Source organism: Ornithorhynchus anatinus, chromosome 7 (assembly GCF_004115215.2).
Source record: "Ornithorhynchus anatinus isolate Pmale09 chromosome 7, mOrnAna1.pri.v4, whole genome shotgun sequence".
In the NCBI taxonomy this organism is placed as follows: Eukaryota; Metazoa; Chordata; class Mammalia; order Monotremata; family Ornithorhynchidae; genus Ornithorhynchus; species Ornithorhynchus anatinus.
In genome coordinates this window covers 41,954,908-42,019,593 of record NC_041734.1, presented here as the reverse complement: position 1 = coordinate 42,019,593, position 64,686 = coordinate 41,954,908, and the positions used below count along the sequence as shown (strand labels likewise).

Below are 64,686 nucleotides of genomic sequence, written 5' to 3'. Positions count from 1 at the left end.
CCCCAGGGAGAGGCACCTTGGCCTAGTGGAAAGACCACAAGCCCGGGAGCCTTCTCTGCTGGGTCACCTTGGGCAAGTCACTTAACTTCTCTGTTCCTCAATTATTTCATCAGTAAAACAGGAATTAAGACTGCAAACCCTGGGAAAGGGACTACGTCCAGTGTGATTAACTTGTATCTACCTCAGCGCTCGTACGGGGTCCGGTACATAGTAAGTGCTTAACAGATGCCATTTGTTTAAAAAAGGAGGATAGCGATATAGTCGATGGAGATAGGGGAGTTCAAAGGAACGATGAGAAGCTTCGTTTGGGACCTGTTGAGTGTGGCATGCCAGTGAGCCATCCAAGTGGATATGTCCTGGAGGAAAGACGGGAAGAGGTATTAGATAGTGGGTGACAAATCGGGTCTAGAGAGGCAGATTTGGGAGTCATCTTATTAAAGCACCGGTGGATTCTCTCACGGGTGCACTGGGCTCTCTGGGGTCTTGAATGGTCCGTAGCTGCCGTGGATCCTGGGCAATAACCAATGTTCACCACTGGTTAAACAGCCCTGTCGCTCTGGCTCTCTGGTTAGGTCATAATCCCCCTCTAAACCAAAGCTGTGGCTTCTCTCTTTTTTTAAAACATCACACACTGCAAGGTAGTTTGGAAACTAGCGAGTCCTCACTCGGTGCGCTCTTTTGCTTTATAGCGCTAACTCTGGGAGGAGTTCTGGGAGCCGGAGCCGGGGCCGGGGCCGGGCAGGAAAGGCACGGTTTACATCGATCTTCCTTTTTCACCGCGAGATACCACTCAGACACAAGCGAAAGGAAGGACGGCGAAGAGCGGGTAAGCGTTTTTTTCTGTTTTCTGGAAACGGGCAGAGCCGACTCCTCTCTCTCCAGGTCCCAAGGTCTCCGGGACACTGTGAAATCCCAGTTTCTCGGACACAGCTAGTCTACTCCATCCCCAGCTCCCCCGGGACCAGCAGGGCCCCAGGTGAGGAAGGATGAGGGTGATGGGGTCTGGCGGGTGCAGGAAGGAGACGCCTATGAGGATCTTTCACGTCATCGTGGAGCAGCCCTCTGGGATCCACACGGAGGCTCTGGTAGGGGACGGCACCAGGACGGGATGGAGGGAAATACAGGCAAAAGCAAGTTCCCTGTGTGCTCCGAGCACAGCCTGGAAAAGCCCCGGTCCCTACCCCCGCCCCTGGGCTACAACTCCACTTCCCATTCGGGGAAGGAAAAGTGGCAGAGAGAATTCCGAGGGATAAACTGGAAACCGGGCAGCTTCCGACGGGCAAAGCTATCGAGACCCAGAAAAGAAGCGCCTCGGCACCGTGAGGGAGGGATATTTCTATTCTACACCACAGCAGGGGAAGGGCACCTTGATTTAGTGAAGAGAGAGGAAAGCTGTCTACCAAGATACATGACGTTTTCTCTCACCCAGGGCTCACACATCTCGTTCCTTTTTCCCCCAACTCTCGGCTATGCAGATCAGAGTTTGAATTTAACCGCCCATTTCCTTTGCTTATTTATATCAGTAGTTTTAGTCTTATGACTGGTAGCAAGCCTTCTATGACCGTATTACTGTCATTCTTTGGCAAACGGTATATTGCACTCTAAAATGTTATTTCCCTCTCAGTGACCCACCCTCAACTCTCATCAGCTCAAGTCCGGGTCCTTTTTTCCCAGTTTGCAAATTTATTTTCCCCTTCTCCTCGGAGACTTCCCGAATCATTTCTCCATTCGCTTACGGAATGCTGTGACCTCACCGCATGCTTCATCTTTTTTGCGATAGAGCACCAACCATGGAGAGAACCTCGGATGAGTATCTTCTGACAAAGTTCAGAAAGAAGAAAGTGGAAATTAGTTTTGCGATAACTGAATTCTATCCTTTCCTCTATGAACTAAAAGATTACCGCATCATATCTGAGGAAATGTTTGAGGTGAGTGTTGTATATTGAGCTCTGTGCCCGCCTCCTAATAATAACTGCAGTTCTCGTTAAACATTCACTACGTGACGTGCACTGTACTAAGGTTGGGGTAAAGACTGATTAGGTCGGACAGAGAGGGTCCTTGTCCTGTTTGGTGCTCACAGTCTAAAGGGGAAAGAAGAACAGGAATTGAATACTCATTTTACAGATGAGATTGAGGTATGAGGAAGTTAAGTGACCTGCCCAAGGTCACACAGCGGGCAATTGGCAGAGTCGAAATACTAGTTCATTCAATAGTATTTATTGAGTGCTTACTATTGAGCACTGTACTAAGCGCTTGGAATGTACAATTCCAAGCAGGGAAGCAGGGAGGCAGCGAGGCTCAGTGGAAGGAGCCCGGGCTTCGGAGTCAGAGGTCATGGGTTCGACTCCCGGCTCTGCCGCTTGTCAGCTGGGTGACTGTGGGCAGGTCACTTCACTTCTCTGGGCCTCACTTACCTCATCTGGAAAATGGGGATTAACTGTGAGCCTCACGTGGGACGACCCGATGACCCTGTATCTACCCCAGCAGTTAGAACGGTGCTCTGCACATAGTAAGCGCTTAACAAATACCAACATTACTATTATTATTATTATTATTGTTACAACTCGGCAACAGATAAAGACAATCCCTGACGGGCTTACAGTCTAATCGGGGGAGACAGACAGACAAAAACAATAGCAATAAATAGGATCAAGGGGATGTACATCTCACTAACAAAATAAATAGGGTACAAGTGACCTTCTCCCTCTGGCCCACTTTTTTTTTTAATGCTATTTGCTAGGTACTGTGGACCACTCCACTGTCCTGGAAACAATATCTAACCTCAGCTTAACTGACAGTGTCTCCTTCTGGTTCTCCTCCTATCTCTCTGGGCCGCTCCTTTTCAGGCTCCTCCTCTGCCTCCCACCCTGTGGGAGTCCGTCAGGGCTCAATTCTGGGTCCCCTTCTACCCTTCGTCTACCTCCACTCCCTTGGATAACTCATTCGCTCCCACAGCTTTCAAAAACTACCACCTCTGCACAGATGATTCCTAAACCTACCTCTCCAGCCCTGCCCACTCTCCTTCTCTGGAATAACTCATTTCCTCCTGCCTTCAGAACAGCCGTACTTGGGTGCCCCCCTAACGCCACAGACGTAGCACGTCCCAAACCGAACTCCTCATCTTCCCACTCAAACCCAGTCCTCTCCGGGCCTTTCCCATCGCCGTCGTCAACACCTCCATCTTCCTTGTTTCACGAGCCTGAGACCTCGGCGTTGTCCTCGACTCGTCGCTCTCACTCAACCTCGTATATTCATTTTGTCGCCGAATCACATCGGCTGTACCTTCACGTCATCTTTAAAATCTGCCCTTTGCTCTCCAACCAAACGATGCCTCTTTGATTACTGCATCAGCCTCCTCACTGACCTTCCTGCCTCCTGTCTCTCCGACAGTCCGTACGCGGCTGCTGGATCCTTTTCTACGAAACCATTCGGTCCACATCTTCCCACACTTCCATTCATTCATAAATTCATTCATTCAATAATATTTATTAAGTGCTTACTATGTGCAGAGCACCGTACTAAGCGCTTGGAATGTACAATTCGGCAACAGATAGAGACATTCCCTGCCCACTGTCGGGCTTACAGTCTAACTGGGGGACACAGACGGTCAAAAACAAGACAACTTAACCGCGATGAATACAGTCAAGGGGACGTACGCCTCATTGACAAAATGAATAGGGTAATAAAATTATATACAAATGAGCACAGTGCTGAGGGGAGGGGAAGGGAGAGGGGGAAGAGCAGAGGGAAAGGGGGGAAAGAGGGCTTAGCTGAGGGGAGGTGAAGAGGGGGAGCAGAGAGGGAGCAGAGGGAGCAGAGGGAAAAGGGGAAGCTCAGTGTGGGAAGGCCTCCTGGAGGAGGTGAGCTCTCGGTAGGGCTCTGAAGAGGGGAAGAGAGTCAGTTTGGCGCAGGTGAGGAGGGAGGGCGTTCCGGGACAGTGGGAGGACGTGGGCCGGGGGTCGACGGCGGGACGGGCGAGAACGGGGTACGGCGAGGAGGCGAGCGGCAGAGGAGCCGAGCGTGCGGGGTGGGCGGTGGAAAGAGAGAAGGGAGGAGAGGTAGGAGGGGGCGAGGGGATGGTTGTCCATCTACCTCCACAGTGAACGGAAGCTCCTTATCAGTGGTGTTAAAGCACTGTCAGTTTTCTCCCTTATCTTATCTCGCCAATTTCTTGCTACAACACAGCCATCACACCTTACTCCTCCAATGCCAACCTGCACCCCGTCTTCTATCTTGACAGTGACCCCTTGCCCACATCCTCCCTCTAGTTACAATTTCATCTCCTGCAAGAGACCTTCCCCTCCTCTCATTTCCCCTGCTCCCTTCGCCTTCTGCACTGTCTATGCACTCGAATCCGTACTTAAGGACTTGATATTCCCACCCACCCTAGGCCCCGAAGCACTTATATACACATCCATAATCTATTTTAATATCCGTCTCCCCCTCTACGCTGTACGCTCGCTGTGGGCGGGGAACACGTCTTCCGACTCTGTCGTGCTCTCCCGGGTGTTCAGTACGGCGCTCCGCGCACACGGAAGTGCTCGATCAATACCGCTGATCGACTAACTGGGAACAGGAGACCAGAGGATTTGAGGCGACCCCGTCATTTGCCTCTTGCGTGACCTCGGGGGAGTCCCTTAACTTCTCTGTGCCTCGGTTTCCTCATCGGTCAGATACGGATTCGATAGCTGTTTTCCCTCTCTCTTAGACCTGTGAGTCCCACGTGGGAACAGGAGCTGTTCCGGTGGCTCCGGAGCTTAGCACGGTGCTCGGCGCCTAATAAGCGCTGAACAGATAGCCTAATTATTGTTATTACTGTCACCGTTAATGTGATTATCATTGCCTTCCGGCTAACGGAGCGGTTTCCGACTTTTCCCACGTCCCCAGTAGGGCAGCCTGCAGCCTCAGTCTTCACACACCATCACAATCTACCTAAGTGTCCCCAGGCTGAGCTGCAGCTTTATGTTCTGCCTGCCACCCATCCAGTGACGTAGGTTTCGAACCCCGAGGTAGAGTCAGGGGTCGGGGTGTGTCTTCCCCAGACCCTGGCGCTCGGGCCAAAGGGGAACCATGAAGAGAGTCAGCCTGCAGCTTTTTTGCCCCGGGGCAACCTGTCCCTTTCCCCGGCAATTTCCCAAAAATACTGCTCACCGCCAGGCGTGGCCCAGTGGGTAGAGCACGGGCCTGGGAGGCAGGAGGACTTGCGTTCTCATCCCGGCTCTGCCGCTTATTTACTGTGTGACCCTGGGCAAGTCACTTCACTTCTCTGTGCCTTAGTTACCTCATCTGTGAAACTGGGATTAAGACTGCGAGCCCCATGTGTCCACCCCGATTTACTTGTGTCCTCAGTACAGTGCCTGATTCTTCTCCCTGCAGAAAGAAGAGTCTGCCCAAGTTCTCAAGGAACTTGCAGGCCTACTTTAGTGAATTTTTTATGGTATTTGTTAAGCACTATGTCCCAAGGACCGTATTAAGTGCGGGGGTAGAAACAAGGCAATCAGGTTGTCCCACGTGGGGCTCCCAGTCTTCATCCCCATCTTACAGATGAGGTAACTGAGGCACAGAGAAGTGAGTGACTTACCCAACGTCACACAGCAGACAAATGGCAGCGTCGGCGTTAAAAACCAAGTCCTTCTGACTTCCAGTTCCATGCTCTACCCACTAGTCCACGCCGCTTCACCAAAACTGAAAAGTGGCGCACACCATTGTGGCTTCTTTACCATTAGGCATGCTCATTTTTTCAGCAGGGTGATGATTATTGAGTTTCCACCTCATCATCGTCAGCAGCAGCAGCAGCAAAAATCATAATAAAGTTTTGATCGAACCCCATTGGAGCAAAGTCCCCTCCTGACCAAAGGTTTCTGGGGCGCATATTCGTCCGATCGTATTTATTGAGCGCTTACTGTGTGCAGAGCCCTGTGCTAAGCGCTTGTGGGGACTAGTTCTAGCTACGAGGCAATGGGAGAAAAATAGAGACCATCCAAAATGGGTCTGAGTTCAAAATAATCGATCGTATTTGTCTTCTCAGAGATGTAGGGCACAAGAGGAGCCTATAGCACCGGTGATATACGAAGTCCTTGAAAAACTGGAGGCGATTCTGAACCAGAAGGTCCTGAAAGTGTTGTTCAGCAAAAGCAATCTACAAAATTATCCACTTTTGCAACAGATTTACAGGAGCTTCGCAGACGGTAATTCCAGTTCCCAATTCCAGGGCCAGGCGTGGCCCAGGTTGGAGGCCGGAGGGTCGATGGGTGAATCGCCGGGGTCGGGGGTTGAGGATGTATTTTCACAGGTGGGAAAAAGACCCAGCCACATCAGGGGCTCACTTACTAGGCCATGCTGTCTAATAAACGACGAGAACTGTGATATTTGTTAAGTGTCTGCCGTGGGCAACTACTAACCGCTGAGGTCGATGCAAGTTAATCGGGTCAAAGACAATTCCTGTCCCACATGGAGCTCACAGTCTAAGTAGGAGCAAGAACAGTTATTTAATCCCCATTTTACAGACGAGGAACCCACCCCCCCCCCGAGAAGTTAAGTGACCTTTCCAAGGTCACACAGCAGGCAAGTGGTGGATTAGAACCCAGGTTCTCTGACCCCCAGCTTTACGCTTTTTCCACTAGTCACGCTGCCTCTCTATCTACTAGACCGACAGTCTCTAGCCCTGAGCTGAAAAGGAAGTTTCCGTTGTTTGTGAATAGCCTTCTTTGGGTTTATTGAGGAGAAGTTTTCATTTTACGTTTGTTGCCTGCGTATTTGTTATCTATGCTCTTTCCCCCTTTAGATTTTAGTTGCAGAATTTAATCGAAAGAGTTCAAGAGAGAGCTGTTCTGGGCCTTTTCTCAGGATACCAGGGGGCCGAGGTGGCCTCTCGGCTCTGGTAACACAGGAAGGCGAGAAGCAGGCAGCCCACACTCTTATCCTGGTAGCAAGCAGTGTGGCTTAGAGGGTAGAGCCCGGGCTTCGGAGTCAGGGGTCATGGGTTCGACTCCCGGCTCTGCCCCTTGTCAGCCGGGTGACTGTGGGCAAGTCACTTAACTTCTCTGGGCCTCAGTTACCTCATCTGTAAAATGGGGATTAACTGTGAGCCTCACGTGGGACAACCTGATTCCCCTGTATCTCCCCCAGCGCTCAGAACAGTGCTCGGCACGTAGTAAGCGCTTAACAAATACCAGCATTATTATTATTATTAGAGCATGAATCTGGAAGTCAGGAGGGTCTGGGTTCTAATCCTGGCCCTGCCAATTACTTGCTGTGTGACCTGGCAAAGTTACTGATCTGCTTTGTCTCTCAGTTGCCTCAACTGTAAAATGGGGATTCAACACCTGTTCTTTTTAGACTGTGAGCCCCATGTGGTACAGGCACTGGGTCCAACCTGGTCAATTTGACTCCCCCTCTAGACTGTAAGCTCACTGTGGGCAAGGAACCTGTCTACCAACTCCGTTATACTGTTCCCTGCCAAGCCGTACGCGGTAAGTGTTCAGTAAATACAACCGACTCATTGATTGACTCATCTACCCCAGTGTTCAGAACAGTGTTCGACACAAAATAAGCGCTTAACGAATACCAAAAAAAAAAGCCAAAAACCGAAACAAAAAAAACACTAAAGGGGTTGTGATGGTGCTGTGGTTCATTTATGCTTAAGGAACGGTTTCCAGGCTCCTTATCGCTCCATCTGAGACAACCTCACTCCAACAGTTAGCAAAGGGTGATGGATACATAGGGGATCGCTTTGCTGAGGAGACCTCAGATCTCCATCAAAGTTGTGGGTCAGATTGGATGAATAGAGTTGTTCTGTGGGCACAGAGCGCACAGAAATGGATAATCCGCAGGTGAGAGTTGGGCATGGGTGCAAAATATAGTAACCATCGAGTGCTGTAGTTGTTTCTCTTTTTCTTTTTAATGGTCTCTGTTAAGCGCAGGGGGAGATAGAAGCTAATCGGTCCTCGTCCCCCATGGGGCTCCCAGTCTCAATCACCATTTTACAGATGGAAATAAGCAGCATGCCTTAGTGGATAGAGCACGGGCCTGGGAGTCAGAAGGACCTGGGTTCTAATCCTGGCTCTGTGTGATCTTGGGCAAGTCACTTCACGTCTCTGGGCCTCAGTTACTTCATCTGGAAAATAGGGATGAAAAGTGTAAGTCCCATGTGGGACAGGGACTGGGTCCCACCTGACTGACTTGCATCTACCCCAGTGCTTGACACATAGCGCTTATAAAATACTATCATTACTGTTGTTGTTGTTGTTTCCTTTTCTTGGAATTTTTAAGGAAATGGAAGGCGATTGCCATTCTGGGATAGATGGGATTTGGTCTTGCCCGAAGATTTACGTTGCTCAATTTACTGATGATTAATGAACGAACTGGTCTGTGATTAAGTTCCCTTTCCTCTTCAGTGCTGGAGGATGGCTCTTCTGAAGAAGAAAGTGACTTCACAAACACATCACGTTCAGAAAACGCGGCAGTCCCCAGCTCCGAGACAGGTTCGTAGCCAACTCTTTCCTCCTCCTTTGTCTTAAGCACAGCCGGCAGACCCTGACTCCCCAGTCGTCCATCCTCACGGATGTAATCCTGATGTCCAGAACTCATTTATCATTATCCAACGCAAGGAGGTGTTTCCTGGCTTTAAAACCGAATCGTGCCCATTTAACCCTCAGAAATCAATTGACAGGAAGTCCTCTCCTTAGACGTTTCGGTGGAGGACAAACAGCACTGAGGTATTTCTAAATTTTCTCCCATTTCAGCTTTACAGTGGGTCGGCTTCGACTTTACAGCACTAGCTTCTGTCATGACGGGGGGGGGACAGCGATGGAGTCGGGGAGCGGAAGCCATGGGGAAATGGCCAAATGACTTAATAAACCTCGGTGGGAAGAAACGTGGGAGGGAGGAGTTTAAGGAAGGCAGGAGGACATAGTGGTCGAAACCTGGGGCAAGGACTCATTACCTGACGGACTCACTGGGGCGGTTCATCTCATCTATTATGCTTTCAAAGATTGAAAATGGAACCTCTTCAATTCACCACAAATCAAATAATCATATTTATAAAGCACTTACTGCGTGCAGAGCACTGTACTAAGTGCTTGGATGAGTAAAATATAACAGAGTTGGTAAGTACACTGCCACCCACAACGAGATTACAGTCTAGAGGGACTGTAAACTCATATATGAAGCGCAGGTAGAACAACAATAATAATAATAATAATTACGGTATTCATTAAGCGCTTACTACGTGCCAGGCACTGTACTAAGAGCTGGGATGGTCACAAGCAAATCAGGTTGGACGCAGTCCCTGTCCCACGTGGGGCTCACAGTCTCAATCCCCATTTTGCAGATGAGGAAACCGAGGCACAGAGAAGTGAAGTGACCTGCCCAGGGCAGAGAAGGAATTAGAACCCCCAGACCCTCTGACTCCCAAGCCCGTGCTCTCTCCACTAAGCCACACTGCTGATGCACACATACCCTCCGTCACTCGTTTACAATTGATTAAGTACACAACTCCAGGTTTGGTAAAAATAAGATACCTGACCTTGGGTCAGGCACCAATCTCTCATTTATCACATGGCTGTTCCTGTAAGAAAACTGATTTCTTTTTACATCGTTTCTCTTTCAGAAGGCTTTTTGAGGAACCGACTGTGTCATAACCCCGAGGACTCCCTGTACATTAAACTTTAGCACGTTCGAGGGTTTATTATTCAGTTTCTGGCTTATCTAGGCCTTTTGTTTCTTCTCCTGCTCTGTCCTGCTGACTGCTTTTCATTTGATTTTACCTCTTCTTAGGCCCTTAATCGGTTCAAGTGAGGGCAGGGAATGTAATAGGAATTCTAATCAGTCAGAACGGCTTCTCACTAGCAGGTCTTGTCTGGAGAGAAAGGAGATTAAAACTATCGGCCCATTGTTTAATTATACGGGCCATTTTTTTTTTATCCGTGGTATCCTGTCCATCATTTCATAATAATGTTAATACTGTTGGTATCTGTTAAGCGCTTACTAGGTGCAGAGCACTGTTCTAAGCGCTGGGGTAGACACAGAGGAATCAGGTTGTCCCACGTGGGGCTCACAGTCTTCATCCCCATTTTACAGATGAGGTAACTGAGGCCCAGAGAAGTTAAGTGACTTGCCCACAGTCACCCAGCTGACAAGTGGCAGAGCTGGGATTCGAACTCATGACCCCTGACTCCAAAGCCCGGGCTCTTTCCACTGAGCCACTCTGTCTCTAACTGAGAGCTGCAGATATGTGTGATTTGAAAGGAACATAAATCTGTGATTATTAAATATTTGATATTCGTGTCTAAAAACCAACGGCAATTGTTACGATAGGTTAATTTAAAAACTTTTCCTAATTCCAAATTGATAGGCAATCGATTTGCTGAGTTTAACTACCTGGTCCTCGTCCTGCACATTTATTTTAAAATGCTTCAAAATCTGACAGATTCAGAATTTTGGAATGGCTTTCATTAGTGTCATTTTCCGGCCACTTTATCCATGTATGCACCTTGACCTGTTTTATAGACCCAGTGCTTCACTCCACCACCATCTTTCGTCCCTGCCTTGTTTGCCCAACGACAGGATTGGCTGCCCCGATTTTTGGCTAGTTCATCCTTTATGAGGAAAAGGGCAAGAAATAATACCCCCAAACTGAGCTTTTATTTTGACCAGAAGCCAAGGGAACAGAGTTCTAGTCCCTCTCTTGACTGGGGAAGAAAAAACATACAGAAGGTGCTCAATATACACTATGGATTGAATATACGACAACGAAAGAGCAAAAACCCCAGTGAGGAAAAAAATAAGAGGAGGGAGAGGGTTTTTTTTTTAAGGAGATGCCCATCCCTCGCTGCCCCCCAAGAAGCTGTTAAGAACCCTCAACTTCAGGTTCAGGGAGCGCCTTTAACGAACGATCTCACTTCCTTCCCAATTCCCAGCCGGGCTTGGACCGAAAAGCTCCGTAGGAAAAAAAGCAGGGCTGGAAACCCCCTTTGCCTTCATTAAGTGCCCAAAGGGTTAACTGCAGAGTTGTTTAAAAGTCTTCCCCTGACCTTTTCTCTTTGTTTAGGAAGGTGTCAGTGGTTCAGAGCCCTGGATTAGGGGGGAAAGAGATGCTGTGGAACGACTTTGGCTGTCCCAGGGAAGAAGTTAGTCAGGATAGGAAGAGTAATTCTTCTTCTGACTTCTGTTTTTGCAGAGTAGCCTAAAATTCGTCCTCCCCTCTTTTCTCTTTATAGCAGACACCACCAATGGTTCAGACTTCCAGAGTAGTGGGGAAAGGGGCAAGTCAGAAGGAAACCTGGGAGGCCCAAAGAAGGAACAAGGTAAGTAATAATGATAATATTGACGGCATTTATTAAGCGCTTACTATGTGCCAAGCACTGTTCGAAGCGCTGGGGTAGACACAAGGTTATCAGGTTGTCCCACGCGGGGCTCACAGTCTTCATTCCCATTTTACAGATGAGGGAACTGAGGCACAGAGAAGTGAGTGACTTGCCCCAAGTCACACAGGCGACAAGTGACGGAGCCGGGATTGGAACCCGATACCTCTGACTTCCAAGCTTCTTAGCTCTTTCCACTAAGCCCCGCTGCTTACAGGAATTCTTCTTTTCACTTTTGTTCTTGGCTCCAGTCCACGTGAAGCCTCACGTGCGGGAGTCCCCTTTTGCTTAGTTCAGGGTGGCTTTCCTATTCCGTTTTACAGTATTGTACTCTCCCAAGCATTTAATAGAGTGCTCTGCATACAGTCAGCCCTCGATAAATACTGACTGATTGATTGATTGATTGATTGCCCATTCCATACCCAACAAAATGGCTGGAAGACAAACAGATGGTGGTGTGTGGAAACCAGACAACCCCTACCGTGGCCTCGCCAGGATCCTGCTGGCTGGGCCTCGGATTCCACCCCGAAATTCATGGCATCCAGAAAAATGGTCTCTCTGAATGCCTTCACCCAAAAGCCAGAGATCCTTCCGCCCGGGGTTAGAGAACCGGCATGGCCTAGTGGGTAGATCACGGGCCTGGGAATCAGAGGACCTAGATTCTAATTCCAGCGCTGTCACTCACCTGCCGTGTGACCTTGGGCAAATCACTTCACGTCTCTCTACCTCAGTTCCCTCATTTGCAAAATGAGGATTCAACACCTCTTCTCCTTCCTACTTAGAAGGTGATGATCTTATATCTACCCCAGCCCTTAGTATAGTACTTGGCACTTGGTCAGTGCTTAATAAACACCATAATTACAATTACCCTCATTATTTCTCCAGAGAGGGTTTTAAGGCAAGAGAGTTTGGGCGGAAAGGTTGTCGGGGAAAGGGTGACGGGCCACAGAGGAGTTGGTCTGATCACCAGCTGGGATTCAAGTTCCAAAGTAAAACTGCAATTTTTATCTTCCAGGTAGAAGAAACTACAAAGGTCAAAATGTGGATTTCAGCGCTTCGGAACTCCCCGTAACCTGTGGAGAAGCTAAAGGAATTTTGTTTAAGAAGAAAATGGACGGTGAATCAGATCATTCCGGTTTCATGTCCTTTAGGAGTTCGGGGGCGGAAAGGAGAAAATCGGGCTCAACAAATGGATTAAACAAACACGTTTGTGCTGGGCAGGCAGAGGGAAGGTTACAAAGAGAAGTCAAGGTTGGGCGGGGGATAAACATGCCCAATTTCCACACCCCGTCCCTTGAGACGATTGAGGACTACAAGAGGTGAAAGATGAAGAGAAAGAGAAGAAGGAATAGCTTAGAATCCCTCCTGATTTCCTTTTCTCTCCTCTCTTCCCCTTTCCCCCATCCTATCTGGGTTCCCTGTTTTTCAGAGGGACCTTGGATTTCCCTTTCTCTGATCCCTAGATACTCTTCCCCCCCTTTGTTTTCTTTCAGCCTCCTCCTCTCCCCTTCCCTAGCTCACTGCCTCTTTCTTCTCTCCCGACACCTGGCTCCTCTCCTCAAGTTCCCTGCCCCCGTGGTCACAATATATGTATTTGTAGTTATGTCTGTCTCCCCCTCTAAACCGTAAGCTCGTTATGGGTAGGGAAAGTATCTGTTTATTGTGATAGTGTACTCTCCCAAGGGCTTAGTACAGTGCTCTGCACACAGTGAGTACTCAATAAACGCGATTGAATCAGATAACTACGACCGACTTTCCATGGCTGAGGTTTGGGACTCTCCCCTCCTGTACCAGGGCAGGGCTGGGGAGCTCCTCCCGTCCAGTTCCAAGATCGGCGCTGGACTGGACGATCTTGAGCCTTGGGTCCCACTGTGGCGTATGTGGGTCAACACGAAGCCGAAAAGCCTAGTCATTCATTCATTCAATTGTATTTATTGAGCACTTACTGAGTGCAGAGCATCATACTAAGCGTTTGGGAGAGTACAGTATAGCAGTAAATAGACATATTCCCTGCCCACAACGAGCTTACAGCCTAGAGGGGGAGAGATGGACGTTAATATTAATATTCCAGCTAGACAGAAAGTTTCCTTTCTGCCTCTATCTCCTTTCCCCTGTTTCCTCCCTCCGCTCTCCTCCCACCCCACAGTTCTGACTGCTTGTAGGCTCCACCTCCAAAGGGAGGAAGGGGTTTAGATTGCCCCTTTAAGGATCCTGAACATTCAGATGGGGTTATCGTGAGGGGGGAGGTCAGCAAGCAGGATTTCTCCAAAGAAGGGAAAGTCGTGAGGCACATGTGGTGACCCTTGTTTCCGTTTCAGGGACTCTAAGGAAATGCATAAAGGATTCTGATGGAGAGTGGCTAACACCTAGGGAATTTGAGGTTAAAGGAGATCGTGCGTGCTTCAAGAATTGGAAGAAGAGCATTTACTGTTACGGTCGAACTCTCAACTATCTACTAGAGGTATGTAGGTTCAATCAATCGATGGTATTTATTGAGCACTTACTATGTGCAAGCACGCTCGGGAGAGTACAGCGGTAGAGAGGGAGTCTAGAGGGGGAGTCAGACATTAAAATAAATTAAAGATACGCACACGAATGCTTTGATGGTGAGGGTGTGGGGAATATCGAGTGCTTAAAGGGTACCGATTGGAAAGTTAGAGGGAGGACAAGCTTTGTGTGGGACGATGAGGAGTTCTGTTTGGACACGTTAAGTCGGAGGTGTCTGCAGGACATCCGAGCGGCGATGTCCCGAAGGAAGAGGAGGAAAGACGTCAAGGCCGGAGAGGTAGATTTGGGGATCATCTGTCTAGAGATGGTAATTGAAGTCAAGGGAGCGAATGAGTTCTCCAAGGGAGTGGGCGTAAGATGGAGAATAGAAGGGGACCCAGAACTGAACCTTGTGTGACTTCCGCCGTTAGAGGGTGGTAGGCGGAGGAGAAGCCCGTGAAATCTGTCCAGCAGACAAACGTGCTCGTTGTCCATATTATCCTCTCTTCCTATCTCTGCCTCTACACCATCTCTCAGACTTCATCTGGGGTCTTCACCCTGCCCAGCTTCCCGGCCTCCCGAGCTTTCATTCATTCATGCAGTCGGTCTTATTTATTGAGTGCTTACTGGTGCAAAGCACTGTACTGAGCACTTGGGAGCACCACAGACACATTTCCTGCTCACCATGAGCTCACAGTCTAGATGGGGAGACAGACATTAATATGAATAGATAAATAAATGAAAGTAGAAGTAAATTACATGTATATATACATGTATATATAATACACAAATACTTAAGTGCTGTGGGACTGGGAGGAAAGATGAATAAAGGGAACAAATCAAGGGGACGCAGAAGGGAGTAGGGGAAGAGGAGAGGAGGCTTTTCCCCCTTCCTTCATATAAGTTGCTTCAGAAACTTCCCTTTTTTTTTTTTTTTACCATGTGCCAGGTACCGTTCTAAGCACTGGGTTAGATACAAGCTAATCAGGTGGGACACAGTCCACGTCTCACATGGAACTCACAGTCTTGATTGCCATTTTACAAATGAGGGAACCGTGGCCCAGAAAAGTTAAGCACTTGCCCAGGGTCACGCAACAGACAAGTGACGGAGCCAGCGTTAGAACCCGGGTCCTTCTGACTCCCGGCCTATGCCGTACGCTCTAGGCCCTGCTGCTCCTTCCGAAATCAACTGGAAGAGACCTAGAAAATCCCCCCAGGGTCCTCCTCCCTCTCCACCCTGCAATATGCACTTCTCCCTCTGCTAGCGTAGGTTAAATCCTATTTTCCCCTCTGTAGAAAAGTGAGTTGGGCCTACCCAACAGATAAGAAAGAGGGGCATGTCAAGACAAGCAGGATGTGGAAGGGCTGAGGCCCATCTGCCACGCTTAGTTGCAGAGTCAATGTGAAACCTACTACTGTACCTCAACCCGCTCACGGTACCTCAACCTCGTCTACCTCGCCGCCGACCTCACGCCCACATCCTGCCTCTGGCCCGGAAGGCCCTCCCGCTTCATATCCGACGGACAATTGCTCTCCCCCATTTCAAAACCTTATCGAAGGCTCATCTCCTCCACGAGGCCTTACCCGACTAAGCCCTCATTTCTTCTTTTCCCACTCCCTACTGAGTCGCTCTGATTTTCTCCCTTCATCCGCCCCTCCCTCAGCCCCACAGCGCTTGCGTACGTAGTCGTAACTGATTTATTGACATTAATGTCCGTCTCCCCCTCTACACTTGTGAACTCGTAGCGGGTAGGGAAGGTGTCTTCCGACTCTGTTATACTGTACTCTCCCAAGTACTTAGTACAGTGCTCTGCACCCAGTGAGTGCTCAATAAGTATGATCGAGCAATATTTGTTCATTGGTCTGTTGGACATAAGCAGGCTTAAGGGTTGGATGGGAACTCGAAAGGAAAATGAAATTCGAGTTGCTATATTGAATTTTTTTTTTCTGGTATGTTGGTGTTGCTATAAAATATCCCTTTATACCTGACTTCCTGTAAACTGAATTTCCCTTTCAGAAAAGATATCTACCGAAACCTTCAAAAACATCTAATTCTAATAGAAAGAGCTACCGTAACCAGAAGAATTTTGGGTTTGCGGATTCACATCAACCCCGAAACGCACAGGAGGATGAGGAAGAGGAGGATGGAGAAAATGATTCCGACGAATTCAATTCCCGGGTTATCAGATGTCCAGTATGCGACAAGTTGTGCAAATCAATGGCCGGTCTTGTCAGTCACAGCCGGGTTCATCATACTTGGTTTCAGTGACCAATAGCCTCCCGTTAGAATGAGAGGGTCCTGCCCCCACCTCTCTGGATGATTCCGACAGCAAAACTCTGCTTTGTTTCGCTGAGACTTCAAGGACTGCTTGGTAGGGGGTGGTGGGAGGTGCGTGTATTCATTACGAGGCTGAGTTTCAGGGGGGCTTGATAACTTCCTAATAGATTCCACTGGGAGAGGAGGGGATATTTTGGGGGTTAGCGGAGAGCTACACGCTGATCATATTATGAAAGAAAGTTTGAATAGGTGAACAGCTGTGGGCGGGGAATCTGTTTTTTGTTATACCGTACTCTCCGGAGCACTTAATAAATGCAATTGAATAAATGAATGGATTAATTAATGACTGAACAAAAAAAACTCCAAGATGGCCACTTGGGAACCAGATTTCTGGTCCAGATTCAACAGAGTCTAAGATGTGGCCTACAATATCATCTAGGCTAGAAAGTGGGAAAGTGGAGTTTTTGCAACTGGCCGCAGATTGAATTTGCAACATCATTTAAAGGGGAATTTATAAGCCTGATACTTGGCGTCCAGGGACTAGACCCCGGCCCCCACATGTCCCCCCCCCGGGTAGATTATATCAGAACGCCAAAAGGCTTAAAGCATGGACCTCTGTAGCCTGATTGTCTTAACCCAGTTTACAGAAGTTAAGAAGTTGAGAAACAGCATGGCTTAATGGAAAGAGCACGGGCCTGGGAGTCAGCGGTTGCGGGTTCTAACCCCGGCTCCGCCCCTTGTCTGTTGTGTGACCTTGGGCAAGCCACTTAACTTCTCGGTGCTCAGTCACCTCATCTGGAAAATGGGGATTAAGACTGCCCAAGTGGGACAACCTGATTATCTTGTATCTACCCCGGGGCTTAGAAAAGTGCTTGGAACTTAGTAAGCGCTTAACAGATACCATCAACATCCTTATTAGAAGTTCCTATTTTACTTCTAGCAAACAGCTTTTGCTCTAAACCTGGAATTTATTTTTTGTTCTTTTGACCTAGACCCTCTCCTGTTAAAATGGTAAGGTAAATATTTGTTAAATGTCAATTGGGATTTATGTTTTTCCTTACTTTCAAATGTACCTTTAGATATAATACAGTTTTTCCCCTTCTTTCAAGAGAAGAAGGACCATCCGCATGTCCTACATTAATAATGTTGGTATTTGTTAAGCGCTTACTCTGTGCAGAGCACTGTTCTAAGCGCTGGGGTAGACACAGGGGAATCAGGTTGTCCCACGTGGGGCTCCCAGTCTTAATCTCCATTTTACAGATGAGGTAACTGAGGCACAGAGAAGTGAAGTGACTTGCCCCCAGTCACACAGCTGACAAGTGGCAGAGCTGGGATATGAACCCATGACCTCTGACTCCAAAGTCCGTGCTCTTTCCCCTGAGCCACGCTACATTCTAGGAAGCCACAGCCTCATTTATAATCACTCGATCAGAAGACACCACAGACGTTTAGAAAGCTGTGATTTTCTACTCAAAGCACTGAGTTAGGAAAATCAGTGGCAACCAATTCCAGCACCAGACTGGGAGAGGAATAGTTCAAGTCGCTGAACGGTGGCAGGAAATGCCGTGCAAGTTTTACCAAATCATCTGATCTGTACAGCTGACTTGCACAAGCTGGATCGAGAGGCTGGGCACGTGATGAGGTGAAGCCCCCAGAGGTTGAAAATCAGCAAAAACCGGGTTCAGGAGTTTCCCCATGTCACTTGCGGTGAGCCAGAATTTTGAAAAAAAACAACCCCAAAACCAAGAAACAAATAAAAACCAGGTAGGACTGACAAGCTGGAGGAATTGTGGGTTTAGTGGAGGGGGGAGGGTGGTGCTGACACTATTTATTCTTCTCCTCTCTCCTGCTCTTCCAAGTGTCCAACAGCGTTGTAGCAAGGCAGCTGGATGCACCCTGTGGCAGTATTAACATTATTATTACTATTATTATTACTAATAATACTAACAGTGGTATTATTTAAACTCCTACTATGTACCAAGCACTCTTCTCAGCACTGGAGTAGATGCAAGTTAATCATGTTGGACACATTCCCTGTCCCACATGGGGCTCACAGTCTTCATCCCCATCTTACAGATGAAGGAACTGAGGCTCAGAAAAGTGAAGCGACTTGCCCGAAGTCACACAGCAAACATTATTATTATGGTAATAGATTATTATTATTATTAATCATACTTACTGAGCGCTCACTGTGTGCAAAGCACTGTACTAAATAAACGCTTGGGAGAGTAAATATAATATCAGACGCATGACCTGCCCGCAACGAGCTCACGGTCTAGAGGATTGTGAAGACACATCACAGCCGTGGGCCCACTGAGGGTTACACCTACTCTGGAGAGATTTATGTTTGGACAGGGTTTAGGGCCAAAAGAGACTTTTCCCAAAGCATGTCCATTTCACGTGTCTGCCTTTCCCCTCCTCCGTGTCCCAGTGTTTGAGTATTCCAGACGTAGTCGGTAGCATTACACAACAAGCCTTTTCCTGATCTCATCTCGTCTTATGCGGTCGAGTCATTTCCGACCCATAGCGACACCACAGACACTTCTCTCCCGGAACGCCCAGCTCTCCATCCTCAATCGGCCCGGTAGCGTGTCCAGGGAGTTTTCTTGGTAAAAACACAGAAGCGGTTTACCACCGCCGCCTTCCGAGAAGTAAACTCGGGTCTCTGCCCACCAGTGTCTCCCGTGCCGCTGCCGCCCGGCACGGGTGAGTTTTGACTTGTAGCGGATTGCTTCCCGCTCGCTAGGCACTGCCCAAGCTGGGAATGGAACGGACAGGCCTCTGCTTGACTCTCTCTCCCGTAGCCGAGACTGGTAGCGGACTGGAAACTCTCCGGGTGTGACCCTGAGAGGAATTTTCCAGATCACCCGAGGAAAAATTAGCTAATGAAGACGCTTCAGAGGCCGTGGAACAGTTACCCCCGAGGGCCCCCCTCATTTGCAGACGGTGGTGCCCCTCGATGGTGTCCTTACGCCTTTAACCGTTCTCATTCCCACCCAGAACCTCGGTGAAGCTCGCTGCGGACAAGGAATGTGTCTTAGGTTTATTGCTATACTGTCCTCTCATTCATTCATTCAATAGTATTTATTGAGCGCTTACTATGTGCAGAGCACCGTACTAAGCGCTTGGAACGTAAAATGGGTAACGGATAGAGACAGTCCCTGCCCTTTGACGGGCTTACAGTCGAAGAGAGACGGACAGACAAGAACGGTAGCAACAAATAGAATCGAGGGGATGAACATCTCATTAAAACAATAGCAAATAAATAGAATCGAGGTGATGTACATCTCATTAACAAAATAAATAGGGTAATGAAAATGTATACCGTTGAGCGGACGATTACAGTGCTGAGGGGATGGGAAGGGAGAGGGGGAGGAGCGGAGGGAAATGGAGGGAAAAGAGGGTTTAGCTGGGGTAGAGGGAGTAGAGGGAAAAGGGGAGCTCAGTCTGGGAAGGCCTCTTGGAGGAGGTGAGCTTTAATGGAGGAGGTGAGCACTCTCCCCAGTGCTTGGTACAGTGCCCTGCACACAGAAAGGGCTCGATAAAGACGATCGACTGACTGGAAGAGGGGAGGGGAGGTGGCGACCTGAGTTAGAGGTGTGGTCTCTGACCGTAACAGTGATGCTATTTGTTAAGCGCTTACTATGCGTCAAGCACTGTTCGAAGCGCCGATGGCACAGGATCGCCCAGTCTCATTCAAATTAGGCTTGCCCTTGGACCACGTGGTGTTGAGCTGGAAATAGGGTCCCATCTCCATCGCTCGCCCAGAAGTCTGGACAGTGATTCCCCCTCGCTGGGATAGAGGCACTTTTCACCAACAGGACACTTCGAGCTGAAGATCAGGTGAGGAGAAGCAGTGTGGCCTAGTGGAAAGGGCGTGGGCCTGGGAGTCAGAGGACACTGAGCCCGTGGCTCCGCCACTTGACCGCTGTGTGACCTTGGGCTAGTCGCTTGACTTCCCCGTGCCTCGGTTACCTCATCTGTAAAATGGAGATTAAGTCTGTGAGCCCCACAAGGGACTCGGACTGTATCCGACCTGATGAAATTGCATCTGCCTCAGCGTTTAACAGAGTACATGACACCTTAGTAAGCACTTAACGGATACGATTTAAAAAAAAGCACAGACAACCACAATACTGGTAATCGGGAAGAATTGTGGGTTTAGTACAGAATGCATCTCTTACACCTGTTGCTTCCTTTCCAGAAGTGAGCCCCAGTATATAGCCTCATGACCTACATTTTTTTTTTAATATCATTTACAAAAGCCTAAGAAAGACCTTAAGAAAGAGCTCTGGATTGGAGGTCATCAAATCCAAATTCTAGTCCGTCCTCTGCCACTTGCCCACAGCGTGATCTTGGATGAGTCCCTTAACGTCTTTGTGCCTCATTTTCCCACTCACTTCCCTCTCCTTCCAAACTGCTAACCGTATTAATAAAATCACTTATCATGTCCCACCTTGATTACCGTTATCGGCCTCCTGGCTGACCTCCCTGATTCCTGTCTCTCCCCACTTCAGTCCATACTTCATTCTGCTCTCCGGATCATTTTTCTATAAAAACATTCTTCCCATGTTCCCCCAATCCTCAAGAACCTCCAGCGGTTGCCCATCTACGCATCAACAGAAAGTCCTTCCCGTCGGCTTTAAAGGACCTAATCACCTTGCCCTCACTTATCTCACCGCGCGGTTCCGTCCCCTTTTCAATCAGTACTCCGGGCCAGTGTCTGGATTGTCTTCCTGAAATGGCTCTCACCAGAAGTCTCTCCTTTCCTCAAAAACCTCCAAGTGGCTGCCCGTCTCCCCGCACATTCCTAAAACATCCTTTCCATTATACTTCAAGGCTCTTCGTCAGCCTTTTTCATTTTACATTTTGACTTCTTCACCCGCTACTGCCCAGCTCCCCGCCTTCACCTCTTCCCATCCTCACTTTCTCACAGTGCCTTGCTCTCAATTTTCCTGTCTCCAACCCTAGTTCCCACCCTTTCCTCTGCCTGGAAGCCCCTCTCCTTTCAAATCATCCAGAAACAGCTCTGCCCATCTTTCAAGCCCTTCAGGGGAGGCATTCCCTGATCAATTTCCACCTCCCTGGTCATGTCAACTCGACAGCCATCCCTACCGCTTACGTTTCGACTGAAATTCGCACTGCACTGAGTTGACGTCTTTTTCGTTCATTTTTTAAAAATTATTTTTCAATCCATCGTATTTATTGGGAACTTACTGTTTGGAGAGCATACTGAGTGCTTACCGTGGGCAGAGTGTTTAGGAAAGTACAACATAACAGAGTTGGTAGACATGTTCCCTGGCCACCAGGAGCCCACCAGGAGTGGATAGGTGACTTTAGACTGTGAGCCCCTTTTCTAACAGGGACTGTGTCCTACGTGATGATCTCGTATCTATCCTAGAGCCGAGAACGGCGCTTGCCACATTATAAGTGCTTAACGAATATCATCATTATTAATATTATTGACCGCATTCCTTTTTCTCCTACTCCTTTCCGTGTCACTCCGATCTGCTCGCTGTATTCACCTCTCCTCGGCCCCACAGCGCAGAGAAGTTGCGTGACTGGCCCAAGGTCACACAGCAGAGAAATGTCAGAGCAGGGATTAGAACCCACGTCCTCTGACTCCCAAGCCCGGGCTCTTTCCACTAAGCCACTCTGCTTCTCGATGCCAAGAGATGTCAAGATGTCATCACCTGTGAAATGGCTCCTTCAAGCAACCAGTCAAGGCAAAATACGGGACTATGTGGACCACTGATCTCATCCAACCCCCCAGACCACTGTGTTTTTGTGCGTATCTTTATAATTTGATGCTTCCCCCATAATGTAATGTATTTTAGTGTTTGTCTCCCTTACTAGTTTGTCAGCTCTTCGAGGGAGGAGAGGAGAACATGGCAAAAAAGGGGTGCAAGCACACAGTAGAGTTCTCTACACGGATAATCTTTATTGCTATTGTTCTCGTCTGTCCGTCTCCCCCGATTAGACCGTGAGCCCGTCAAAGGGCAGGGACTGTCTCTGTTACCGATCTGTACATTCCAAGCGCTTAGAACAGTGCTCTGCACATAGTAAGCGCTCAATAAATACTCTTGAATGAATGAATGAATAAATAAATGTTATTGATAAATGGACGGATCGGTTTTGCTTATGCGATTTTGCTCTCACGTGCAATGTCCCTTGAAGAGGACCAACTGATGGAATTCCTCACGTGCTTGTCGGTCAGTCGGGATTCTCACCCCTCTCCCCGGCCCTGATAGCTACCGTGGGACACTAGGGAAGCATGGCACGAGAAGCAACGTGGCTCAGTGGAAAGAGCACGGGCTTTGGAGTCAGGGGTCATGAGTTCGAATCCCAGCTCTGCCACTCGTCGGCTGTGTGACTGTGGGTAAGTCACTTAACTTCTCTGTGCCTCAGTTCCCTCACCTGTAAAATGGGGATGAAGACTGTGAGCCCCACGTGGGACAACCTGATTCCCCTATGTCTACCCCAGCGCTTAGAACAGTGCTCGGCACCTAGTAAGCGCTTAACAAATACCAACATTATTATTATTATTATTATTAGGGGCTCAGTCAAAAAATGTCTTCCCACAATCTCCTAGAAGAGTTGGAAAAAGGAAGCCTTGGATCGGGAATTGCTCTGACCGCCTCGGGTTCAAGGTAGGATGTCGGGACGAACTCAAATCCTGAGCATCACATGGGACTTTGCGCCAGACTACTGGCTGCATGACTCGTTCTGCACCGGGGAGGAGAATGGAACAAGCAGAGTTTTCAAAATGGCCCTAGAGAGTGGTTGGAATGCAAACTGTCACAGAGTAAGCGCTTAACAAAGTGAAGCAGCATTGCCTAGTGGATAGAGCAAAAGCCTGGGAGTCAGAACCAGGAGACTTGAGTTCGAATCCCCACCCTGCCACTTGTCTGCTGCGTGACCTTGGGCAAGTCGCGTCACTTGTGTTGCGCCTCGGTTACCTCGTCTATAGAAAGGGGATTAAGACTGTGAACCCCAAGTGGAACACGGACTGTGTCCAAGCTGATTAGCTTGCCTCTACTCTGGCACTTGGTACAGTCTCTGCGTGTACTAAGCGCTTAGCAAATGCCATGAAGGAAAAAAAACCAACCACAAAAAACGAAAGAATGGGGGAAAGTAGAGAAACTGGCAATCTTAGGGAGGGTTCAGGTTAGCCACTAGGTTGCAGCAAAGCCTCACTTGTAAGACCTAAACCACTGCCTTTGGAAAAACAAGGTTTTTTATTTAATCATAACCCGTATTTTCCAAAAGGATTTAGTCTCGTCCGTTCATTACCAGGCCACAGGATGGGATGTGGAAGAAAGTATTGAATGAATGAAAGTTGAATTGCCCGTCGAGCCCCAGAGGTCTAGACTGTAAGCTCTCTGAGGCGTCCTCAAATCACTGGTATTCAATAAGCGCTTACTGTGTGCAGAACAATGTGTTATCGTTCTCTATTGCGCTATATTATTCTCTATGGAATATAGAATCCCTCCTGCCATTCTTTTAAGGCATTTGCTAAGCGCTCTGGAGAGTACGACGGCTTCGATGGATACAGTCTCTGTCCACGGGGAGCTTTCGATCTGGAGGAGACACATATTTAAATAAATTATGAAACTGGGCCGGAGTGGTATTTGTTACATGCTTACTAGGTGCCAGGCACCTAAGCACGGAAGTCACTGGTATTCAATAAACGCTTACTGTGTGCAGAACAATGCGTTATTGTTCCATGTTGCGATATATTATTCTATATGGAATGTAGAATTCATTCATTCATTCAATAGTATTTATTGAGCGCTTACTGTGTGCAGACCACTGTACTAAGCGCTTGGAATGTACGATTCGGCAACAGATAGAGACAGTCCCTGCCCATCGACGGGCTCACGGTCTAATCGGGGGAGACGGACGGACAAAGACAATAGCAATAAATAGAATCGAGGGGATGTACACCTCATTAACAAAATAAATAGGGTAATAAGGATATGTACAGATGAATCCTCCAGCCATTTTTTTAAGGCATTCGCTAAGCTCTTCGAAGGGTACGACGGAGTTGAGAGACACATTCTCTGTCCACAAGGAGCTCTCAATCTAGAGAAGACAGATATTTAAATAAATTACCGATCCGTACCTGAGTGGTATTTGTTACGGGCTTCCTAGGTGCCAGGCGCTGTACTAAGCACCGAGATAGATACAAGCTAATCAGTTTGGACACAGTCCCCGTCGCGCACGGGGCTCACAGTAGTAATCTCCATTTTACAGACGAGATAGCCGAGGCACAGAGAAGTGAAGTGACTTGCCCCAGATCAGGCAGCAGACAGGTGGCCAAGCCGGGATTGGAACCCGAATCCCATACTCGATCCACTAGGCCACGTTGGGCGTGGAGTGAATATCGAGCGTTTCCAGGGTACGTATCCAAATGCATAAGCGATGCAGAAGGGAGAGGGACTCTGTTGTACTCACCAAAGCGCTTAGAGCAGTGTTCTGTACACAGAACGAGCTCAATAAATACCACCGATTTATTGATTGGAAAGTTCAGAAGCGAAGAGAAAATCAGTGGATAGCATCGTCTAGCACTTCGGCTATCATTTAGTTTTTCTGTAGGGTCAAGTCAGCCTAACCCTTCAACCACCGACCCGCTCCTCTCTCTTGGTAGTTCTCAGTTTGGACCAACTGTGGACAGTCCACTGTGTGTTTGTGTGTCTGTGTATGTGTTTGCGCATGCACTCACGCACACCATGAGTGGTGGAGGAGGGTGTTTCCTTTTGCTACAGTGACATTCGGTTTGTTTTGTGGACAGGCTGACCGCCCCCTCCACGGACAGGAGTAGAAACTGGAAGGTAGGTGGGGAGGGGTGCTGCCAGACTCTGTGAGGAGAATCCCCCCCCCCCCCCCACACACACACAGAGAAGCAGCGCGGCTCAGTGGAAAGAGCCCGGGCTTGGGAGTCAGAGGTCATGGGTTCGACTCCCGGCTCGGCCGCTTGGCAGCTGTGTGACTGTGGGCGAGTCACTTCACTTCTCTGGGCCTCAGTTCCCTCATCTGTCAAATGGGGATGAAGACTGTGAGCCTCCCGTGGGACAACCTGACGACCCTGTATGTACCCCAGCGTTTGGAACGGTGCTCGGCACATAGTAAGTGCTTAACCAATACCAACATCATTACTATTATTATTATTATTATTATTATTAAAGGAGATAGGAGCAGAAACACTCCCCGATACATAGGGGGTCTCCCTCAAAGGCGGCTTTGAAGCCGTGGAGCTCTGAGTCCTCGGAGGAATCCACAGAGATCTATCATTCCTAACTGTGGGGAGCCGGTGAAGCTTTACATCTGTAGTAAGCAAATGCTATCTGGGCCGACGTAAAATAGCCCCAAACCCGAACCGCCGTCCAGCTGCCGCAAGCTAAATCTTGGGTCTCTGTGTAGTCCACCCGCCACAGCCGCGAACCTCCCACTTCCTGGCACAACTCCATTTTTGTTTCGGGCAGAGTCTCAGCAGGTTCCTGCCTCTATTTCCTCCCACTTGGCCTCTGCTTCAACTCTCTTCTCATTGGAAACTTTTTTATTCTTTCGATTTTCCGGAAGACGTTACCGAAATGGAGGGAGTTTTAAAAGTTTGTCAGGTAAAATCACCTTACTTCGGGTCTTACGGTATTTGGCACATGGAGTTGTTTTTTCAAGCAGAATCAAGTTAAACCACAACCACAAGAATAGCAGTGGAGCTGACTTTTTCGTGCCATTCATTTTTGCTAGAACTCCTGAGTCTGAGCTACTCTGGAAGAGGAACCAAGAATATGCCAGGAATTTGAAAGTTCCGCTTGACTCCGAAGAGAGACCCAAAGGCAAAGGAGCATTTCCCGCCCTCCGACTGATTCCCTCCTTACTTTCAGGAAGTACTTTCGGTTTCATTTCTAAGAAACAGTGTCAAGCCTGTGAGACATTCAGACGGAGCCGCGTTCAGCGGGCCGCCAGGTAACACAACCGGAGGCAGGTAAGGAACAGGATGAAGCTGCCTTTTGAGGAAACGATTTCTTCTGATTTTATTTTCTTTGCCACCTGGTCTTTGACTCTCCTTTTTATTTCACTTTCTGTGTCTCTTTGAGCGATCGCGCCTGTGTATGTGTGCGTGTATGTATCTGAGCAGGAGAGGCAGGGTACTGATAGCCAAGGGAAGAGATCTTGGACCTGTCAGGTCGTGGCAGAGGGAATGAATTGCAACCGAGATGAGCGTGGAAACACTTTTATCTTTCATCGTGGAGGGAGGAGTGTGTCCGAGGGTGTGTGTGCCCAGTGAGGTCCATAAACACTGGAACTGAGTGGAGAGGAGAACAGAGACATGCCTTTCCAGAAAGGTAGGCAGATGTTCAGTGCGATTTGGGAGTCAGCCTTGGACACAACCTCCCTTCTTTATTATTTCCTATTTTTTTTGCTCAGTTTGAGTATCGACTTCTCCTGGACTACTAGAAATGACAAATGATTTTCATCCATTTCACTGCCGCCCGTCAGCTGTGTGACTGTGGGCAAGTCACTTCACCTCTCGGTGCCTCGGTTCCCTCATCTGTAAAATGGGGATGAAGACTGTGAGCCCCACGTGGGTCAACCTGTTTACCCTGTATCTCCCCCAGTGCTTAGAGCAGTGCTCGGCACATAGTAAGTGCTTAACAAATACCAACATCATTATTATTATTATTACCAGCATCACTCGGGTAGATTTGTCAGCAGCGTGACTCAGTGGATGGAGCACGGGCCTGGGAGTCAAAAGAACCTGGATTCTAATCCCGGCTCCACTGCGTGTCTGCTGTGTGACCTTGGGCAAGCCACTTGATTTCTCTGTGCCTCGCTTATCTCATCTGTAAAATGGAGATTACTACTGTGAGCCCATTGTGGAACAGGAACTGGGTCCAACCTGATTAACTTGCATCTACCCCAGTGATTAGAACAGCGCTTGGCACATAGTAAGTGCTTAATAAATACCGTAATTATTATTATTATTATTAAGAAGGAAAAGGGCTTAGTACAGTGCTCTGCACACAGTGAGCGCTCAACAGATATGAATGAATGAATGAAAAAGGTAAGCTCAACATCAAACTCAACATTGTCCGTGCGCTTAATATTTCATTTTGAAGATGCTGTCGGCCTGGCTTGTGCTGAGAGTTTAGGGTGGGGCTGGGCGAGAATCAGGGTGGAGAATGAGTCTGATGAGATGGCAGAACTGGGTGCTCTGTTTTGTCCCCGCCTCCTCCACTGACACTGCTGGAACTTTGGATTTAAGGTGCATTGAGATCGCTGGGAGCACTGGAAAAAGACTGTCATGAACTCATGCTCAGCCAGGAGTTGAATTCCAAAATTCCAGGTGGTCCATGGATATTCTCTTCCCGCCCTCAAACCCTTAGATTTTCACCCCCATGCTCCTCTTCGCAATCTTCACACTCCTCTACACCTATCAATCGGTAGTATTTATTGAGCATCTGCTGTGGGCAGGGTGCTGTACTAAGCATTGAGACTTGGTAAATGCAACCCTTGGCCTCAAGGAGCTTACAATCCCTTCTCACTCTCATTCTTTCCTTTCTCCTCAGTCACACCCATGGACGGGAGTCAAGACTGCTCAGATTGGGTCTAGCTTGTGGGAGGGGAACGTGACTTAGGAACGTACGGCAGAGAGCATGGCGGAGAGCAGCGTGGTGGGGGAAAACGTGGTGGAGGGGAGTAAGGAGGAGAGGAATGTGGAAGAAGAGGAGAGAGGAGTAAGGGGGAGACCATGGAGTAGGGGAGCATGGCAGAGGGGACTATGGAATAGGGGAGTCGGGCTTCTTCTAGCTGGGATTCATTCATTCATTCATTCAATAGTATTTATTGAGCGCTTACTATGTGCAGAGCACTGGACTAAGCGCTTGGAATGAACAAGTCGGCAACAGATAGGGACAGTCCCTGCCGTCTGACGGGCTCACCGTCTAATCGGGGGAGACGGACAGACGAGAACGATGGCGATAAATAGAGTCGAGGGGAAGAACATCTCATAAAAGCGATGGCAACGAAATAGAATCGAGGCGATGTACATTTCATTAACAAAATAAATAGGGTGATGAAAATATATACAGTTGAGCGGACGAGTATGATATCCAAGCGTTGGGAAATGGAGTTGGAACTGAGGCTGGAGCCTGGATGGAGGCTCAAAGCTACTGAAATAACTTCAGGGGGACAAAGACACACCTGCGCACGCACAGCTTTCTCTGCTAAGCCTTCCCTCCTTCCTTCCTTCAGAGGGAGAGGCACTGTCAGATTTGTTCTCTGCATTTCTTTCAAGTGAAAGTTCATTCGTTCATTCCTTCAGTCGTATTTATGGAATGCTCAGTGTGCTTTGTACTAAGCGCTTGAGAGAGTACAGTATAACAATGAGCAAACGCATTCCTACCAAGATTCGGTTGCCACAGAGAACCCTTGTAGATCCTGGACCTTGAGACACAGAACCCTGCCTATATCATGCCAGGCCTGAGGAGTAATAGCGATAATAATAATCATTATGATAGTGGTATTCGTTAAGTGCTGACTACATGGCAGACCCCTTACTAAGCACTGGAAAAGATACAAGATAATAGGGTTGGACCCAATCCCTGTCCCACCTGGGTCTCACAGTCTTTATCCCCCTTTTACAGATGAGGAAACTGAGGCACAGAGAAGTGAAGTGACTTATCCAAGGTCACACTGCAGTCAAGTGGCAGAGCCGGGATCAGAACCCAGGTCCTCTGACTCCCAGGCCCCGGCTCTTTCCATCTGGCCAAGCTATGACATCAAAAGAAACATTTTTACCAAATTCTCTCTGAACTTAGAGCATCTCCCAACCCTCTTCCCAGACCGTTAGGTCCCGGAATCATTGGAATCCTCTCCCAGATCCTGATGAACAGGCCCTCCCTTCCGAGCCGTGGCACTCGCGAGCGGGAGTCAAGGAACAGGGAGGTTAGATGCTTAAAATAAAAGCAGTGGCCACGAAGCCGTCTGGTGACAGATCCGGGCCGGACAGGGCACAGAGCCGCCGAAATCCAGATCGTTCAGCCTCAAACGGGATGAATGATCCCCCGCTCCCAAGGACGGTGTCTCCTGACCCTTTCTCTCTGAAGAAACTCAGGAGGTGAAGACTCAGGCCTCAGTACGATTGGATTTGAATCCATGGTAGAAAAGAAATATGCTACTGTTGAATTTTCGAGGCTGTGGATCAGAAAAGCGATCATTCATTTGGACTGTAAGCTCGTTGTGGGCAGGGAACGAGTCTAATAATGATGTTGGTATTTGTTAAGCGCTTACTATGTGCACAGCACCGTTCTAAGCGCTGGGGGAGATACAGGGGAATCGGATCGTCTCGCGTGAGGCTCATAGTTAATCCCCATTTTACAGATGAGGGAACTGAGGCACAGAGAAGTTATAGGACTCGCCCACGGTCACACAGCTGACAAGTGGCAGAGCCGGGAGTCGAACCCATGACCTCTGACTCCGAAGCCCAGGCTCTTTCCACTGAGCCACGCCGGATCTCTACCAACTCTGACGCGCTGTACTCTCCGGAGCATTTAGTACGGTCCTGTGCATACGCTAGGCAGTCAGTAAGTACGATTGCTCGATTGATTCCTGTCAACAAACCGGAGATGACCATGTTTCCCCTGAGGGTTGAGGAGAACACATGAAGATGAAAATTAAAGAAAAGCGCGGTCCCAAGTTAAACATTAAACCAGAAAACGAAAAACCTCAACACCTCCTCCACTGCTGCCTAAAAGCTCCCTCTACCCCTCTCTTAATCTTTGCCTCTTTTGGGCTACTGACAGTGAAGGACTGTTACAAAAGAGAGGTTCGACTGTAAGAGAGGTGATAAGGGGTAGCCAGAGAAAGCAAGATTTGGAAGGAGGAAGAGTAAACGTTCTCGGTCCCAACTGATCCTGAGAAGCGAAGGCGTCCCGTGCCCTGGATGGACTTCTAAAGCTGGAAATTGCATCCCCAGACCAATCAGGGGAAATCAATCAGTGTTGAGCTCTTACCTTAGTAAGCACTTGGGAGAGTATCAATCGATTAGTGGTATTTATTGAGTGTTGCCTGTGTGCGGAGCATCTATTAAAGCCTCGGAAGAGCGTGGTACGATAGATCTGGTTGACACGACTCCTGCTCTCAAGTAACCTACGGTCTAGGAGTGGAGAGACCAGGCCTGCTTTTGTACAGAGCGGTGTGTGCCCAAGAGGGATCCAACACCGGGGTTTTGATTTCACCTGCGTTACATATGCGTGGGACCAAAGGGAAGGGACTGGAAACTCTCCGGGGGTAGGTAACGGAGTCTGCCAACTCTGTTGTATTGTACTCTTCCGAGTGCTTAATACGGTTCTCTGCTCACAGTGAGCATCCAATAAATGCCACCTATTGACTGGAGGACCAGGGGCAGTGTTGTTTCAGTGAGGACCCAGCCCATTACCAGAGGAAGTGGTAGGAGGAAATTGTAAATTGTCTTTAAAAGGGTAAAGACAATTTGAATTGGGCATCTACTTGAATTTCTATATCAGGATGTGGTGAATTCACTACAGCAGAAACAACCCGCCTCTAGAGCTAATGTTTGAAACCCGCAAATTCTGTTCTGGTCTGAACTGTTTTCTCCATTTTTCTCTAGATCCTTCACCCCAGACTGGGTAGGAATATGAAGATTGAGACTATTTATTCTTGATTCTATATATTTGCTATTGTTTTAATGAGATGTTCATCTCCTTGATTCTATTTATTGCTATTGTTCTTGTCTGTCTCCCCTGATTAGACTTTAAGCCCATCAGAGGGCAGGGATTGTCTCTGTTACCGATTTGTACATTCCAAGCGCTTAGTGCAGTGCTCTGCACATAGTAAGCGCTCAATAAATACTATTGAATGAATGAATGAATGAATGAGACTTGGCCGAAAGCAGCTCTGTGTCTCCCGGCTAAATTTTCCTTCCTTCCCATAAACAACATTTCCCAGCCCAGGCCCTCTGGGCTGTGACCAAAGAGGGTCCACCTGGTCCTCCCATCATTTGAATTCACTGAACATTTGATATGCGCCCCATCCTCAACCCCACAGCACTTATGTACATATCTATAAATCATATAGTATAAATTATTTATTTCTATTAATGTCTGTCTCCCCCTCTAGACTGCAAGCTCACTGTGGGCAGGGAACATATTTAGCAACTCCATTGTGTCTATTCTTCCAAACACTTAGTACAGTGCTCTGACCACAGTAAGCGTTCAATAAATATCACTGATGATGGTGAATAAATACCACTGATGATGATGATGTCGACGGAGAGCTCATCGCGTCCACCACGCGGTACTAAGCGTTTGAGTGAGTTCCTTATCAGACTTATCACTTTTATTATTGTCATTACAATCAAGTTAGTAGACGTGATCCCTGCCCTCAAGGATCTTACAGTCTAGCAGAGGAGTTTACAGTCCAGCCTTAATTGAAACCATCCCTTCCCTCTGGGGCTCCCCGTCCTGCGCCTCCCCCCACCAAGAAACTTCTCTGTTTGAGGGTCCTCTTTATCACTCACATTTCTCATGCCTAGAACATACAACCAGGACCCGGAAAAACTCAGATGCCACAGAACTGGGGTAGATCATCTCAGGGGGTATTAGGAGAAACCCAAGGGATCTGGCAACTTCAGCGGCTCAAAACCGAATGCCCCGTCAGTCTCGGAATGCGATACGATTCCCCTTATTCCTTCTCATTACCCAGCTCTCCACAAACCCGGGCAAGTCACCAATCCCAGGACCCCCATTTTTCCCTGGAATGTCACCATCTAATTGACTGTTGTCTCTCTTCCACAGGATGGACCCCAAGTTAGAGAAACAACTTTTAATCAAGTTCAGGGAGAAGAAGCTGGCTATATCGGATGCCGTGAACAAGCTCTTTCCCTTCATCTACAGCCTGAGGGACCAAGCGCTAATCAGCAATAGGATGCTGCAGGTGAAAGCCGGGTGCCATCTCGGGGGAGTCGGGTCACCGGGCTGAGAGGGGCCTAGGTTGTTTGGTACTGTGGGGGCTTTGTAGATTCACTCTGGTGGCTTGAGGGGTCCAGCTATGCCTCATTTGGAGATGGGGAACATACAGACTTCTGTCCAGCTGGACTAAAATCAATCTAGAATTCTCCGGCCTTCCCTCTAGACTGTAAGCTCTTCCACTAGACTGTAAGCTCACTGTGGGCAGGGAATGTGTCATATCGTTGTGTGGTACTCTCCCCGGTGCTTAGTACAGTGCCTTGCACACAGTAAGGGCTTAATAAAAATAATTGATTGATTGATTCCCCCAACTGAGAGGCACGAAAAAGTTTCAGGGAATAGCCAGTTGGGTGAAGGCCAGTGAGTCACAGGCCAGTGGCCCATGCAGTTACCCCACACCAAGGCCACTAAGCATCCCTGACGTTCTCACATGCCAGAGGGACTTTCTGGAATCTCGAGATCCATTCTAGGAGGGTCGGAGGGACTGGAGTGAACTGGAAAACGTACCCATTCCAGGGAATCTGCAGCCATCATAAGGGATCTATGCCCAGTTACTTGGAAATCCCTCAGGGAGGCAAGTCAACTCTTCTTCCTTCCCCCTCCCCATGGGTCTTCCCTGAGATAATATTCCCGGTTGCAGGAGAGGCTTGGAACCCCCCTCGCTATGGGCAGAGAATGTGTCTGCCAGTTCTGTTATATTATATTCTCTCAAGCACTTACTATTGTGCTCTCCCCATAGTAAATGCTCAATAAATACCACTGATTGATTGATTTTTATGGCAGCTGCAGTTTATCTAATCCAAAGTATCCCAGTTGTGTGGCTGTGGGAAAAGGGGTTGAATTCTGTAACCTCGGCACCAAGGGAGGTTTACCAGCTTTGGGGTGTTTCCCCGTGGCTGAAAGTGGGATGGAAATGTGAAGAAGAGTTAACGGTCCCTTGATTTTACACTCTTGAATGGGCCAGAACTACCCTGAAAGATCCAGGAGGCAACACATCAGGTCATTACCGTTCATGGAGCTAAGGAGGATATAATATCAAAACCTGGAAGAGAATTACCAAAGAAAGAATCACATGGTAGATTGAGAAGAAACCATATCACAATCTGTGAGGAATCTACAGACCAAATTCTTTAGCCAAAATTGCAAAAGAATAGTATAACAAAGAGCACAAATTCTACAAGCTCAGCTAAACAGGAGCCAATCTATCCATCGATGGTATTATTGAGCCCCGATTTGGTACTAGGCACTGTACTGAACACTTAGAAGACTACAAGAGTAGCAAGACACACCCTCCCTGCCCTCAAGGAGCTTAAAGTTTAATATGTGGGGCACAGATATTTATTTACAGGAAGGCTTTAGTTGTTTAGCTATTTATTTATATTGATGTCTGTCTCCTCCTCCAGACTGAGCTCACTGCGGGCCGGAATGTGTCTGTTTGTTGTTATATTGTACTCTCCCAAATGCTTAGTACTGTGCTTTGCACAGAGTCAGTGCTCAGTAAATACAAACGAATGAAAAAGCTGACAGGGCTTCCCAGCTACAGTTCGGGTCAAGGGAATGCGACTGTCATCTTCTCACCACGGAGCTCTCTCTCTCTCTCTCTCTCTCGTTGCTTTGGGAATTTATTTCTAAGATGGACTGCCACAACCTACCCTGAACAAAATTAAGCTCTTCAATAGGAAAATTACTGCTTATCGTAAATGGAGGTTTCCGGAGCCTCTTGTTCTGGCACGCGTGACCGGCATTTTATATCAAGTGCTTTCTGGAGACATTTGGTTTGACCTACTAAAAAATTCATAAATTACTGTTAATTGGCAGTTATTGCTGTATCCCCAGAGAGGGGTCATAAAAGGATAGAGTTTTATCAATCAATCCTCTTTATGTAATTTCTTACTTTTCCTCTCTTGGAGAAGCAGCGTGGCTCAGTGGAAAGAGCATGGGCTTTGGAGTCCGAGGTCATGAGTTCGAATCCCAGCTCTGCCACTCGTCAGCTGTGTGACCGTGGGCAAGTCACTTCACTTCTCTGTGCCTCAGTTACCTCATCTGTAAAATGGGGATGAAGACTGTGAGCCCCACGTGGGACATCCTGATTCCCCTGTGTCTACCCCAGCGCTTAGAACAGTGCTCGGCACATAGTAAGCGCTTAACAAATACCAACATTCTTACTCTCTTTGCGGAGACTTTCCATTTGTTCTTATCACATACCATATCTCTCCTCCAATTCTTGGGGGTTTTCCAATTCCTTGTCCTTTGCATGCTGTCTCATGACCTGTAATTTATTTTAACTTCCGCCTTCTCCCCTAGACTGTAAGCTCCTCAAGAAGCTCCTTTGATTCGCATTCAGATCTTCTCCAAACCTCTACTCCAACTCTGATCCTCTCCTCCTTTGATTGCAGTGGGTCAGCTGATTTAGTAATAAGAAGAAGAAGAATGTTGGTATTTGTTAAGCGCTTACTATGTGCCAAGCACTGTTCTAAGCACTGGGGTAGATACCAGGTATAATCAGGTTGTCCCACGTAGGGCTCTCAGTCTTCATCCCCATTTCACAGATGAGGTAACTGAGGCGCCGAGAAGTTAAGTGACTTGCCCAAGGTCCCTCAGCTGACAGGTGGCGGAGTCAGGATTAGAACCCATGCCCTCTGACTCCCGAGCCCGGGCCCTTTCCACTAAGCCACACTGCTTCTCTGTTTTCTTCAAGGCTATCCATTTCTAAGTACTTGTTGGAAGGATCTGAGTGTTTAAAAATGGCAGGAGAGAGGAAAACCAAGGGAAAGAGGAATGGTGTTATTCCCCATTTAGTTTCCCAGTTCTTAAGCAAAAATAATAATATGGTGATTGAACCAAAGGATGTCAAAACCTCTTGGAAACAAGTGGACATTCACCAGCAGAGGGAAATGAATATTTCTTTCATCGTTTGATCTTAAACGCTTTGAAATGAAACATTTATGAAACAGAATTACATTCGACCAAATTGAATTTGCTCAAAATTCCTTTTCTACAGAATTGCAGCATATTTTCTTGTCACTGCATTCTGTACTGTTCATTCCAAGCGCTTAGTACAGTGCTCTGCACATAGTAAGCGCTCAATAAATACTATTGAATGAATGAATACTGTACTATCTCGTAGCTGCCAGATAAGGATAGATGTCTGGAATTTTCATGATCAAATTTATTTCAATCAATCTACTGTACATATTGAGCACTTACTGCGTGCAGAGCATTGTAATGAGCACTCGGGAGAGTACAGTACAACAGAGTTGAGGGCAGGGAATGTGTCTGTTATATTGTGCTCTCCCAAACTCTTAGTACCGTGTTCTGCATACAGTAAACGTTCAATAAATCTGATTGACTGACTGACCAGACATTTTCCTTACCCACAAGGAGCTTACAGTCTAGAGGGGGAGACAGACATTAAAAGAAATTACGGATACGTACGTAAATGCTGCGGGGCTGAGAGCGGGGTAGAAACAGATCGCAATTCCAAGTGCCAGGGTGATGCAGAAGGGAGAGGGATTAGGAGAAACGAGGGCTTAGTCTGGGACGTTCTCTTGGAGGAGAGGGGATTTTAATAAAGCTCTGAATGGGGGAAAGTGGTCGTCTGACAGAAGGAGTTCCAGGTCAGAGGCAGGATACGTTAGCAAGAGGTGGGTGGTGAAATAGACGAGATCGAGGTTGGCATTAGAGGAGTGAAGTGAGTGTGCTGGGTTGTAGTAAGAAGTCTGTGAGGTGAGGTAGAATAATATTAATAATAATAATGTTGGCATTTGTTAAGCGCTTACTATGTGCCAAACACTGTTCTAAGCGCTGGGGTAGATACAGGGTCATCAGTTTGTCCCGTGTAGGGCTCACACTCTTCATCGGCCTGGGCTTGGGAGTCGGAGGTCACGGGTTCGAATCCAAGCTCTGCCACTTGTCAGCTGGGTGACTGTGGGTAAGTCACTTCACTTCTCTGTGCCCCAGTTCCCTCATCTGTAAAAGGGGGATTAGGACTGTGAGCCTCACGTGGGACAACCCGATTACCCTGTGGAAAGAGCACGGGCTTTGGAGTCAGGGCTCATGAGTTCGAATCCCAGCTCTGCCACTTGTCGGCTGTGTGACCGTGGGCGAGTCACTTAACTTCTCTGTGCCTCAGTTCCCTCATCTGTAAAATGGGGATGAAGACTGTGAGCCCCACGTGGGACAACCTGATTCCCCTATGTCTACCCCAGCGCTTAGAACAGTGCTCGGCACCTAGTAAGCGCTTAACAAATGCCAACATTATTATCCCCCATTTTACAGATGAGACAACTGAGGCACAGAGAAGTTAAGGGATTTGCTCACAGTCATACAGCCGACGAGCAGCGGAGCTGGGATTAGAACCCATGACCTCTGACTCCCAACCCCGGGCTCTTTCCACTGAGCCGCGCTGCCTCTCAAGCAGCGTAGAAGTAGAAGGAGACAAGGTGATAGAGTGTTTTAAAGCCAATGGTAAGGGATTTCTGTTTGATGTAGAAGTGAAAGGGTTTCCACTGGAGTTTCTTGGGGAGTGGAGAGACAGATGATTTTTTTTAGAAAAGTGATCCAGGAAGCCAAGTAAAGTATGGACCGAAGAGGACAGAGTCAGGAGGCAGAGAGGCCAACAAGGAGGCCGATGCAGTAGTCAAGGAGGGATAGGATAAGCACTTGGATCGGCACAGTAGCAGTTTGGATATAGAAGGAAGGGTGGAGTTTAGTGATGTCGTGAAGGTCGAACCAACGGAACGTGTTGAAGTTGACCATGTAGTTTGAAGGAGAGAGATGTGTCGAGGATAACGCCAAGTTTGTGGATTTGTGAGACAGGGAGGATGGTGGTGCAGTCTACAGTGATGGGAAAGTCAGGGGGAGGACCGGGTTTGGGTGGGAAGGTGGTGAGTTCCATTTTGTACCCATTGAGGTTTAGGGGTCAGCAGGACATCCAAATAGAGACGTCCTAAAGTTAGCAGGAAATCTGAGATTGCAGAGGCGGAAGAAGATCAGGACTGCAGATTTGGAAGTCATCCTCATAAATGGTAGCATTAGCTCGTATCTACCAATTAAAGTGTGTATCGTCTAAGATGTATCGTCTACTGCGTCGGCCTCCTTGTTGGCCTCTCTGCCTCCTGACTCTGTCCTCTTCAGTCCATACTTTACTTGGCTTCCTGGATCACTTTTCTAAAAAAAACCCATCTGTTTCAGTGCATTGAAATAGCACTGCAATACCTAAAAAGACGTTCTGAACATAGAGCGCTTCATATTTTAGAGGAATGATAAATTAATTGAATTTTGCGTCTCAGCACTACAAAAATGAATCGGTGCCCATGAAGGAGAGAATATATAATGTGCTTGAAAAACTGGAGAAGAACTTCAACAAGAAGGTCTTGAAAGTTCTGTTCAGCAGGAACAATGTGAAGGAATACCCAGATCTGAAACGGATCCGCAGGACCTTTGAAGACGGTGATTATGACACTTTTAAATGCTCTAAGCCCCGTCCCGGGGGCCCCCTGACCAAACGCGACTCACTGCCCGGGGTGGTTCATTCATTCATTCATTCAGTTTGTGTTCATCGAGCGCTTACTTTGTGCAAAGCACTGTACTAAGCACTTTGCGCTGATGCTTTCGCAGTCCCGATCACAGAGGTTTGCCTTTCACTTCTTCTAAATAGGTCCATGCCCCAGAGTTATTGCAGAATATGCAGATTATTTTTGTCTGCTTAGATTTCCTCGTCTGGAACTTTTAGTGTTACGAAACATTTCAATCCGGGCCTCTTAAGTCACCGTTTTGTTTTAGTGGTCCCCTTGAACATCCTGTTTATTTAACTAAGATTGATCATCATGTCTGTCGTCATTTGTTGAACAGTCACTATGCTCTAAACACTGAGTTCAGGCACAGTTCCTGTCCCATATAGGGCTCATAGTCTAAGCGGGAGAGAGAAGAGGTATTTAATCCCCATTTTACAGATGAGAAAAGTAAGGTGATGCACTGAAACAATCAATCGATCAATCCGTCCTATTTATGGAGCACTTACTACGTGCAGAGCACTGTGCTAAGAGCTTGGAAGACTATAATACAACAGAATTAGCAGACACACTCCCTGCCCATAGTGAGCTTAGAGACTAGAGAGGGTGACAGACATTAATATGAAAAATACAATTACTATGAATATATTGCATTAACGGGAATAAATACCGTTAATGTAAATAGCAAATGTTCCAGGCTCACATCTCTAAGGGCCACCGGACAGTTGTGTGAGGGCACCGGAGCCTGCTGCGTCCGGACGAGCGGCTCCCAGAAGTTCCTTTATTTCCAGGAGAGAGGAACCAGCGGGGCTCCTTGACCCGAAGCCAATTAGAGTGGACAGAGAGTAAGGAAGGATCATCCACGCCTCAAACCCCTGACTCTGCTCTAGGTTCAGCCCCCGAGGAGCCCTCGATCTGGCCCTGGGCCTGGGCTGCAGCCCTTCAGCAGTGTGCCCTGAAGGGAGCCTTAGGATGTGTTCGCTTCTGGATCACACCCGGCCCCGAATTGGCGGCCACCGCTGGAGCCTCTGGGCCGAGCTTGGGCCACACTCGGGTTAGCGATTCCCAGCCCAGCCGGCACGTGAGTGTCTGATCCCAAGAGGAATCCAGAGGTCGGAAGGGACCACAGCGGGACCATTTTATTAACCACTCAGACCCGCTTCAGAGGCGGCCCGGAAGTCAATTCGGTGCCGGAATGGCTCTGCCCCAAGCAATCAGGTACACCTTTCAGGCTGGCAATTTTTCTCCCAGTACTGGAATGAAATCTGTCCGGTCATCAGCACACTCTAAATAAGGACCGCAAGTGTCGGTTTAAAGCAGGAAAGCCCAGTAGCCAGCTCCTCTCTGTGGGGAGTTTGAGGGAGGAGAGGGGGTCTGCAGGCTTGCCTTGGAAGGGGAAGTTTTCGGCCAATTCCCCGAACTACGGAAAGAGGCTGGAGATCCCCGGAGGCAGAGATATTGGGATTCTCTAGGGAAAGGCATCAGGTCCCATATCTCCTTTTGATGATGCCCACCAGTATACGGGGAGGACCTCGTCCTCTCTGACATCATAACTTGCACCGGACGAATCGATTGGCTTTTTCAGCCATCGAGTTCCTTAAAGGAAAAGAAAGTAGACCTGAAAATTGCACAGATTTCTGGACTCGTGCCCTATCTGGAAGTAACTGACTTTCTTTTCCTGTTCAGTGCTTAGTGAAGACTCTTCTCCGGAGAGAAGTGACTCAGAGAGACCGGCGAAAATCAGCAATGTACGCAGCTCTCCTCAAGGTAACGTGCCGAGAGGTTGAAACTGAGAGGTTGAATTGTGCTTTTGCCTCCCATTTGAACCAGTGGGAAATCCCGCTTTGTGGAATCCCAGTGATGTTAGCCTTAACCCTAACCCTAACTCTATCCCTATCCCTAATTCTGCCCCTAATAATAATAATAATTGTGGTTTTTGGCCAGCTGATATGCTGAAAGGAGCACAAGCCAAACTACTCTAGCTTTCCTTCCCAAATCCCTTTTCTCCTTTTTCAAAAGTCTCTGAGTACTCTTTACTGATCCCTTCTGAAAATACTAAAATGATAGGATGTAGCAATAATAAACTATTTCTTAATTTATGTAGAGAGATGCATATTGAAAAGCTCTGTTTAATGGTCCTCTTTCTGGGTCTTATTAATAGGAAATGCCTCCTAATAGATAATTTATTTCCTCAATTTTCCAACTGGGACTTTCCAAATTATGAAGTAGCTTCACCTAAACCTGTTCTATGCCAATTGTGACTAACGATATTGAGCCAAAAAGAGGCGGAAATTCTTGCTCCTCTAGCCACTGTGCCCTTCAGAACTTCGGTTTTATTTTGTGTAGATGTCCACGTCTTTATGTTGCCTTAGTGTTTGGTTTCATCCCTCTTTACGTGTCTGTCCGCTTTCCCAGCGTTATATTTTTAGATTATGTACCCCTTGAGGTCCAACCTGGGAATTCTTTCCCAGAGCTTAGTTCAGAGCTCTGCATACAGAAAGCCCTTAATAAATACTCTTATTATTGCTTTTGGTATTAACCAGAAGGACTCCTTGAAGTTCTTCATGATCAAAAGCAAACCGAGGCCAGCAAAAACGCGCAACAGGACTTACAGATCAAGCTAAGACCCTTACGCGACCAGCGGTAGGGCACCGTGGCGGAAGAGATCTAGTAATTTGCTGACTGTCATCCAACTCGGGTCTTGTACCGATCAGTATTCTATGTATCTTAATGATGTTGTGTTGTTTTTGTTTCGTTCTGTTTCGCTTCGCCGTCTGTCTCCCCCGTTTAGACTGTGAGCCCGTCGTCACTGGGCAGGGATTGTCTCTCTCTCTGTTGCCGAACTATACATTCTAAGAGCTTAGTACAGTGCTCTGCACATAGTAAGCGCTCAATAAATATTATTGAATGAATGAATAAAGAAGCTCTCTCTGCAGAGTGTGCTGGAACCACCCTCATTGCAGACAAAGAGAAAAGCCTATACACGGGGTGAGAAAACCTGATCAAGGCTCCTTCCTCCCGTCAATGAGGAGCCTCTTCAAAGCACTGAAAATTGACTAGAGGGAGGGAGACATGTACTGAGCCCTAACTTATGAGGATGTAACCTCTACAGTTAAAGTCATGGAAAAATATTAGAAGACCTGGATCTGATGGAGTTCCAGCACAAGTCACAGAGGAAAATTGGTCCTCGCACCTGCACAAACTTTTCCTCGACATACGAAATGCTTGAGAAGATGCCCTAAGACTTTAAAGCCATTTAATAATCACCATTTTCAAGGAGGAAGGGGTAGAAACCTCCCTGTAGAAGCTACGGTGGATTCTCTCTGCTTTCCATTACAAGTAAAATTCTATCTTGACTTCTTCTGATTATTCTGCTGCAGAATACACTCAATTGTGATTAGCTGAATTGTAAACTGGTGAATAGAGCATGGACTTGGAAGTGAGAAGGACCTGGGTTCTGATCCCAGCTCTGCCACTTTCCTGTTGTGTGACGTCGGGCAAGTCGCTTCAGTTTTCTGTGCCTCAGTTAACTCATTGGTAAAAGGGGGATAAGACTGTGCGCCCCATGTGGGAACTGGATCGTGTCCAACCTGATTAGCTTGTATCTGTCCAGTAGTCAGTACAGTGCCTGGAACATAATAAGCACTTATTAAGTATCATAAAAAAATGTGGCTTCGGTCCAGTCTGCGACATAGCAAATGCCCCTTTTACAGAGTTACAAATAAAGGAAAAGGCCAGAGAGCCATAATGAGACCTTTCTACTCTATGTACCGATCTTACAGAAGCACAGGGGAAGCAACATGGCCTAGTTGAAAGAGCATGGGCCAGGGAACCAGAGGACCTGAGTTCTAAACCCGGCTCCACGACTTGCCTGCTGTGTGACCTGGGGAAGGTCACTTCACTTCTCGGTGCCTCAGGTTCTTCATCGGTAAAATAGCATTAAATTCTACTCCCATTTCTTCATCTGTAAAATGGCATGAAATTCTACTCCCACTTAGACTATGGGACAGGGACTGAGTCCATCCCGATTATCTCGCATCTACCGCAGATCTTACAGTGCTTGGCACATAGTAAGCACTTGATAAGTACCATTATTAATTTGACCATCAATGGAACTGGCTCGGGAAACCTTTGAGCAAACTGAGCTGTACTGAGAAATCCACCGAGAATTTTAGACTCCTCCAAGATGTAACGGTTGGTCAAAGCAGAATTAAAACAACTCTGTTGGAGCGAAGCAGGACCATCTGTCACAACCTAGTCTCTGCCATCTCAATTGAAGATACAGTGCGAGTTCTTCGAGCCGGAGTCAAATTAAGCGCCCGCTCCAAGGGGAAACTCTTCCAACTCGACGGACAGTAATTCAGGAATTTGTTCCATGCCATTGACTGTGTTGGAGAGGCAGTGTATAAAAAGAGAGGCAAAAGATGATGATTTGCTTTGCAGACTCAGCATAGTGCTATGATCTCAGTAAATCTTAAGAAAACAGAAGCTCCATGCCAACCTATACGTGGTTTCACACGTCCCTACACGCCCTAAGGGTTTGGACAGGCAAAACAGAATTCTTCTTCCTGGACAACAATGTATGGATTGGACAAGAAATCAAAAGCAGGATCAAAAAGAGTCACATGGTCTGTGGGAGGCTGCATGACAGAGTTGTGGTGACAACAGGGTAATGCTCTCCACACCAAGTTCAAGATCTACAAAGCTGCTGTGGTATTCATCCTTCTAAGTGGCTGTGAGATCTAGACCACTACAGGAGATGTTTTCACTGCTTTTAACTCCTGTGGCAGGTTTTTTTTTTAAATGGTATTTGTTAATCACTTACTATGTGCCAGGCACTGTTTCATACCATGTGGGATAGGGATTGCACTGTACTGCTGCGGTAGTTACAAGATAAATAGTTTGGTCACAATCCCTATCCCACAGGGGCCTCATGGTCTTAAACTCCATTTTACAGATGAGGTAACTGAGGCACAGAAAAATTAAGTGACTTGGCACAAGGTCACACATAAGTGGAAGAGCCCGGATTAGAACCCAAGTCCGCCGACTTCCAGGGCCGCTCTCATTCCACTAGACCATACCGTTTATCACTAGGATCATTAATGAACTCTACTCAACATCGGACAGCCGGATGAGTGGGAACAAGGTCCCAGAACACAGTCGGCTCACCAGCATTGAAGAAACTCAGAGAAACTCAGCTCTGCTGGGTGGGCTTCGTGAGCAGAATGGATAATAGCAACGTACCCAAGCAGCTATCAAGATTGAAACAGGGCACCCTCCAGATGGGAGAGCAGAATAAGCAAATTAAAGACAGAATGAAGCCCAGAATCAAACACAACATAGCAGAAGATGGCTGGGTGAACACTGTATCGGAGAGATAGTAATAATAACGGTATTTTCTCAGCACTTACTATGTGCCAAGCACTGTTCTAACTGCTGGGATAGATACAAGGTTACCATGTTGTCCCACGTGGGGCTCACAGTCTTAATCCCCATTTTACAGATGAGGTAACCGAGGCACACGGAAGTTAAGTGACTTACCCGGAGTCACTTAGCTGACAAGTGGCGGAGCAGGGATTAGAACCCACAACCTCTGACTCCCATGCTCTTTCCACTAAGTCAAGGTCAGCCTGGTTGGCAGAATAGGGAAGAGAGGTAGCTCTCTTTGAACAGAGACTTCATGAACATCAGAACGTAAAGGAGTAGAGTTAGAGAGAGAGAGAGAGACCTGATGTGGAACCAACCCACTAAACCTATAACAATTCATTTATTCATTCAATCGTACTTATTGAGCACTTACTGTGTGCAGAACATGATAGTAAGCGGTTGGGAGAGTAGAATGTAACAATAATGTAATGTAATAACAATATAATGTAATAATGTAATGTACAATATAATGTGTTACCTGCCCACAACAAACACCCTCTAGCTTACATTCTTTCTTTCTTGCTGAAAAAACACTAAAAGAAGAGCTCTTTAATGGGATGACTGAATATGTAATCTTCTTTAAAATTATCTGTTTAAACAGTTTTTCACTATTGACAAGTTGCATTTCAATCCCCAAATTATTTTACCTTATCTGTGCATTCAGAACTTGTAACAGCAGAAAACCCTAAAACTTTTTCCGTTCCTCAGGCCACTGTCCCCCTTATTTAATTCATAACAGCATATAGCCCCTACTTTCACAGTTTTGTTTCAACCGTTCTCTGTTTCTGAAGAAAAAGGCAGAAATGAAGATAACAGTTTTCTCCTGTGGCTAGTCTTCTCCACTGTGATATATAGTGTTTAGGATTATATTATTATTAATGTTTACTTCTGGTCTATGCTCTGCTTTTCAGATACCCGCAGAGTTGAAAATCCACTTTTGAGGAGAAAAAAACTCCGTAAAACACTCCTGATAAACTCTATTAGGCGAAGGGGTAAGTTTAAACTCAGGTCTCTGCCTTCTTTACTGTTCCTAGGTCAGTGTCACCAGTAAGAGAAAAAAACCTGCAAAAAACTATTTACCAGCTCTTATGATTCCAGGTGTCACAGAGATTCTGCATTTAATGGCCAGTGGCCTAAAGAAGTATGGCCTCTGTGGGATGGGGCACTTTTTCACCCTCTACTAAGATTCTTATTTGTCCGTTGCCTGATTTCTTTTAGGCCCTGGATCAATTTGGCATGACTATTCTAAAAACTGGATCTTCCCAGCAGAATGAAATCCCAGCCAATATGATTTCAGTATAGTCTTGCCTAGAGATCAGGGGATGGATTAGATAACTTCTCAATAAACTAGTGGTGTCACATTCTGATGCTTCTCAGAGGGGATTTACTATCATCATGATATAGCCATTGGCAAGTTCAAGGAAACCTGGAGGCCAGTTGTGTCCTGTTTGGATTTGACTGGCAATCAGACTGATGCAGGCTGTGTATTTGTCTCTATGTCTGTGTGTGTGTCTGCTGTCTGACTCAACCTTGGACTGCTTCACCGTTTCCTAAGTCTCCTGATAACACGCTCTAAACAGAAGCAGCCCTGGAAGGCAGGTGTAATTTTTGTCTTTCTTTGTCCAAATCTGGTCCAGTCAAGGAAGGGCTGCCCCGGGAAGTGGGGAGTGGGTCCAGGATCTTCCTTAGGGTCATCGACTGTTGCTCCATCATCCCACTCTTTCCCTCAGTGACGGTGAAGAAAAGGCATCAGAAATTCTGATCACAATTCTCTTGTCCCCATTTCCTTGCTAAGGGTGAAGTGGCTGGATTGTCTAACTCTCCTTCTCTTCGTGTTTGTGTCAACTCAGGTTTGAGGAAACAGAATTTACGAACAACTCTGAAAAGGCCCACTCTGAGAAAAAGTAAGTTTTCATTAAAGTCCAGCCTAATTTGACTATTGGCATTCTCATCTTCTGGCTGGGGAAATACATGAAGAGCCCAGTTAATGGTTTATAATCTTGGCATTTATTTTTCTCGCTCCTTGAATACCTAGGGTGGGTGAGCTGAGAACAGTTGGATCACATTAAATTAGATAGAAGACTTGGGGGTTCTTCAACCTGATTGTGTCTGTTGGGATTTGCTGGCATCAGTCCCCAGATGCTTTGCCTTTCTATTTCTGTGAAAACTTGACGGAGGGCCTTAGAGTATCAGCTGGCATACAGCTGTGTTTCTTTCCAGATTAAATTAAGTTTATTTTGTTTCCTTCTAAGGAGTAAATAACCCAGTTGCAATTATATTTATTAAGTTATCCACTGGAATGCAATGCACCTTACTAAACACTTGCGAAATTACAACCGAAGCAAGAGTTAAGCAGCCCAAATGTGTTATCCTTTTTATGGTGTCAGCATTTCCATTCTGCTTCTGGAGTTGGTTTCGATGGTTAAACGGCATCAACCAATTTAAAAAATCTCAGGGAGAAAAAGATGTTGAGTAAATCCGAATCAGGGTGAAAAACAGCACTATGTGGGTAAATTCTTTCTTCCCAAGTTTTCGAAGCTCATCGCACAGGTGATCTCATTTGTCTTCACGACTCTGTCACGCAAAGCGGAGCAGGTATCAGTAATACCATTTTCAAGTCGGGAAAGCTGAGGCACACAACGGTTAAAAGTGAAATGATCTGCCAAGATCACAGGGCAAGTTGGTGGTCATCAGTGACTTAGAGTCGGTTGGGTTGAGTGAGATTAGATAGGGCGAATGTCCCATAGGGATTTGGCCTGAGCCTGTTTCTGTTCATCAGGCATTTAGAACAGTGCTCTGCACATAGTAAGCACTCAGTAAATACCAGTGAGTGAGTGATTGATTGATTTTCATTATCATGACCTGGATGAAGAAATTGAGACGAGCCTCCCAGCATTATTCCTTTCTCTTCTAGGTGCCAGACAGTCCCAAAGTCAATCTGTGGATTTTCGCTCACCTCAACTTCCTGTGACTTGCTCTAAGGCTAGTGGGACCTTATACCAGGAGAAAATGAAAAAAGGTGACCTCCTTATCATTTTGGTCATTTGGGAAGCAAGGATGAGTGTACTAGGTGACAGGGGAAAGAGTGACCAGTGTGACAGTGGGTGATTGGAAGAAGGATGACGTATTGGATAGAGTGTGGGTCAGGGAGTTAGAAGGGCATGAGTTCTAATCCTCGCTCTGCCCCTTATCTGCTGTGTGACCCTGGGACAAGTCGCTTCACTTTTCTGTTCCTCATCTGTACAATGGGGATTGAGACTGTGAGTCCCAGGTGGGACAGGGACTGTGTCCAAATTGATTTGCTTGGATCTACCCCAGTGCTTAGCACAGTGCCTGGTACACTGTAAGCGCTTAACAAATACCATTATGAATTAATGAATTATTTGGTTATTCTTCACCACGTGACACCCCTGCCATACTGAGTTGGTGCAGAAAAGACACAGGCACTGTGTCAGTTCGGGTCATCGCCCCGGGTGGTTTGGGCGGGAGCAGAAGAGATGCGAGGAAGAGGAAATTGGAAAGAGCACCTAACAATATAATATTTTAGAATGGGAACAGAATTTCTGATTCTACAGGTCAAGTGCATGCCTGATGATATGCTCATCCTCGCGTTTTACTTCGAGCCAAACCCTGGTATCATTTTTGTTTTCTCCCAAGGGAATTGAATCTCACACCAAAAAATATTAGAATAAGTGAATCTCCTGAAATATGGGTACATCCAGCCCCCAGTATGATAGCTCTTCATTATTCAAATAATATCCACTGTAAACTGTAAGCACCTTGTGGGGAAGGATTTCATTCACTAACTCTGTTGTATGGCACTTTCCCAAGTGCTTAATACAGAGCAGTGTATTAAATGCTTGGGAGGGTACAGTACAACAGAGTTAGTAGACACCGTCACTGGTCACAACGAACTTTAAAGCTCAAGGACTGGCTTTCGGCAATGTCGTCATATTATTAAAGTGGTTGATTTTAACCCCAGGTGACTCTGCTCTTCTAATTCAGCTCTTTTTCCAATCACATTTTCCTTCCAATGTGTTCCCAGAAAACCAGAATTGTAACTCTAAATTCAGGATGCTGAGAGAGCAAGATGAAAATGCGGGGCGATTCTCTAAAGAGAAGGAGAATAGAGGGAATCTGGGGTAAAGGGGAACCCCCATAACAACTGTTCTGTCTGTTTCAGGGAGTTTGGAGAAATGTATAATGGATGCTAACGGGAACTGGTTGACGCTAAGGGAATTTGAAATCAAAGGAAAGCGTGAGCACTTCAAGAACTGGAGGAAGAGCATTTCTTGTGGTGGGCATACGCTGGAATGGCTACAGAAGGTGAGTAGAATGGCAACCATTAGCCGTGGGGATGATAGACAAGTGTACATCGGCTACTGTGCCGTGACCCGGCCCACGCGACAACACGGCAGAGTGGATGGAGCACGGGCATGGGAGTCAGAAGGTCATGGGTTCTGATCTTGTCTCTGCCACTTGTCTGCTGTATGACCTTGAGCAAGTCACTTCACTTCTCTAGGCCTCACCTGGGGACTGAGACCGTGAGCCCCATGTGGGAGGCCGACTGTATCCTACCGATTTGTTCGTATCTACCCCAGTGCTTAGTACAATGCCTGGAACATAATAAGTGCTTAACAAATATCACAGTTATTATTGTTATTATTATAACCCTGCCAGACGTTCGAATTGGCCAACTTGAATGCATTTGATTGCACTTCAGGTTCACATTTGCATCTGTCCTTTGTCTTTTTTTAATGGTATTAAACACTTACTATGTGCCAGACACCATACTAAGCAGTGGGGTAGATATAAGCTAATCAGGTTGGACACAGTCTCTGTCCTACAGAGGGCTCACAGTCTTAATCCCCATTTTCCAGATGAGATAACTGAGGCACAGAGAAGTTAAGTGATTTGCCCAAGGTCACAAAGCAGACGAGTGGCAGAGGCAGGATTCGAACCCAGCTCCTGTCGACTCACAGGCCCGTACTCTATCCATTATCCCACACATCTTCACACTGCTTTCAGCTCTTCCTTTTGCAGTGATGCTAGTAATTACTCACCTACCCTTTGAGAGTAGTGTTCGCAAAGTAGAAGGAGACTCTTAAGGAGATTCATACAGAATTCTCAGTCAGGTGCTCAGAAAGTCGTAACTAATCAGTCCATCCTCTTCCCTATCGATCAATCAATCGGTCAATCGGAAGTATTTACTGAGAGCTTAGTGTGTGCAGAGCTTGGTACGAAGTGCTGGGGAGAGTGAAATAGAGTTAAGTAGATTGACTCCCTGGCCTGGAGGGATTTACAATCTAGCAGAGGAGGTAGATAACTAAAATAAATTAGAGAAAGGGGAGAGAAACAGAGTTTAAAAAGTATGGATGGAAGTGCTCTGTTAGGAAGGGAGGGGGTGAGGACTTAACTGGGGGTAACGACTCAAGTGCGTTGGGTGATGTAGTGGGAAGGGATAGGGGAGAAGAGAGGTTAGTCAGGTAGGCAGGGAAAGCTGCCTGCAGGAGATGTGACTTTAGCAGGGCTTCATAGATGGGGAGAGTGCTGATCTGATACGAAGGGAGAGGCAATTGCAGGTGGGAGAGAGGACGGAACAAGAGTTCCACCACACAAGCCACTCTTTTCCTGGCCCCGGGCCGGTCGTTTTCCACCCCCCGGCTCCCCCGTCTCACCCCCAGTCTCCCATCACTTTGCCCTCTGTCCTCCCCTCCCAATCCTCTTTTCCCTAACCCCAAAAGCAGAGAGGGAGATAGTAACGTGGGGAAATGTGGTCATTTCTGAAGTGGGTGAAACCAAAACGTTGCTACCTCACTTCTTTACTCAGTAACCTAGAAATGGTTCTGGAAGAGGAGTAGGGGAGGTATGGTAAGACACAATCCAAGAGACTCAAGAGCACTTTGGTGGGTGGCAGGATTAATAACTTTGAGAATGATGATCTTCAAATAACACTTCCAATAAACTCCATTCGTTTTTCAGGAGCGATTAATTCCCAAGCCTCCAACACAATACAGGAGAAGGAAGGTAATCGTTCTCATGACTTTTCCCTAAGCCTTCAGGACACTCTGTGCTTGTGAATATGCTTTGTGAGGGGAGAAAACCTTAATAGCTCACTTAATTTAAAACCATTTAAAACAGTACCCCTCTTTAGAGCAGGGCAGACTAAAAATATTAAAGCCAACCAGCGAAACACAAAGTTCTTAATACCGTATCCTAAGACGATTTCTTTTGAGAACACAGTGGATGTTGAATGAACCACCGGGAGTTCATATTTGCTACTTCATCGTTACTTGACTTTTTTCACCAAAGAGCGTACATCTGTAACCTTGTGAACTTGCTGTCAGTCTTCTGACAATAGGTCTTTCAAAAGAACTCACCCCGTCGTTTTCACTCAGAGTTGAAAAGTGGAGATCCAGGGATTAAAAACCTTGTCCAAAACATCATTTTTAGAAGGGAATTTGAGTAAGGGTCTGTAGAATAGTTCCTGTGTTTCACAAGGAAGCAAATGTGCCCTCTGTATGAGATGGGCCTCCAGGAATCAGAGATTTTATTCTACCAGTCAATCGATTAATCGTATTTAATGAGTACCTACTATGTGAAGAGCACTGTAATAAGCACTTGGGAGAGTACAGTACAATAGAGTTGGTAAATACGTTCCCTGTTCACAAGGAGTTTATAGTCTAGGAGGATTGGCTTACAACCTAGGACTCCTTGAGGGAGGGAGACGGGGGTTGGGAAACAGACTCAACTCCACTGCACCACCTCTTATACCTCCGATCTTCTTGTTAATCCAGACTATTCATTCCTACCAAACGATGAAGGCGAGGTCAGGGTCGGGGAACCCTGAGTTTTGTTTCTGCAGATATACCTATCCCATCCAATGGTCCATTAGCCAGGAGCTCCATCAGCCCCGCCTCTTCACCCTTTTTATCCAGCTCATGTAAGCGTGGCCTGGTGCTCCGCACTGCGGGGGTAGGGATTGGACTCAATCTGAGGCAAATGCAAACAGGCAGGCCCAAGGGCTAATGCCACCAATTCCTTCAAATCCATCTCAGCCTTGGGTGTGGGGGTCTGGATTTACCAGGGCTGGGCAGACAATTCTTTTGACAAACCAGTTTAGCAACCAATCCACCTTCCCAGGTGTCCTCCAGACCATAACTAAATTTTCTGGGACTTCCAGAGCCTAGCCCAGATCCCCTTACCCCTCCCCTCACACACAAGATCATTCCAGTCCTGGCCTGTAGTCCCAGATCTGCATTGGGAATGAACAAAATATGGATGCCACCTCCCAAGTCTACCCGTGTGTACACATGGATAGACACAAACACGCACACACACACAGATTGTGGGTGGGAGAAAAGATATCTAAGCCCGTAGAGATAGCCATCGAATTTATGGGAGAGGGGAAGAGAGAGAAATGGACAATCCTTCTGCCCTCCATCCCTCACACACTTTTAGCATTCCACAGGGCTATTCCCGGGAGGCTGCTGGCCATAAGACAGCATCACTTCTGACCACTTCACGATAGCAAGGACAGCCCCCTGGACCTTTTCCAATGCACCTTCTGGAGGGTATTGGAAGAACACGCAGAGCTCTATGTTAGGAGACATCCTCAGGGGATGAGGTTGGGCGAATCCACCCTCTGTCCCCTCCAAAGTATCCCACCCAGTCCTCATCTGGCCGTGGGACTCTTCCCTACGTGGACGTGGTATATAAAGATCATGAGAACCATGCGGTGCCGTCTGAGGAGTCGATAGGTTCTAACGGTATGTTGGGAGAAAGAATTACCGTGGCTGTCCCCGAATCGTGTTAAACAATGGTTAACTTTGAGACCATTTTATTTCAGAGGGTGGTACGGAAGAAGTTGCCTTTGAAGGAGTCCCAGAGACCTGGTCAGTAGTGGGCTTGAATGAAGTTGGTGATGGGTTAAAGGGCTAAAGGGGCCATTCCTCTTAGGCAGAAGCGGCTGGGTTGAAGGTGGCACCGGACACCTCCACTGAAGTCCTTCAGTGAGCGGCTGTCAAGCCCACCCCATCCAGATTTGGGCCCTGTCCCCCAGCTTCCCCCAGTGGGATAATAGGCACCCGTGGGCTGGGCCAGTGCACCATCAGAGATTCCACCCCCTGCCTATCTGTTCAACCCTCATGGCCTCACATTCCTCAGGACCCCCCCCAATTGCATAAAGTCACCCCTGACCTGGTCGGCACCATCACATTTTGGCTGAGGGTTGAGTAAAGGCATGTTAAAGTAGGAAATGGGGGACACTTTCTGTGAGGCATTCTGCTTTACCCATCCCCTTCCCCCCGATTGTCATCATTCTGTCCCCAAAGCATTTGAGTTTGTTGGATGGTCTCCTTCAGTAGCTCTGGGTGGGCCGGGTCCATACTTTACCGATTTTATTTGCCGTTGGCCCGGCTGTTTGGGGAGAGACTGAAATTGTACTGCTGACTCTGGCATGCTCTATTTGAAAGATTGATATCACACCTGACTATTTCCATGTGTTCATTTAACTCCTAGTTTCTTATCTGGTATTTGTTAAGCGCTTACGATGTGCAGAGCACTGTTCTAAGCGCTGGGGTAGATACAGGGTAATCAGGTTGTCCCACATAATAATAATAATAATAACGTTGGTATTTGTTAAGCGCTTACTATGTGCCGAGCACTGTTCTAAGCTCTGGGGTAGACACAGGGGAATCAGGTTGTCCCACTTGGGGCTCACAGTCTTAATCCCCATTTTACAGATGAGGGAACTGAGGCACCGAGAAGTTAAGTGACTTGCCCAAAGTCACACAGCTGACAGGTGGCCGAGCCGGGATTCGAACCCCTGACCTCTGACTCCCGAGCCCGTGCTCTTTCCACTGAGCCACGCTGCTTCTCTATATTATTTGTTCAAATAGTGTTGCTTCTGGTTGGGTGGATCGGGTAATTTTAGTTTCCGGGAGGATTTCTAAATGTTTAATAGCAGAGCCTAACTGCGCGGGCTTAGAGGCCAGATACCAGAAGTCCCGGAGTCAGATACAGGCATTCTGAGAGGGGGATTTGAAAGTCAGCGCTGGAGGAAACAGTTCTCCATCCGGGAAGTGTCTTTAGCTTCCTCCCTGCTCCCTTCTTTTCCCACACCTGAACAGTTGACAGCTGAGAGAGCAGGAGATTTGGAAGCAGGAAACTTAGCCAAGTTTCCCTTTGCTATCCATCCTGCCGCAGGAGAGGGTACTTCTGGAACTTTCATCATGTCCGGCTGGGGTTAGTGGGGATTGAGCAGCAGGTAGCTACTACATAGGCAGGCCAGTGACCATGCTTTGCTGCTGTTTAAAGTGGATGGTTAAGTTGCCCTTCCAGGGTCCAATATTTGCCAACTCTGCAGCTGGCTACCTGAGCTTCCTGACCCTGGGTGTGGTCCTGGTTTTGGCAGTGGAGGTTGGTGTCTCCAGCAAATTTTTATTTATTTATTTATATAATAGTATTTATTGAGCGCTTACTACGTGCAGAGCACCATACTAAGCGCTTGGAATGTACAAATCGGCAACAGATAGAGTCCCTGCCCTCTGACGGGCTTACAGTCTAATCGGGGGAGACGGACGGACAGAACAATAGCAAAATAGAATCAAATGACAACCATCTCCGTTCCCTTCCCTCCTCGAGCCCCAGGGCGCTCCCCCGATTTTAACGTTTACCCAGACACTTTTGCAGCAGCAAAACCCCTGGGACCGAGGCGTGAATTAGAAATGCCACAGGAGGGAGGAGTGTGTCGGGGAGACATTCCGGAGGACTGCCTCCCAAACTCGAGATCTGCAGATTGAAATCCACCCTGGCAGTCTGAATTCCTTCCTGAACATTCTCCTTTCTAGCTCCTGGGGCAGGAAGGGAGGAATCGGGAGCAACAGCAGGCCTCCCAGCTTACCTGAAACCCCTCGCCGATGTAAACTCCTTTCTGGTAACATGTGGAGAGGTCGTGGGAAACTTATACAAGAATCGCTTCGCCTCAGGTGAGTTCTGGTTCTCATCCATTTGTTCCTAAGAGGCAGCCAGGTGTCTCTGGGAAAGCGATCGGCATTTCTGTTTCTCCCGCTCCCAGCAAGGTTCGGTATGGATTAAGGATTTAGCTCCTCGGCTCGTATTTCCAAGACTCCCATCTCTTCCCGCTCCCTCCTCTGAGGTCTTAGTGACTTCACTTCAGGCCCATCCTTAATTCCCTCCCTTATCTGATACATTCGCCCCACCCCTGCCAAAAAAAATTCCCGCCAGGGTCAAACCTCTGCTGCCCGGAGTTGCTTTGTTGCCATAACGTATTGACTGTTACATGACTCTGGTGTGTTGTCCTCTCCCAGTGGTCTGCACACAGAAGCAATCAATCAATGCAATTGATTGATTGATCTCTAGGTGTAACAGGACCAAGATTCCACTTTAAACTTATCTCCCTCCAAATTTCAGACACGAGTGGTCCCTGCTACACCAAAGTTGCCCCCGACCGAGGGCGATGAAGAAGATAATGGGTTGCCAGAGATGAAAAGCTGTGATTGGTATTCAGTAGTCCCCTCCGACTCCTGAGACCAATCCGCTTTAGAATCCCCTTTCTCTGAAGAGGCGCGGTGGCTCAAAGAAAGCCAGTAACCACTGGGCTATCCACCAAGTTAAATCGGAGAGTTCTGGATTTGGCTTCGTTGTCCCAGCCATCACGTGGGAGAGCATGGAACATGTGAATCGATCAATCGGCCAGTCAGTGTGGCTCCTCAAACTGGCAGCCAGTGAGGGAGCGTCACCGGAATGGGGGATGAGATAGTTTCTGTTCATTCCCCAGCAGCATCCTCCTCAGGACTGCACGGTGAAAAGAAATTCCACTTTCTCCTGGAACTACATCATTTGGTAGGAGTGCTTTGAGTATTCCTGGGAAGCAGAGTGGACCATCTGGGAGATCTGACTGGAGGAAAGGGACTAGGGAAGATGTGGAAATGAAAGGAATTGCCTGGGAATTGTAGGGCCACATCATCATCGTTATCATTAATGGTATTTATTGAGTGTTTACCGTGTGCGAGCAGTGCACTAAGCGCTTGGGAGAGTACAGGACAGCAGAGTTGCCACATAGATGACTCCTGGAAATAGGAACTCCTGGGTTTTATTATTCCTGATTTGCTTTCCTTTTTACAGGAAGTCGGGGAAAATGCATCCGAACGGACAAGCACTGGTTCACCCCAGAGGAATTTCTGAACTCAGCTGACAAAATTGATTTTCTGTCTTGGTTCAAGGAAATCCGGGCCTCAGACATCCCCCTGCAAACCCTGATTGAGGTAGTTCACGCAAACCCTGGTGGGAAGACTTACCGCCCGCCGGGGAAATGGCTTGTGGAAGGTTAATTTGTCTATTTAAATATGGACACCTCTGGGACTCCAAGGTCCCTGTGAGACTCCAAGGGGCCTGTGGGACTCCAGGGGTCCTGGTGGGACTCCAAGGGGCCTACCCCTAGATGGATCCCCAGCTCATGTGAGCTCCGAGTGAACATGTGACCAGAAGGAGGGTGATGCCACGTGGTAGGAAAACAGAGTGGTTTGGTCTTGTTTCCTCCCACCTGTAAACAAGACATTCTCCCAGGAAACAGAAGCCAAAGTCAGGAGGTGATATGGAAGGCAAAACATGCGGAGTTCAAATTGTAAGTTCTGAAGACAGCTGAGCAGGGCCCCGAAATTCATTAACTGGCTGTTCCTTGAAATGCGGTGGCGAACACAGCTGCCTCCTTGACTCTAGACCCCGATTTTTTGTCCGAATAGTTGTGGCGTAAATGACGTATCTGTACTCTTTTCGATCTGCTTCTCTTTTGAACAGAAAAAAATTCTGCGACTTCACACCAACCAGTGCAGGTGTCTCCTCTGCACGGAGGGTACCCCTCATGTACGTATCCTCTTGCCGTCCTTTTCTCTGAACGAGATGGTGGTTTTCCCGGGGACAGTGTCTGACTCGGAGATCTAGCCGCCTGGGTCTGGTTTGGTGTGTGTGTGTGTTCATTCCCTCGTTAAATCTTTGCCCAAGGTCAGCAGAAAATTAGGTTGAGTGGGGCCCTTACTCCCTAAAAAGGAGGTCACCTGTCAATGTGGGGGAAAGCCAGGGATTTCTTCGCTAGAGTTGGAGCTATACGGTATGTTCTCCGTCCAAGCCCCAGACCCATGACTCTGGGCTGGGTTTAAGATAATCCCGGTGATGTAGCGGGGAGGAGGGACAAGGAGGAAACAGGGCAGAGTCCATTACTCGACAGTTCTGGGACCTGATCAATTTAGGACGTTTGGCTACTTGACTGACGGGAGGGTGCCCTACCTGGGTTTTGTCTCTGGTTTGGCTCAAGCTGACTCCCACGTTCCCCGACCGACCACGAAACCGCGAAATGCTGAACTCAGTCAGATTCCTCCCCCTTTCAGTTCATAATCGCTGACACAAACAGTCCTCGACCATGCCGGCGCCAAACAGGTCTGTTCCCCAGCTGAGGTCTAAATGACCTGTAGCGGTGAATATTGTAATGGGATCTGTTAAGCACCGACTACGTGACAAGCACGGGGCTACTAGTTAATCAGATGAGACAAAGTCCCGTCCCACATGGAGTTCGGAGTTAGATGATTTCGTGGAAACCCAGCTAGACTCCTTACAGTGAAACTTAAAGGCCTCTGTCCCAGATGCTCGTACGTCAACTCTTCGCCCCAGCTTTGCCAAAATACGGATGGATCCGGTTCAAAGGCAGCAAGGGAAAACAACCACGAGGCTGGCCCTGACTTCTTCCATCCCCTCAGCTCTTAGGGCCCAGTGGGGAGCCCGGCTGACCTTCCCCATCCCTTCCCTGTTCCTCGGATCCGGAGGGGAACCGGAGGTGGGCTGAGCTATTGACTTGTTTTATTTCCCCCTGGTGAGTCACCATTCCCGCCACCTTCTTCATCCTCACTGGGCTCAACGCCAGGAGCGAGAGTCTCCTCTCAACTCCAGCTCCAGAGTCCCAGGTAGACGAGCCCTTCATCCCGTTGTCGGGCAGGGATTGTCTCTATCTGTTGCTGTTGTACTGTCTTAGTACAGTGCTCGGCACACAGTAAGCGTCTAATAAGTACGACTGAATGAATGAACGGATATATCCACCTCGCCCCTACCCGGTTGGCCCGAGGAGCCCGAGTATGAGGACGTCCGGGCTCCAGATAATAATAAAAATGGCATTTGTTAAGCGCTGTCAGCACTGTTCTAAGCGCTGGGATAGAGACGAGCTAATCAGGTTGGACACAGTCCCTGCTCTACGTGGGGCTCACGGTCATAATCCCCATTTTGCAGATGAGGTAACTGAGGCACAGAGAAGTTAAGTCACTTGCCCAAAGTAACACAGCAGATAAGTGGCGGAGTGGGGATTCGAATCCAGGTCTTTCTGATTCCCAGGCCCGGTGTTCTATCCACTAGGCCATGTGGATCCTTTTCAAGGCTCACCCCGCTGGGTCAGATGGTCCCCACATTGCCAGAGTGCTTAGAACACGGTAAGCGCTCAACAGATGCGATGGAATTAACGAATGAATGGAGCCAGAGCTGCTGCTCTTGGCATAGAGATTCGTCAAAATCATCCTTAGAGGTTGGCAACCCGACTCACCACCCTACTCCTTAACCGACCCCCCAGGTTGGCTTCCTTCACCTCCACTGTAATTTATCGTTCTAGCCTGAAAACGATGACGAGTGTGCCGTCTGTAGGAATGGGGGGATGCTGATCTGCTGTGACTCGTGTCCCAATTCATTTCACGAAGACTGCCACATCCCTAAGGCTCTCTCCAGTAGGTCGGTACGATTGTTCTTGTGCAGAAAGTTGGGTGGCTGGTTTGGAGCGAAGGGGAGATTGCGGAGACTTCAGATTTCGAAATTTTGTGACCTCCTACCCGGCGGTTAATTTCTGGGCGTAGTGTTTGGAGGAGAAAAAAGATCCAAGTTTTCCTTCCCCCTAATTGCCCATTAGAGGTTCTCTTTCATCGTTGACAGAAAGCACCGTGTGGACAGGTGATGTGTCTATTTTTGTAGTGTACTCTCCCAAGTGCTTAGTACAGTGCTTAGCACAAAGTAAACACTCAATAAATACGGTTGAATGAATTAGTTAATTAATAATAAGAAATGCAGTGTTTGTTACAAGCTTGCTATTGCTAAGCCCCGGGGTAAATACAAAGCAATCGCATCAGGCATAGTCACCATCCCACCGAGGGCTCGCGGTCTAAGAAGGGAAAACAAGTATTGAATCCTCACTTTACAGATGAGGAAACTGAGTCCTAAAGACACAATCAATCAGTGGTATTTATTGAGCTCTTACTATCTGCCGAGCACTGTACTGAGCACCGGAGAGAGAAATGATAATAATAATGTTGGTGTTTGTTAAGCGCTTACTATGTGCAGAGCACTGTTCTAAGTGCTGGGGGAGATACAGGGTCATCAGGTGGTCCCACGTGAGGCTCACAGTCTTCGTCCCCATTTTACAGATGAGGTCACTGAGGCCCAGAGAAGTTAAGTGACTTACCCACAGTCACAAAGCTGACAAGCGGCGGAGCTGGGATTCGAACCCATGATCTCTGACTCCCAAGCCCGGGCTCTTTCCACTGAGCCACGCTGCTTCTGTAGAGTGCAATAGAGTTGGTAGACATGTTCTCCTCCCACAACAAGTTTATGGTCAGCGTGGCTTAGTGGAAAAAGCCCAGGCTTGGGAGTCAGAGGCTCTGGGTTCTAATCCCACTTCTGTCACTTGTCAGCTGCGTGACTTTGGGCAAGTCACTTAATTTCTCTGGACCTCAGTTCTTTCATCGTAAAATGGGGGTGACACCTATGAGCCCTAAGTGGGATACCCTGATTACCTTGTATCTACCCAGCGCTTAGAACAGTGCTTTGCACATAGCAAGCGCTTAACAAAAGCCATCACTATTATTACTGTTAAGCATTTTGTCCGAGGTCCCACAGCAGGCCAATGGCAGGGCCGGGATTAGAAACCAGAGCTCCTGACTTCCAGTCCTGAACTCATTTCACTAGGCATGTTGCTCCATGAAAGGACAACTGTTTCTGGGTATTTTTGCATATCCGGATAAAAGCAACGCGGGAGCTTATTCGGGAAAACAACAATACGGGAATGATGAATTTGATCATTTTGTGAGTGGCGCAAAGGGCCCAAGTTGGACCGCGTTTTGACCCTCTCTCGGGACAATATCAGCGAAGGTCATTACTTTCGACTGGAAGATCGCTATCCTCATCACACCGAGACCTGGCTCCGCCATCTCTCCTACAGACGCCTCTGGGTCTCACTCCAATCTCCCTGGGAGACGCCATCCCACCGTCAGTCCCCGCAAGTGCCCCTGGAGTTCTGGTGCAGAGGCCTAAATTTTTCGGGGAATTGGGAAAGCCAGGGGACGGGAGGGGTCGTCCACAAAGGTCAGCCTCGCTCAGCTGTTTGTCAGGGGAACCCCGAGAAGGCAAGGTTAATGAAAGGACCTTTTCCTTGGCTTCACTTTCTGTCCCTCATTTTCAGCCCAGAATGGATCTGCACCTATTGCCGAATGGAGAAAGCTGAGAAGAGATGTCCACCAAACGTGGCGCGTCATCCAGAGTTGCAGGTCCTAAAGATGAAGATGCTTCCGGAAGAACTCTTGGTGAGTCTGATCGTTAACTCTGAAAGCTACTCCTCTTGTATGGGGCACACGGTCCATCATATTCATTGAGTGTAGCGCTGTATTAAGCATTTGGGAGAGCACGATATAACGGAGTTGACAGACACTTTCCCTACCCACAGTGAGTTTATAGTCTAGAGGGGGAGTCAGACTTTAATAGAAAGAAAGAAATTACGGCTGGGTACGTAGGTACCGTGGGGCTGAGGGAGGGGTGAGTAGAGGGAGCGAAACAAAGAACCAGGGCCACACAGAAGGGAGTGGGAGAAGCGGAAATGAGGGCTTAGTGGGGGAAGGTTTCTTGATGCGTCTTTAATGAGGTTTTGAAGGTAGTGCGAGTGATCAGATACGGAGAGGGAGGTTGTTCCAGGCCAGAGAACGGATGTGGTTAAGAGGTCGGTGGCTAGGTAGATGAAAGCAAGGTACGGTGAGCGGGCTGGCATGAGAGGAGCAAAGTGTTCAGGTTGGGAGCAAATAAGATAAGGAACAAATGTCCATAAGCCTCTATCCCGGATCTGCCGCTTGTCAGCTGTGTGACTGTGGGCAAGTCACTTCACTTCTCTGGCCCTCAGTTAACTCACCTGTAAAATGAGGATTAGGACTGTGAGCCTCACGTGGGACAATCTGATTACGCTGTATCCACCCCAGCGCTTAGAACAGTGCTCTGCACATAGTAAGCGCTTAACAAATACCAACATTATTATTATTACTATTATTATGAAAACCTGGCCCCGGGGACACAATTCCCTCTAGTTCTGAACCCAGCCGGGTGGGCATATAGGTTACGGTGGACATTCAACACTCAGCTCCCCCGGTATCTTGCTTCTCAAGGGAGTAAGTCACTCTATTTCTCCCGTCTCCGGACTACCAGTCCCGAACTTTTTTCCCTAGCAAAAGCAAAAATGCTGGGAAAAGGGATATCAGAAACTGTGGGGATTTGAGGGGAGCCGTTTGGATTGATCATTTGAATTTGGAGTGGAAAAGGAGAAAAGTATTTTTTCTCCCCTTCCAATCCTGGTGGAATTTCAGTACCTTTGGAAGCCCGATTATAAACTGCAAACAAGTGGGAGGGAAAGCAGAAAATATTCCCCAGCTCCTTATCAGAGAGAAGCAGCGCGGCTCAGTGGAAAGAGCCCGGGCTTGGGAGTCAGAGGTCATGGGTTCTAGTCCCGGCTCCGCCGCTTGTCAGCTCTGTGACTCTGGGCAAGTCACATCACTTCTCTGTGCCTCAGTTGCCTCATCTGGAAAATGGGGATTAAGACTGTGAGCCCCACGTGGGACCTGATTACCCTGTATCTACCCCAGCGCTTAGAACAGTGCTTGGCACATAGTAAGAGCTTAACAAATACCAACATTATTATTATCATTAGGCCCCGGGAAACTTTGGAAGTATCAGTCTGAGCTGATTCACAGTCCCTCAGGACCCAGGCTTCCAGCTCCAGAGTCTCCGGAGACGAGGAAGGGTCTGTGACCGAGCAGGCAGATACGCGACCCCCTTCCCCAGCCCTGCTTCCTCCCCCAGACCCGCCCCCTCCTAGGGGAAATGTCAAAATCGAGGCTCAGCAGATGGGAAAAAGGGAATAATCGCTTGGTAAAGCTTCCCCTATCAATGTCAATCTTGGGACATTCACCAAGCGTGAGGAGCTCTGTCCATAAAGCCGTGTCCGCTTCCTAGTAGCCTCATTCGGAGAAGAGCCCAAGGTAGCAGTGGAAAATCCCAGGCTCACTGGCTTAAAATACCATTAACTGATTAAACACCCTCCGAGTGCTGCTAAATACATTCTTATCTTTCGCAGAAATGTGAGTTTCTTCTCTTGAAGATCTTTTGCCTCTATGACAGTAAGATTTTTATCGAGGATCCAGAACGGGTAAGTGACAGCTATGGAAACATCTAAATAAAAAGAATCGGTAATACTTTCAGGGGGCCCTTATCCCCAAACATTTCCTAGTGGAGTTTATGAAATCGGACCCATTCCCTCCGTTGACCGTACGCATCTGTACGGAGGATTTCTCCTGGCTTGGGTCCAGTGTGAAGGTTTTTCTTCGATATGACCTTGGATTAGAAAGCAGGTGTCTCAGCATTCAGTTTTAGCAGTGCTTCGACCTTTATCAGAGATAAGCTTCGGAGCACACTTCGTTTTCCCTTCAGACTACCATCCATTTTCTTTGGACCGGTTCTAGGAGGGGTGGAATGATTTCATTTTATGGGCACCATGGAATGGGAAAACACTAATTTCGGGGGCACCTTGCAATAAACTACCTCTTCACCCCCTCGCGCGTTATCTTGAAGTGTTGAGGGGGTGACCCTCGTAGCAGAGAGTGGGAGAGCACTCTCTCCCTCTCAGCTGCGGGCCTGGGCTGCCCCATGTGCCCCCCCCCCCCCCCCCGTGATGTTCCTCCGATTGGGCTGGAAAAGTCTTCAGTTGAAAAGGGTGGAGGAGCCAGGGTAGGGCATGCTGGTGAACTTGGAGAGGCAGAGAGGATAGGAAGAAAGGGGAAGACACCATCTTTCTATGCGGAGTTTAAAAGTAGAAAGTTAATGCTCCGAGATTTTCCTCCCAGAACTACCACTGCCCTGGTGAGAAAATTGACCAAAGAAATTGGCCAACACAGAGAAGTTCTCAGAGAATGGACTTAAAATTTAGAAACAAATAGTGGAAAATTATATTTTGGTTGCACACTCCAACCCTTTAGCCTCTTTTTCCTTCCTTCCTTCCTTCCTTCCTTCCTTCCTTCCTTCCTTCCTTCCTTCCTTCCTTCCTCCTTCCTTCCTTCCTTCCTTCCTTCCTTCCTTCCTTCCTTCCTTCCTTCCTTCCTTCCTTCCTTCCTTCCTTCCTTCCTTCCTCCTTCCCTCCTTCCTTCCCTCCTTCCTTCCCTCCTTCCTCCCTCCTTCCTTCCCTCCTTCCTTCCCTCCCTCCCTCCTTCCCTCCTTCCCTCCTTCCCTCTTTCCCTCCCTCCCCCCTTCCCCCCTTCCCCCCTTCCCCCTTCCCTCCTTCCCTCCCTTCCCCCTTCCCTCCTTCCCTCCCTCCCTCCCTCCTCCCTCCTTCCTTCCTTCCTTCCTTCCTTCCTTCCTTCCTTCCTTCCTTCCTTCCTTCCTTCCCTCCTTCCCTCCTTCCCTCCTTCCCTCCTTCCCTCCTTCCCTCCTTCCTTCCCTTCCTTCCTTCCTTCCTTCCTTCCTTCCTTCCTTCCTTCCTTCCTTCCTTCCTTCCTTCCTTCCTCCTTCCCTCTTCCCTCCTTCCCTCCTTCCTCCTTCCTTCCTTCCTTCCCTTCCTTCCTTCCTTCCTTCCTTCCTTCCTTCCTTCCTTCCTTCCTTCCTTCCTTCCTTCCTTCCTTCCTTCCCTCCTTCCCTCCTTCCCTCCTTCCTCCTCTCTTCCTCCTTTCCTCCCTCTCCTTCCTCCTTCCCTCCTTCCTCCTGTCCTCCCTTCCTCCTTTCCTCCCTCTCCTCCCTCCTTCCATCCTTCCTCCCTCCCTCCTTCCCTCCCTCCCCCCTTCCCCCTTCCCCCCTTCCCCCCTTCCCCCTTCCCTCCCTCCCTCCCTCCCTTCCCCCTTTCCCCCTTCCCTCCCTCCCTCCCTCCTCCCTTCCCCCCTTCCCCCCTTCCTCCCTTCCCCCCTTCCCCCCTTCCCCCTTCCCCTCTTCCCCCCTTCCCCCCTTCCCCCCTTCCCTCCTTCCCTCCTTCCTTCCTTCCTTCCTTCCTTCCTTCTTTCCTTCCTTCCTTCCTTCCTTCCTTCCTTCCTTCCTTCCTTCCTTCCTTCCTTCCTTCCTTCCTTCCTCCCTTCCCCCTTCCCCCTTCCCCCCTTCCCCTCTTCCCCCTTCCCCTCTTCCCCCCTTCCCCCTTCCCCCCTTCCTTCCTTCCTTCCTTCCTTCCTTCCTTCCTTCCTTCCTTCCTTCCTTCCTTCCTTCCTTCCTTCCTTCCTTCCTTCCTTCCTTCCTTCCTTCCTTCCTTCCCTCCTCCCTTCCTCCTTTCCTCCCTCTCCTTCCTCCTTCCCTCCTTCCTCCTGTCCTCCCTTCCTCCTTTCCTCCCTCTCCTCCCTCCTTCCATCCTTCCTCCCTTCCTCCTTTCCTCCCTCTCCTTCCTCCTTCCCTCCTTCCCTCCCTCCCCTTCTCCTTCCCTCCCTCCATCCCTCTATCCCCCTATCCCAGTTGAGTTTGCTGCTGATGCTGGGAATGACAGGGTAGGTTCCTGATTCACATGGGGTTTTTCAAAACTTTTCTTGCCAAATTTTTCTCCCCAGATTAAAGACTACTACCAGCATATCAAGGAGCCTATGTGGTTGAATCTGATAAAGGAAAGGCTGCACCAGGGGATGTACAATACAATAGAGGGTTTTGTGCTTGATATGCGTCTAATCTTTAAGAACTGTTGGAAATTTAACAAGGTAAAGTGGAAATTCCTGCTTTTTTCTCATCCCATCTTCTAGAATTTGAGCCCTACTGAACTGTTCATTTTGTAAATGATCCCCATCATTAAAGATTAGACAGCCTAGTTTAAATATCTGGGAATCTACCTGAAAGTGTTTATTCTCTATCTGCATTTAACAATCAATCACTCTGGATTTGACTAAGGTTTCTGTTTCTACGAAACGTGGCATTTAATTCAATTTTCTTCTATGAAAGAGTTACAGGGCACTTAAAAGGAAAACATTAAATATAATTTCTCTAGGCCTTAGTAAGGCTTCTGATTCCGTTTTACATGCTACTGTCATCCTACAAGTTAAAAATACGTACCACACCTATGATGTTAATGAGAAATTAGCAATTTTTAGTTCTGGATGGATTAAGTGTTTTTCTGCCTGGAAGCAGTGGCCTGGATTAGATGACCCTTCGAGTGTCCTTTCAGTTCCGTGATTCTATGATTTACGATAGTGCCGGTGTCGATGTGGAGGAGACAAAAGTCGGGCTGAAGAAAAATTTCTAGATTCCATTGTCATGGGATGTTTTTTGTTGTTGTCGTTTTGTTCGTTTGGTTTTTTTCAGAACAACAAGTTTGGCCAAATGGGAATTAAACTGAAGAAGGTATTTGAGAAGAATTTCAAACAAGTGTTTTCTATACAGGAAATAGAAGAGGCCTGCTAACTGGCTTTTCTCTTGTCTGCATTCTGGTCAGCCTCAACAGTGTTACACTGATTTTTGTGCACTTTTGTCATTTAAGTGTCAGGTTGGGGCTCTCATAGTGCCTACATTTCTGCCTTGGAATATAATCAGCTATAATCAGCTTCGCCCTGGTTGGGAAAGGGGGTGGGAGGGGACACATATCCATCTAGGCTAAAAATCACTTTGTAATTCTTTTTGTATATTTTACAAATAACATTTTAAGCTCCGTACTAAAAAGCATCTACGCTCCTTCCCTGGATGTCAAACTCTTAGAGTAAAACTCCTGCTTCTTCCTTTAGAACTGGGCGATTCCCCAGTTCTACGATTGCAAGGGACCTTGGAAATCAGGAAGGGTTTAGTGCTGAAGGAGTACTGCAGCTCTCTGCCCAAATCCCACTTCTCTGCAGGTATTCAAGGAAAAGTGGGAAGGGAGAAGCATGTACCCAGCTAGCCTCCATATACAATCCCAGGAATCCTCCTGGGTAATCATTCAGACTGACAGAAATGTTGTTTGCGTTGTGCTGTCGAAGGGGATATTTTCGTGGCCTATTCGTTCATTCAATAGTATTTTTGAGTGCTTACTATGTGCAGAGCACTGTACTAAGCGCTTGGAATGTACAAATCGGTAACAGAGACAGTCCCTGCCCTTTGACGGGCTTACAGTCTAATCGACTAATATGTGTTGTGGGAATGGGAGGATGAATGAAGACCTGTAATTTCCAGGTTGTGGAAATTACAAATCACGGTATTTGTTAAGCGCTTACCGTGTGCCAGGCACTGTACTAAGCGCAGGGGTTGATACAAGCTAATCAGGTTGGACACAGTCCGTGTCCCACATGGGGCTTACAGTCTTAATCCCTATTTTACGGATGAGATAACAGAGGCACAGAGAA

General features: G+C 47.7%; 2 protein-coding genes across 6 annotated transcripts; both read left to right on the top strand.

Annotated features, from left to right (window-relative positions):
- The first annotated feature begins 520 nt into the window (after positions 1–520).
- LOC103170601 (nuclear body protein SP140-like protein) lies at positions 521–16,459 on the top strand. Of its 2 annotated transcripts, none has more exons than XM_007669358.3 (8): positions 521–826; positions 1,781–1,928; positions 6,029–6,188; positions 8,397–8,483; positions 11,220–11,306; positions 12,379–12,480; positions 13,682–13,824; positions 15,868–16,459. In XM_007669358.3, the coding sequence occupies exons 2-8, from the start codon at positions 1,791–1,793 to the stop codon at positions 16,117–16,119; spliced, it is 969 nt and encodes a 322-aa protein (XP_007667548.1). In that variant the 5' UTR covers positions 521–826; positions 1,781–1,790; the 3' UTR covers positions 16,120–16,459. The 2 variants fall into 2 exon arrangements, with proteins under 2 accessions (XP_007667548.1, XP_028925362.1); XM_029069529.2 differs by lacking the exon at positions 521–826 and adding an exon at positions 875–976.
- A 9,182-nt stretch (positions 16,460–25,641) lies between these two features.
- On the top strand, positions 25,642–64,023 carry LOC100083172 (nuclear body protein SP140-like). Of its 4 annotated transcripts, XM_029069524.2 has the most exons (19): positions 25,642–25,748; positions 25,879–26,116; positions 31,950–32,088; positions 37,412–37,571; positions 39,320–39,400; positions 43,972–44,052; positions 44,911–44,964; positions 45,975–46,079; positions 47,244–47,386; positions 49,043–49,087; positions 50,910–50,955; positions 52,912–53,049; positions 54,209–54,348; positions 54,881–54,946; positions 56,730–56,845; positions 58,566–58,686; positions 60,498–60,569; positions 62,935–63,078; positions 63,677–64,023. In XM_029069524.2, the coding sequence occupies exons 3-19, from the start codon at positions 31,951–31,953 to the stop codon at positions 63,773–63,775; spliced, it is 1,749 nt and encodes a 582-aa protein (XP_028925357.1). In that variant the 5' UTR covers positions 25,642–25,748; positions 25,879–26,116; position 31,950; the 3' UTR covers positions 63,776–64,023. The 4 variants fall into 4 exon arrangements, with proteins under 4 accessions (XP_028925357.1, XP_028925358.1, XP_028925360.1 ...); XM_029069525.2 differs by having other exon boundaries at positions 25,672–26,116; XM_029069527.2 differs by lacking the exons at positions 25,642–25,748; positions 25,879–26,116 and adding an exon at positions 29,647–29,717.
- The last annotated feature ends 663 nt before the right edge of the window (positions 64,024–64,686 follow it).

Bases quoted from the DNA above. Each gene is read 5' to 3' on its own strand.
- LOC103170601 (XM_007669358.3), top strand. From the start codon at position 1,791: ATGGAGAGAACCTCGGATGAGTATCTTCTGACAAAGTTCAGAAAGAAG. The intron at 8,484-11,219 runs GTTCGTAGCCAA...TTCTCTTTATAG, and splicing joins AGTCCCCAGCTCCGAGACAG to CAGACACCACCAATGGTTCA. The intron at 12,481-13,681 runs GTGAATCAGATC...TTTCCGTTTCAG, and splicing joins GTTTAAGAAGAAAATGGACG to GGACTCTAAGGAAATGCATA.
- LOC100083172 (XM_029069524.2), top strand. From the start codon at position 31,951: ATGGACCCCAAGTTAGAGAAACAACTTTTAATCAAGTTCAGGGAGAAG. The intron at 50,956-52,911 runs GTCAGTAGTGGG...TCTCCTTTCTAG, and splicing joins GAAGGAGTCCCAGAGACCTG to CTCCTGGGGCAGGAAGGGAG. The intron at 54,349-54,880 runs GTAGTTCACGCA...TCTTTTGAACAG, and splicing joins CCCTGCAAACCCTGATTGAG to AAAAAAATTCTGCGACTTCA.